The sequence below is a fragment of the Clarias gariepinus genome, chromosome 15 (assembly GCF_024256425.1).
Source record: "Clarias gariepinus isolate MV-2021 ecotype Netherlands chromosome 15, CGAR_prim_01v2, whole genome shotgun sequence".
NCBI lineage: Eukaryota > Metazoa > Chordata > Actinopteri > Siluriformes > Clariidae > Clarias > Clarias gariepinus.
Window position 1 is genome coordinate 28,614,586 of NC_071114.1, and position 61,045 is coordinate 28,675,630.

The following is a 61,045-nucleotide window of genomic DNA, read 5'->3' on the forward strand; positions in this document are numbered from 1 at the left end:
CTTTGATGGAATGTTTTGCCTATTTCACTTGAAAAAAACGGTGTACCTCAGCCAGGTTTAAAGGGCTATCTAAGGTTCTATGGTGTTATGATCACAGCTTTGTGATTGTTACCCCAAGACTTTTACTTTGTTGTCTTTGTGCACCATGTGTTATTTTGGAGGAATGCTTGTGATCATTGTCCAGCTAGAATACCTAGTGTTGGTTGGTGTCTTTTGCTGTTACCATCTTTTATCCTTTAAATATTATGAATCTTATAATTTAAATTCATATACATTTTTCACATTTCATATACATTCCAATAATTTTCTTATAAAGCTGCTTTTTGACAATGATAATTGTTAAAAGCAGCTATACAAATAAAATGTAATTGGACTAAATCTATTATCTTTTTTAAAAATCCTCTTTTTCATAGTGCTGATCATTATGACACAGCAGATTTTTCTTGCTCTGCTTTATTTGCCCAGAAAGCACCTAAGCACCTAAGTTTCTTCCTTATACCGTGTATTCCTGTTTTTTAATTAAACATATATATAGTATATAGTGACATATCCTTTTTTCAGCACAAAAATAGGCAATATGATAAACTGAATTTTATTTCATTTTAACCAACTATACAGACACAACTGAGTAAAAAAATATTTAATGGTTCACAAAGGCAAAGAAATAGCACAGATACACCTGTTTTTAACAAAGTTCACATGTTTTTATGGTTGCATTCGGGTGTTTACATGACCAAAACCTCTTTTTTAGAGTACTACATTTCTGCATAATCTCTTTCATATTCTGTTGGTGGTAAAATCTACATGTTGTAAAAAGTAATGATAAGTTTCATTTTACTTGACCTACCCAACCCACAAAACCCCACAAAAACACAATTTTATGTCTGAAGCCTCCCTGTTAACACACACCAGCAGGGCTTCCATATAAGCCAAAAATTTTTAATTTGGTATTTAACGGTCTTAAAATAGGGGTTTCTTCCATGTGTAAAGATTTATAAATGTTGATCTCTCTTAATACAGGGTGCAAAAAACTCCTTTACCATATCCTTTTTTGTCTTGGGGTTCAGTTGTAAAAAAAATTCTGCCACTGGGAGTAAAATTTGTGCAATTTTATATGCAGTCGCAATATTTCAACATTTACAAATAGCAATGGATCATGTCGATAATTTTTCTGTTTAGTTCATTCATTTATCACACTAATAAAGGTTTGCTTCTTACCTAAAAGATAGGTCATATGAGGTAACATGGAGGGGATCTACATCTGCCCCATGTAGACTCTCTACTGGTGTCCCGCAGGGCTCAGTACTTGGTCCTCTTCTGTTCTCCCTCTATACCCGGTCTCTTGGTAAGGTCATATCATCGCATGGATTCTCATACCACTGTTATGCAGACGACACCCAACTTGTTCTCTCCTTTCCTCCCTCTGACACTCAGGTTTCCACCCGGATCTCAGCATGTCTGGCAGACATCTCATTTTGGATGGCTGCTCATCAGCTAAAGCTCAATCTCAGTAAAACCGAACTGTTGTTTATCCCTTGTGACTCATCTCCAGGTCAAGACCTTGTGATATCCATGGACAACAACCAAATCACTCCCTCAACCACTGCCCGCAATCTTGGGGTAACCGTGGACAATCATTTGTCATTTTCCCCCACACATCGCTAACCTTACTCGCTCTTGTCGATTTCTTCTTTACAATATCAGAAGAATTCGCCCATTTCTTTCTTCACAGGCTACTCAGGTGCTTGTTCAGTCCCTTGTTATTTCAAGACTGGACTACTGCAACTCACTCCTGGCAGGCCTGCCTTTGTCCACGATTCGTCCTCTGCAACTGATCCAGAATGCAGCAGCACGACTCGTTTTTAACCTTCCCAAGTTCTCCCACACCACCCCATTCCTCCGCTCCCTGCACTGGCTTCCTGTAGCTGCCCGCATCAAATTCAAAACACTGATGCTTGCCTACAAAGCTAAAAATGGCCCAGCACCCACTTACCTCTCTGCGCTAATTACACCACGCACTGCACCACGTTCCCTCCGATCCTCCAGCACTGCTCGCCTCATCCCACCATCTCTCAGGGATCGAGGGCGGCATTCATCCAGGCTCTTTTCTGTTCTGGCACCTAGGTGGTGGAATGAACTTCCTCTAGATGTCCGTACATCAGAGACTTTGACTATCTTTAAACGACGACTCAAGACTCATCTGTTTCTCCAGTACTTGGACTAAGCCCCCCGGGGAAAAAAAAAAAACTCTTCAGATGTGTTGGACTAATGGTACTTAGTTATAAACCAAGTTAACCCAGTGTAAGTATGTATCCAATGTTGTAAACATTAAAGCACTTTTTGTAAGTCGCTCTGGATAAGAGCGTCTGCCAAATGCCTAAATGTAAATGTAAATGTAATAAATACTAAATGGACGGCACTGAGGCATAGTGGTTATAGCACTGTTGCGTCACACGTTCAGGGTCGAGGGTTTGATTCTCGACTCAGGTCTCCTCCAGGTCGGTTTCCTCCAGGTACACTGGTTTCCTCCCAAAGTCCAAATACAAGCAGTTTAGGATAACTAGCAGACCCAAACTGCCTGTAGTGTGTGTGTGTGTGCGCGCGCACCCTGGGAGGTATTCAATTCAATTCAATTTTATTTGTATAGCGCTTTTAACAAGTGTCATTGTCGCAAAGCAGCATAATCATAGTGAAACCAAGTGTCCTGGATAAGCACTAAACCAGAATTAATAAACAGAGAATAATAAATAAAATTAAGTAATATGGTAAATAAAATGAGAACTGTTAGCGAGATACAAAAACATTATATATAAAAAAAAAAAAAATATATATATATATATATATATATATATATATATATATATATATAAACAGGAATTGCTAGCGTTAAAAGATTGTTTCGACCACGTGACTGCTGCGTGAGGCAAGTATGTCTTCCACCTGACACAGGCGCGTCGCCGAGGAGTAGAGCGCGCGCCCATGCGCGCTTCTGCTCGGCGACGCGCTTGTGTCAGGTGGGAGGGGCTGCACGAAACAAACTCGCCACATACACTTTTCAGTCGGCTAAACTCGGAGAGCTGACGACAAGCTGCTTTTATGAATGAGGGAAAAATATTAAAGTTCTGCTACTCGTAACTTTTTTCTTCTCACTGGAACCCACCTCGACTTCTCTTCTCCGGCACAGAGAGGGGCACTGAGATGCCCTCTGACTTCATTTCACTGTTCGTCACGGATATCGACCTCACTTCCCCCAAGTCTCTTTACTCCAAAGGTAACGTTTTTTTTAATGTTTTTACAACCGCCCTCTTTCCTGTCACTTTTTCCTGCGCTTTTGTAAGCTTGTTGGCGTCTTTATCTTCTTTATAGTTCCTTCGTGACATTAGGTATGAATTAAGACAGTATTTGGATGTTTTTATGCCATAAAAGCGCAGTTAAATTTTGTGAAGCGTTTATTGTGATTTTTTTTTCAATGACAGTTTTTACAGTTTGTTTTTAACGGCTGTTATCCCCCCCCCCCTTTCGCGCACAGCGTCGCGTGGCTCGATTTGTTTGCGCACGAGGGGCGGGCCGTAGTTGGGAGAGGGTGGGGCCTGGGCGGAGCGGCTTGTTGCCAAGCAACAAAGCCAGTCGTGTTTCTCTTTCTTGGTTAAAATGAAAATAATTTAACGGACCCTATAAATATGTATATTTGTTAATATGCTGTTTAAACATCTTAACTGACGTCACATGGCTGTTTGTTTTCTCAGTGCAAAACATACTCTAATGTTTACTCCTACGCATTAGGTCACTGCACTGATGTTTATATGTAAACATTTGACTGCTGGACAGCATCCAAATCAAAGTACAGTGACCCTGTTTGTAATTACACAGCATTCAAATAATCTTTCAGTCTGTACTACATCATGGATGTAGTAGTTGTGTGCAGGTAAGAAGAAGAAGCCTGAGGCAGTTGGCCCAGTTAATCCAGATCTAGGTGTTCATTTGGAATAGGTGTATTTACCCTTTTATTTTTTTTCTTTCAACAATACTAGGGCAGGGGTAGCTCACTGGGTGGAGTGCTGATCAGAAGGTCCCAGGTTCAAACCTGCAGCACCACCAAGTTGCCACTGTTGGGCCCTTAAGGTCACTTTTGATAATGGCATCTGCCAAATGCTGTAAATGTACTTCTGACATCGCAAACATCTATAAAACTGTTAAGGATATTCTCTCGACTAATACACAAAACAGAAAATGGGTAAGACTACTAATTCTTCTCAGATTTTAGCAAGATTGTTGTGTTGACGCTTTCACAAAACTAAAACAAACAAAACATTAACTAACCCAGGTCTTCGGATTTAGATCTTTAGTAAAAAAAAAAAAAAAAATGGAAAGGTTTGAAAGTTATGCGGAGAATATACCTGTATCGGTGGTTCAAGTCCCAGCTCCGCTAGGTTGCCCCTGTTGAGCCTTTGACCAAGGCCCTTAACCCTGTCTGCTCCAGGGGGGTTGTAAATATGGATGCGCTCTGACCCCTGCCTACTAACAAAAGCTAGGACATGTGAAGAATAAAGAATTTCACTGTGCAGTGATGTATATGTGACGAATGAGGGCTGGACTTAAACGTAGACATGGTGAGAGAGGAGATTTAAACCTGCTGAATCCAATCACATCGGACCAGAGACTAGCTTCAGAGCTACAGAAGCATTAGCTTAGGAAAAGGATGAGTTTTCACAGGGTTTCATATAGATGCCACATTTATGCACGAAGGTAAAATTATTTAGGATTATTAAACAAAAAAAAAAAAGATCTGTCTTATCGATTCTGAACTAAAAGTGTTATGTGAAGCATCACGAAAGTTCTGAAATACATCATCCTAAATTGTCTTATTCATATCTATAAACTGATAAGTTCTTTCAGTCACTAGACAATTTTTTCAGACAATTATTATTATTATTGTTATGATCTTGTTTTGTTTTTTTTCATTTCATTATATGTTTTTATTTCCTCCACCCATTATTAATCTCCTGTCAGTTTCCACCCACCTATCATATGACAGTCATATGACAGGTAAAAAACAGACAGGGTAAAGGGTAACATGTGATTCTTTTTTGACACGCAAAGCAACTCAAATGCACACCCGGAGGAAGCTGCTACCTGCCCTCTTTGGCATGCACGCACCCACAGAAGGCCATGACCGGCTAGGGTCGCTTAGATTGACAGGTAAGAGAGTGAATCCCATCCCTCCAACGGCCAAATATCACGCCTTGTGTATTGTCTATTCACTTTTTACCTGGTCTTTTTAGCATTGAGTTATGGCTCAGTGCTGAGATTACATAAAGAATAATCTTGTCAGTAATCCTCAGAGTAATCCTCATGCTATCGCTGGGTATTTTAAGCGTGGCTCGGCCAAAGACTGATATTCTGATACTGTTTATAATGGACGTTATGTTCCGTTTTTAACCTATATATGTTTTAACCAAAGAGGGTATCATGGACTAAGGTGTGGCCAGGCTTCTTCTGGCTCACAGGCTTGTAAGTGTAGTGGTGTGTGTGAATATTTTTTTCTATGCTGACTTTGTCAAGGCCCTACTGAAGTCATGACCAAACAAAAACTAACTTTGTTTTGCCTGCATGCTTTTGCACAAGTTGCAGTGTTTAGGAGTTTGGGTTTGGCTATGAGGGCAAGAATGAAGCTTTATATATGTTTTAAGTGTATATAAAAAGGGAACTCCTGATCAAATAGACACTAGTCTTTTTTATGTGAACATTAGTACCTACAAGCTGACAATATTTTATGAAAAACCCCAACAATGGTAATTTTACCTTTCTGTTCTCTAAACTCTTCATAGCATCTTACATGTGACACCAAATGTAATATATTTATGTACCTGAGCACCTGAGTGATCATGGGTATTCAGTCCTTTAAGGACCAGGCTACTCACTACCCAGTGTACCATTTTGACCAGTTAGTGTAAGACTCAGACTTTGAGCTGATTATATGTAGCTCTCCATTTGATGGCAGTTCTTTTCCAAAATGTTTGGTTCATAAGTTTTAAATGCTGTTGGCTTAAAAAAAAATTAGTTTGAGTTATCTGAATGTGCTGATCATCATACTCCTGGTCTAATTTGCACTTGAGTTACCTGGTTAGTTGCCTGGAAGGGTTCTGAAAGGTCTTGAACCTTGACAGCTGAAGCCCAATATTATATCCAGCACCACTTTGAGAGTGAGCAAATATATATGGACACTTGACCATCATACCCATATGTGGTTCCGCTTTAAAAGTTGTAAGCATACAGTTGTATGAAAAGCCTTCTTAGTAATGCCGCAGCATTACTAAGTAGGGAAGGGAATCACCAGGGATTTAGGATATTATTGCTATACCTAGTTGCTGATTAAATTTGAATTGTGATCCAATCCCGATTTTTTTTTTCTCTTTTTCTTCTTCAGATTTTATTACAATTCTAAACAAATTTAGCAGATACTCGCTCCTACCCCACATGATGCTTTGTGAATGTGTGAATTAGAGGTTACAGTGGAACCTCGGATTACGAGCTTAATTCGTTCCGGAAGTGGGCTCGTATTCCAAAACACTCGTAAACCAAATTTAATTTTCCCATAGGAAATAATGGAAACTTAAATTATTCATTCTACAGCCCAAAAAAATAAATACATAAATATAATTAATACAAAATATAAAGTAAAAATAAAACAAATTAACCTGTACTTTACCTTAAAAAAATGTAAAATTAAACCCCGACAGATAAGGGTTTTCGTTTGTGCATGCAGAGTGTATGTGTGTAAAATGTGCGCGCGCACACACACACACACACACACACACACACATTAACGGATAGACCGTTTTTAAAACCATTTAAAAATTAGCAAGGAACATTCCTAGTCACACTCACGTGAGCGCATAATAACAGGATCACTGCTGTAAGTAAAACAACAACAACAAAAAACAAATTAAACAGCTCCTCACCTTTGAAAACAATCGCGACAGAGAGAAGTTTGTGTGTTTATTTGGCAACCTGAGAGGAAGGGGAATGAAGGGGGGCTCGCACGCGTTTACGGCACCCCTTCTCTCAGGTTGCCAAACAAACACACAAACACTCTGCCTTACACAGACACACACACACGCACACTCAAAAACACTGCAGGCACTAAGACCCAGCAGGGGAGACGATAGGTCTCGGCTTTACAGCTTCCCTTCTCTCAGGTTGCCAAATAAACACACAAACTCTTCTCTGTCGCGACTGTTTTCAAAGGTGAGGAGCTGTTTAATTTTTGTTGTTGTTGTTGTTGTTTTACTTTACAGTAGTAATCCCGTTAGTATGCACTCACGCGAGTGTGACTAGCGATGTTCCTTGCTAATTTTTAAATGGTTTTAAAAACGGTCTCTCCGTAAATGTGTGTGTGTGTGCGCGCGCACACGCACATCTCACACACACACACACACACACAGTATTGTGTATTCACCCAGCAGGAGAGATGATTACCTACAATTCTGCTGCAAGAGAGAGAAAAACCGTTGGCTCACTTGTGATGACGTAACGCTCGTTGTTAAAACAAATAGCGCATGCGTGAAACATGATACTCGGTGCTCGTTAACTAAGACAATGCTCGTTTTTCAAGTAAAAAAATGATTAAAAATTGTTGCTCGTCTTGCAAAACACTCGTAAACCACGTTACTCGTAATCCGAGGTTCCACTGTATATCGTGCTCCATCTGTAGGATTATAGTGGAACTGCAAGATATAGCCACCTTAAATGCAAATATATGAATTCAAAAATATATTTTTTTTAAAAGTGTGTTCACCAGGAACATGGAAGAGGAACTTGGAAGTTTTAGAGTGCAAGGTGATTTTTGCAATCCTTTTCTTCCGAAATCTTAATCTCATCCTCTGACCTACAACCCACAGCTGATAAAGTATAAAGGCATGCATACGGGAGCATTGCTCTTGACATTTTTCTCCTGAAATATCATTTATATTAGACGAAGCGCAGAGATTGACTTCCTCATACTCTTCTTCTCTTTGTGTTTATTGGCGGCTCACAGACCACCTCGATGCATACTGCCACTGCTGTATCGGAGTGTGAAAATACGCAAGTTTAACTGAGTACGGAAAATAATAATAATAATGACTTGAACATTGGACAGCAAGTGATTTTGAGGGAGGAGCAGTCCTTGGCCCAGTACAAATCAATCTTGCCTAGTGTGAAAGTGCACTAAATGTCTGGCATGTTTGCATGCTAGTCCAGTGCTCCTGTACATATAGAAAACAATGTTTGGTCAATTTGTTCAGTCAGCATGTTTTCTTAAGAAAATAGTGTGGGTTAAGCAAAACATGTGCATGATTGATTAACTTGAAACCTTAAAAAATCGTGCAACAAAAGCATGAAAAAATACATTCCTGGGTAATAGTTGTGCTTTTTAGAAAAAGTCATTTCCTGTAAGATTTATGCACAAACAATCTGGTTGTCTAAAAGGCAGTTTGTTTTAATAATTTACATTTTTAAAATCAAGTTGTTTAAAAATGTAGTGGTGTGTCTGTGTGTGCGTGTTCAAAAGTTTGGTTCAAACTTGGTTCACATATTATGTAGAAAGCGACTACCGGAATAAGCATAAAAGTTCTTCGAAGCTAAAGTTGCTCGTACTTAACCTGCCTTACTTTCTCATTAGACATCTATGTGTTATACGTTGTTATTGTAAAAGTGATACAGATTAATTTAGATTAAATTTGAAAGGCTCCTAATAGGTTTCTGGTCAAAAGCTTTTAAATCATTAAGCACATTAAAGATACTTTTGAACGCATCTTTAGACGTCCTTTAGAAGGACCAGGCATCAGCAAGCAGGTGCTGCAACACGATCCAATACACACAAGAAGTCTCGGTTCCTTTAGGGGAAATGACATCAGGCTTCAGAGAAACTCTCAAGCCCTCGTAATGAAGTGAAGAATTATTCAGCTGTGCACTTAGAAGTTATAGCCTATGAAACATGAAGAATGATGAATACACCCAACTCTATTATAGGCCCTGATAATAATAAAAAAAAAATACATACTACTCCCGAAACTTTTTTTTATCATGATGTAACGATCAATATAATCCCCAGCGCTGTTAAATTCTCTTCTGATTGGTTAGAAGGTGATGATTAATTGTCTCTATCACCAGTTCTGAAAGCATAATGCATTTAAACATTAAATTATATAACCTCCAATACTCAAGATCTAATGGACGCTGTCTGATTGTTAATTGAAGAGGCTTTTAGTCAAACTGCTAAGCTTCATATAGATGTCTGAAGTCGTCTCAAATACTTGGGTAATATCTGTTAGTGTTTATAACATTATAATTTTAGCTTGGGTACTAAAGCAATTGTGTTGAAAAAGGGGGGTGAGGAAAGTCTTCCTGACCACTTAGATAACTTAAATCCAACATGCAAAAATAAAATATCAGCTTTCAAAAGAGGAAAACCTGTGAAACCTGCCTTTGAAAGTATCGTGGACTTCTCAACTGGTGTTAAGTTTAAACTATTTTTTTTTCACCTAAATGCAGCTGGTCTCGACTTGGCAAGGTCATCTAAGAACGAAACAGCTAGGAAGGCTTTTCTGTGCTCTACATGACCGTGTGAAAGCAGTTAAACATATGTTTCTGCATTTCCAAAAGGACAGAGAAACACCCTGGAGACGAGCCTCTGGTGATTTATATTTCTAGGCAAAGTTTGTTTGGCAATAAGGGCATTTCTTCGTCACATACAAAAACACACACATATCAAATCTAGAATTTAGTTTATTTACAGAAATCTTTAACACATTGCTCTAAAAATTCAATTATTTGGATTAGACAAATCATTCAGAGACGAAGTTGCTTTTGTGTCTTAGAACTTTCAGCTATTTGAAGTGTCTCTTAAGTACATAATCACATGACAATCTTTATCTGAGAAAAAAATGAAAAGGAAAAAATAGAACAATGTTTTTTTTTTTTTTTACTTAATTAAACAGTTGGTAGGTTGACTTTGTGTGTACGTAATATGGATGAGAATCACCAGGGAACAGCAGATATGATATCATGATAGCCAGGTGCCGATTCGATCGGTTCTATAAGTATCACGATCCTCGAAATTTAATATTATTATGTTTAGAGATTATTTAAATTTGGGAGTAAAGACTATTAAAAATTTTTTTAATTAGGGAATAACAAAAACGTGAATAATTTGCTCATATCACATGGGATGCTGTGTTGTCTGCCGCTGTGTAAATAGTTTAGAGCAGGCATCACTAAATGGCGGACCGTGGTCTGGATCAAGACATTGTTGAGAGGTGAGAGCATGTAACCAGGAACACAGTATGACAGAGTAGCGACAGTCTTTTCACGTTCATTTACAGCCCGGCAGCGTGAAAATGAAGATTGCAAACTGTCTACATGTTTAACGTAGTTATTGAAAATGTACAATAAATATTGTTGAAATGCTATGGAAGTTTTAACTTGCTCGTTTTTATAGTGTTACAATAAATGCATATATAAAGATCTGAATCTGAACACAATCATGAAATTCGTACCTAGGCTCAAACAAAATATGGTTTAGAGCATGCCACCTGTAGGATTATAGTGGAACACCAACATTTTACCACATCAAATGCAAACTCACTCACTCACTCACTCATCGTTTATACCAATTTACTCTGTATACAGTGTTGCAGGGGGCATCGAGCCTGTCCCAGGAGACTTAGGGCACAAGGCAGGATACACCCTGGACAGGGTGCCAATCTATTGCAGGGCACACACTTTCACATTACAGGCAATTTGGGAACACCAGTTAGCCTAATCTGCATGTTTTTGGACTGTGGGAGGAAACAGGAGTACCCAGAGGAAGCCATCAAGCATGGGCAGAACCAGCAATATCCATGCACACAGGTAGGAAGCTGGAAGGGAATCGAACCTGGAACCTGGAGGTGCAAGTGCTAACCACTAAGCCACCATGCTGCCTTCAAATGTAAACATATATAAATAAAAAATTTTGCTTTTCAAAATAATCGATTTTGAACTTGGGGTGACGATAGATGAATTGCAACACAAAAAAAATCACGGTACAGCATTTCATCTATACTCTTATGTGGCATTTGTTATTTAGGCGGAGTACTTTGATCACCACAGCGTTTGCATTAATGCAAAGTTGTCTTGCCTGAAGGATAATAATATTTATAATATAGTATAATATTTATCTTGGCCAAATGAAAATGTTTTTCCTGACTTTTACAAAAAAGCTTTTCCGGGTTCATATCCTCATCCTAATCTGGACTGTCTGCATACATTTGCACTGTTTAACTTAAAATAAGGAAAACTCTGCAAGCTGATGGATTACCAGGGTCTATAGATCGGGTCTTTTATATAATACATCTTCTATGTTTTGTCAAAATACATGACTGGTTCAGTGCAGACAAATTCATTTAGTGCCCACAATGTGATTTGCTTCACCTAAAAGTGGAGACAGTTTATAAAGCGGCGGATCAGATATCAGAGAAAATGTATCAGCTATTGGATCCTGTAGCAAATCACACAGATTCGAATTGAATTTGGAAAGGAAATTTAGTTTTAGGACTGGAAATGGACTGTTTACATATAAAGACTTGATTGTTTTTTCTTTTGTCTTTATATGTTATACATTGTTTGTTATTATACTGTGTTTTTTGTGTGAAAGAGCTTAACTGAAGTCCAGTTAAAAGCAGCATATTGTGTTTGTATCAGTGCCAGGTGATGTTCAAGGTTTTGGTATTGGTTTTGGTAAAGGAAAAAAAAATATGTATTGTGCCATTGTACTGGGTACACATCTGTGGAAGACAAATGTATAGTTCGTCAAGTTTTAATAACCAGGTTAGGATTATCCTTTAGTAGCTCATGTCAGATGATTAGAAAGGTCTTAATGCTGACAATATAACCACAGTGTGTGTGTATGTATATATATATATATATATATATGTACACACATGATCAAAAATGATGATCCTGACAGCGTTTCAATAAAAACTAATTCATTTAGACACCATGATCAGAACATGAATGTACAGTATATTTGTGTTTGCACATGTTTAACAGCATTTAAAGATGCCCTTGATAAGCTGTGTGAGAAAAAAAATAGGACTTGCCAGGGTAAGTGTTTGATGTTGAATACAATTACTGACATAAAGGCCAATCCAAAGACAAACTAAGATGTTTTCACTTTTTTCGTCCCCATACATACATAATACACAGTGGCTTCAACTATTGTTCAAAAATCTTAATAATTTTCCCTGTTATTTGTAATAGTAAAAAATAAAAACATAACCATTCATCCATCCTTTATTCTATCCACACAATACTATATAAAAAAATACTATTGCACCCGTTATCAACGCTATAGTGGATGTGTGAATAAATGGACATGTTTCCGTTTCAGCACACAGAAAGTCTCTTTATGTACAGTCTATTTTCATAAAATGTATTTAATGCAACTTTCCTTTGTAAGTCATGCACCATTTTTGCACTGACGGTTCATTATGGAAGCAAAATAGTCTCATTAATAATTCACACAAAAGACACGATGCACACATGCGTATCCCAATTCACAAGTGTGAAACCCAATTCACGTGCACGAAAAAATATATATTCACAAAAAAACAACTCGCATGCACAAAATAAATATATATATATATATTAATAAAATACGTTTTACAAATGAAAAACACAATTCACAGATGTACAACTATGTTTGGTAAATAAAGTAATAAATTACACATGGTTTCTTGGTTTGAGTGGGTAAAACTTCATTTCCGTTGTAATTAACTCAGATTGAGCAAAAAGTGTGCAAAGCTGAGCTACTTGAGTGTTACGCTCCTGGAGGGCTGTGATTGGTTAAATGTTGAGGTCGCATCTGATTGGCTAAAGAGTACGAGTGACCCATGTTGCTGCCAGCAAAGTCTCAAAAATACACACACAAATTCAGGACGATTCACGCAGGAAAGATGATTTTGACATTTCCCGTCCATGATACACTCGTAAATTTTAAACATTCCAAAATTTTGTACATAGTTGTACATTTGTGAATTGTGTTTTGCATTTGTGAAATGTATATTATGAATATATATATTTATTTTGTGCGTGTGACTTTGTGTGTGTGATTATTTTTTTGTGCATGGTAATTGGGTTTCACACATGTGAATTGGGATACGCATGTGTGCATCATGGCTTTTGTGTGAATTATTAATGAAACGGATTTGCTCCATAGTTAATCAGCACACACTAGTTCACTTCCTAGTAAATCAATAATGAAGTTTTTTTTTGTTTTTAAGGAACCCTTTTACAAAAATTTTTTCACCAGCTCTTTTTTGCAATGTAATTTGTGGCATGCCAGTTATTTATTTGTTAGTTAGTTAGTTAGTTAGTTTTAAATTTTACAACATCAGTATATAGGATGTCATAACACTAAGGACTATATTCAATTTATTTTTTACTGCAAAACAGACCAAATCAAACTAAACTTTACATTCCCATTGAAGTATAAGATGAAGGATGAGATGAAATTTAAAGCATGTCAATGCTGAGTTTACATAATTTTTTTATTTAATGCATACTGTACATATTACAGATGGCTGATTTTTGTCATCGTAAATATTGAAATAGTTTCTTGGTATTAAATCAAATCATTAAATTAGCTATGTTTAACTGTATCCTGGTTAACAGTGTGTTCTGCATTGCCGGATACATTTCCCCCTCTGAAGGCTAGCTTTATACCCATCTGGGTTAAGAAACATGATCATCACGCGCTGCTAGGTTGATTGACCAGGTCTGAGTGTTGTATTGCGGAGCCCAAACAAATGTCCACTCTGACGCGTTTCATGGTTACGTCTAAAAAAGCAGAATAACGATTCCTGTTCAGAATATTTGTTCTCACTAGAAAAAGTACTGCAGAAGTGGTTAAAGCAACAGCTCCTGGCAACTCTTAGGCTGAACCAACAACGCTTTGCACTTCGTCTAGTAGGGAGGCTAAGTAACAGACGATTGGGTTTCATACGAATTAAAATGGAATTAAAATTGCAAACCAGACAGCAGCATTAGCAGCCTATGCATTATGGCTATTGCTGTACGTATAGGGAATCATATAGGTGTAAAGAGAGTCAATTACAGTGATTAAGTCATAGAAAAAGCAGGCTGCTGAGGAGACAGGGTGCAGGAGCTGAAGATTTATGAGCTGAAGATATGGAAGGTGAACAAATCAGATATCAAATAACTATACGTTAAAGAGACCCGTATAGCTCTGCTTACAAAGTGCCAGAAAAAAGTGTCTCAGATAAAGACAAAGATGGCACGATAACAGGTTTTCTTTTCCAATACCAAAACTGGACAGTAACAAACTAAATTAGTAAACGGTAAATTTATCAGTAAATGATAAGACTTCATTTACAAAATGAATTTCTAATTATTTCCAATTATTTCCAGTATAATCCTGTATTTTGTTACAGGATTCAATGTCCAATATATTTTTTTCATGATGGAAATTACATTCCACCGTTTTCTCTCTGTATCAACCTGATAATGATACTGAGCATTTTCTCATCAGCATTAAAGCTGCTATATTACCCATTTCAGAAATAATGCACAAGTGAAAGAAATAAAATCTGGTTGTATGGTGGTATGGAAAAGGTTTTTTTTTTTTTTTAATAGGTGGCTTAGAATTGCCATCATTATACCTCCCCATGGTCACAATTTTGTAAAGAATATTTAGTTAAATTTGTAGATCACTCTAGCAGAGTGCTGTGGCTGAGCTCTTTGTGATTAAAAGCATATTTGGACTGCAATCGCTGACCAAAAATATATAAGTATATATTAAATATAATAAGTCAGTATATGACTTTAATCATATTAGTGTGTCCTTCAAAAGTTAAAACGCATGCTAGGATATTAATGATTAATTAAATAATTTATTGTCATATCTGGTCCTGTGCTGTGACACAACTGAGTAAAACATTTATGTTGTTAAGCTTGCTCTATGGATAAAATGTTACCGGTCGGTTTTGAGGAAGACCCTACTTGCACCCATGACTCATTTGCAGTATTCATTCATTTCTTTCTTTTTGTCTTTTTGTGTTTAATAATACTAAACTTTAAATATACTACATAACATTTAATATTTGGCTAGGACAAATTTGCGCCCTCTCAATACAGTTGTGTTTGAGTGATTTAAAAAATTCACGCAGCTTTTCCTTGTAGATGTTTTTGCCAATTTTTGTCTGTAAACTCACCACACTTGAAGTGGATGTGTGTAAGTTCAGATGGTGTGTATGCTTAGTTTTTAAACCTGCTATTCCCTAAAGGTGAAAAGCCAGAAGCCATTTTCAGAGTGAGGAATGAAAAATTTGAACAAGCTCTGATCTCTGTCTGGTCTTCTGCCCCAGAGGCAGTTGTGTGCACCGAGCCCTAAATGTTAAATATTTATGGAGTTAATCAAAGCCTCCAAGAGCGTGTTTTCCTTTCACTGATGAAGAGCGCTCAGGTTACTGGCATCAGATTTCTGCTTAAACCAAAATCGCACCAGAAAGCAGACCTCCACATGTTGCCCATACTCATGTGCTGGGGCTGAGCACTTGCTTTCATCTCCGGTTTTCCTTCTCTAAATCACCGAACTCTTTTCCGTATTGGTTGGCAATCCTACGGTTGGTATTAGGTATCATTTAAGTGATATAAATTTTTCCGACTGATTCGGAATGTAGGGTGCATCCTTTATAGATGCCATATATGAAAATTACTATCTCAACAAAGCATCTTCAAAAAGAACTAAGCAATTCTGTTGGGATAACTAAAATAATTGAACAATTGTAAGGACCTGTTTTTACAAGAAATGAAAGACTTAATCATTATATTAAAGTACATATTATTACAGTGGAACCTCAGATTGCGAGTGACCTGGTTTGCAAGTGTTCTGCAAGACAGACAAAAAAATTATAATTTTTGACTTGATAAACGAGTGAGTCTTCATATACGAGTACCAAGTATCATCGAGTGTCATGTAGCACGCTTAAGCTTCTTGTTTTGATGCTGAGAGTAACATGATCACAATTGAGCCAATGTTTTTTCTGCATCTTTTATTCTGTGTTTGTATGTGTGCGTGCTCACGCGGGGGTGAGTTCAATTTAATTCAATAAAGTTTTATTTGTATAGCGCTTTTAACAATTGTCATTGTCGCAAAGCAGCTTTACACAATTAAAAAAAATTTTTAAGTTTGTATGAAATGTGAATGAATCAGAATGATCAGATCGTCCCTGGTAAGCAAGCCGAGTGTGTGTGTGTGTGTGCGTGTGTGTGCTCGCGTGGTAGGTGAGTGTGTGTGCTCGCGTGGTAGGTGAGTGTGTGTGCTCGCGTGGTAGGTGAGTGTGTGTGCTCGCGTGGTAGGTGAGTGTGCGTGTGTGTGCTCGCGCGGAGGTGCTCTCGCGTGTGTGTGCTCACACGGAGGTGCGCGTGTGCTAGCGCAGATGTCTGTCTGTGTGCTCGCGGCGATGTATGTGTGTGTGTGTGTGTGCTCGCATGATTTAATCCAGGGTTCAAAGGTGCAATATTTTTTTTTTACTTACCAGCACAAATAACCTGAAAGATATGTAAAACTAGTTAAAAACGACGCATTAACCTATTGGTTGAGAAAAAGTATATGTGGTGACTGTGAAAACCTGTTTGGAAAACAGGTTTCTGGTCAGAAGTGCCTGTTTATGTCTAGATGTGCCTCCTGTTATCCTGTAAACATGGGCAGAAATGACTCAAAATGTCTAATCATACGTAATGCGCCTTTAAATTATTGGACGTCTTTACAGCCAATACAAGTGATAACCTTACCTAAATCAACAATCCAATGTTTAAATGTCTAAGTTTTAAATGAAAGATTTCGCTTGTCATGCATCCATCCATCCATCCATCGCCATCCATCCAAACAAACAAAATTACTATATGACTAAAATTAGCTTGTTCTGAACAATGTGTTCAGGCAGACAAACCCTTGTGTTATAAACATCAGTTTTGTGATAAATTATTCTTTAAAAATTAAGGTGGCGGAAGGAAATGTGGAGTTCATGAAAGGAATCGCCAAGACCTGACACTTCAAAAAAATATCACGCATATAAGCCTGGCTAGTCAGCAGAGCTAAGCTAACGTTTGATTACAGCTGGGTTGTCAAGGTTACCATTATATGTAAAAATAAAGAATAAAAATAAAACCTTATCAATTAATATTTTATTTTATTAACAGAAATTATATGAGTAACAATTACTTATTAACATCTTTAATAGACACGTTAGATTTTAGAACTCTTTACCCTTAGCACAATTCAAGCACTCCAGTCCTGAGGGTGTGGCTCTGGGCCGGAAAACCCTCACCAAGCTTGTTTGTGTTGGTTTATTTCGCAAACATTTTTTAAATATCTGAAGTGGAACAAAAAGTACAGTACACAGGATTCTTTACAGTGAAAGCAGTACTGTTCATTTCAAGTAAACATCAAGGAACTCTCCTCTGAGCACCTTATTAATTACACTCACTCACTTATCTTCTATACTGCTTTATTCTGTATTTAGGACCACAGGGACCTGGAGCATATCCTAGGAGGCTTAGGACACGAGATACGGTACACTCTGGACAGGGTGCCAATCCATCTCAGGCACACACACACACACACTTACTCACATATTCATACACACACTACGGACAATTTGGGAACGGCAGTTAGCCTAACCTGCATATCTTTGGACTGTGGGAGGAAACCGGAACACATGGAGGAAACCCTTATTAATTACAGAGGGTCCATAATATAATCACAGCCGGAGTTCCTTGATCACAAATATATTACAGGTTGAATCCACTGATGTGATTAACGCACTGTTCAGCTCAGATGAGGAGAGACTTAAGGACACTGTCAACGCAGCAGGATTACATTACGTAACTGTTTCCTAATCCTGGGAACCAACAGGTTAATGCGTCATGTTTAGGACAAGGTACTCTTGTCCTAAACATGCTGGTGATTTCCTTTATTCGATACTTACTGCTAATTTGATCTCATCAGCTTATGGCCTATTTCCTGTTTTAAAAAGTCCACCTGTCACATATTTGGCAGCATCCTTATTGATCAGTACAGTAACACAGCACCTTGTCCTTCTGTTTATATATATATAGATATAAATATATATATATATAATAGAACAAATAATTGGGTATTTTCTTAATTGTTTTTGTTTTATTTAAAAAAAACATAACAATTGTATATTTGTTAATAGTTTTATTGTTGTCCCATGTCACCATCCTTAGCTCCTCTTAACATATGCTAGAAACTGCTGTCCTCTTACTTTTTATTATTAGGTAGGAAGTTAATAAGACAGGCTAATGCAACTTTTTAATGACAAAGCCATCTGCCCATTTTGACTTTCCTGTTTTTAATCTAGTTTTCATCTGCTTTTGCTTATGTAACACTTCTACTATACCACTTCTTTTTACAAGTTTCTGTAAATCTGCTGTTACTATAGAAATGGTCACATATAAGAAAAACTTTTTTTTACCTATAATTTAAGGCTGCACAGCTGGTGTTACTGGAAATTATTTAACACCTTTTGATCAGATTTGAGAATTGAATAGCTGTGTAATTAGTTTTACATACAGACAGGTACATAAGTATTTGACATGGTACAATTTTCAATTAAGTTAATCTTTTAACAATGGTCACTGTCGAAAAGAAGCTTTACAGAATCAAAAAATTATGGAAATAAGTTTAAAAAGTGTGCGGAAATATGTACAAATTATAATTATCAGATTGTCCCTGATGAGCAAGCCGAGGGCGACGGTGGCAAGGAAAAACTCCCTGAGATGTTAATAATAAGAAACTTTGAGAGGACCGAGACTCAACAGGGAACCCATCCTCATTTGGGTGATATTGGATAGCAGGGATTGATATGCATTATTTCTGTGTTCAAATTTTGCTTTTATCCGCCACCACAAAGGATTTGAAATTAAGCAGTATAGCTGTGATTGAAGTGTATACTTTGATTCAAGCTTTAATTTAAGGGGTTTAACACAAATGTTTAGGAATTGCAGCCTTTTTTATTGAAGTCCCTGAAAGTAGTTGAAAAAAAGACTCTTAAACAGTTTGAAGGACATTGTGGCCTGTTTCCTTGTTCTGACAAAAAAATAAATAAATCAAAGGTCTAGCTGTCATTCCAAGTGTTGAATTTGCATTCGGTAGCTGTTCATAGCCCTATTCGGACAGGACTAGTTTTCCAAACGACGTTTGAGTTTGAATTTTTTTTCAGACGACGTCTGATCGCAGATCGCTGGTTCGATTTCCAGTTCGATTGATGCTGTAACCTCTCGCAGCCGGAGCTTAGTGCTCCCACATCAATCACAGCTCTACAGCCAATCAGGGGGCGTCTGCGAGCTCACGCAAGCGAAAGGAGCGGAAAGCGCTGTCCTCTGAGTGTGTTACGCTGCCCCAAACAGGGCGTGAGCGAGCAGTTCGAAAAGATGCGGTCGACTGGCCTCACGTGGTTCAGAGGAAACATGTGATAGTCTGTGGCCCTCCCGACTAAGTGGTAGTAGTAGCCTTAATGTGGTAGCCCCCTAGTGACGGGGAGAAATTGGACACGACTAAATTAGGGAGAAAATCGGGGGGAAAACCCCCCCAAAAAAGTAGTGTCTGTGTTTTACATGTGGGTGTTGCACAAGGATGCGTGGATTCTACATCCATTTATGAACGAAAACGCGTTTTGGAAAAAACATTTTCGGCAATCACAGATATTCGCATTCGGACGGGATTAGATTTCTCAGAGGTTCACTGAAAAACTGAACCCGAGTTCACTGAAAAAAAGGAGGTAATTTGCTCTGGAATTTTTACAGAGGTTGTGTGAGAGAAAGACAGACATGGCAGATTCGGACGGGATTAAAATCACATGACGTCAGAACGTCAATTTCTCTAACGACCCCCTGTAAAACTAGTCCTGTCCGAATAGGGCTTATGAGCCCTCTCAGCCCTCAGTATGCTGTCTTAAAAAAATGTGAAGGAGAGGCTGGAAAAAAAAACAGATCTATATGAGAGATAGCAGAACAGTCAAAAATTGGTAATCTTTAAATAAAGAAGAAACACAATGGTAAGCTCTTTAACACCAAAAGATCATAAAGGTCACAGAATGCTAAAGTTAACAATCACTATTATTTTTCCTTGATGAAGAAAAACTCCTTCACAACATTTGGCCAAGTCAAGAAGACGCTTGAGGAGTATCATTGTCAAAGTCTACAATCAAGAGACACCTTCATGAATGTGAATACAGAAGGTTCATTTCCAGATGCAAACTACTGATAATACCCAGAAAATTCCAGATTAGAGTTTGCTATAACTCTTCTAAATATTTAATTGTATCAGAATTATTGTAATAATTGAATATGGAGAAGGAAAAGAAGGGCTCATGTTCCAAAGTGTAACACGCTGTCTATCAAACATGGTGGAAACAGTGCAATGGACTGAGAATGTATTACTCCAGTGAAACTTGCTTAATGCGTGTTGTGACTGCTGATAAAAGTAGCAGGATGAATTTGGAAATGTGTATAGCATACTTTCTGCCCAGACTTTTAATTGGCTGGGTCATTCAAATGATTTCAACCCAATCGAGCAGTTTTTTGTTTTTTTCACTTTATAAACTAGGGCAAAAAGACTCACAAACAAGCAGCAACCGTGGAACAAGCAGTAAAGCCTTGTGAAAGCATCTCAGGAGAGGAAACTCAGCCTTTATTTAAGTCCATGGGTTCCAGACTCCAGGCAGTCATGAAATACAAAGTTTTTGTATCCAAGTATTTAAAAACATTCTTACATTTATCATCATGTTAGTGTGTCCAATTCCTTTAAGTCTGTAAAAAAAAAAACTAAACAGTAAATGCAGTATTTTTAACCTCTTGAATTAAAGTTAAATCCACTGTGGTGGTGTATGGAAAGCAAAATATGCAAATTGTGTAACTATTAAAAAACTTGTGGACCTGATTGTAAGCCTTAATTTTTATACTATATACTATATACTATATATTTGATCACAATACTTATAAAAATGTGGTTTAAAAAAATAAAAAAGTTTTCAATTCTCATCTTCTGGTTTTACCCATAATTGATGGGCGCTCAAGTCCTTTGGGCTTGTGTTTGTGTGACTGCATAGATATGATTAGTCAGTTTCCACATACCAGCCATTGTGCCGGAATGCATTTATATAAAAGCTAGCCTAATCCTCGGATGTCAGCTACTGCTAGAGATGCCGTCATTTTCAAAACAAATCTATCCTGGATTTATGGCTAAAGCTTGAATTGATTTCTTTTGTCTGTGTTTGTTTAATCTAAGGTGATCTTTAATTGTGATTTTCATGGACTGATGGGTGAACAACTGAAGCATGAATGATCATGGGTAAAAGCGGTTTATGGTGTCTCCCAATGAACACACGGGCCTCAGGCTGTTATTCATTAACCATTCACCTAAGGAGGAGTGCTGCTACTGGTAACATAGCCTAACAACTGGATTTCTGTAAACTGTATTTTTCTCCATACAAGTATTTCTGGCCTGCTGTTTTCATGGAGTATGCAAACTCTTTCTATGCTACTTTGTGGGTTTCCTCCAGGTACTTATTAAACATATTGTTCTTTGCTGACTGGTGTTTTGTCCCATTCCAGAGTGTCTTCCACCTTGTGCCCTCCCTGGATAGACTGCAGGCCCTCTGCAACCCTTGACAGGATAAGCATTAGGAAAAGTTGCTGTATTTCTGTTTATACCTGTTAACAAAATTATAGTGTCAAATCAAAACATCTCAAGCCAATTTTATTTACAGTATATAATTTTTTATCACTTATTTATGATAACTCTTACTCTTTCGAAAATCTATATTTAAATGGTCAAAAGATATTTTAAAGTGGCTATATGCTCTGTAGATATATTAAATAACACATTTTTGGTTTCCCTATTGTGTGTGTGTGTGTGTGTGTGTGTGTGTGTGTGTGTGTGTGTGTGTGTGTGTGTGTGAGTAAGTGTGTTGGGCAGGATTGCTTGTGTAAATAGCTTACATTCCTCAACATTCGAGATAGCTGACTTTCACTGTCCACGGTATGTCCCTTCCTGTTGCTCCTCCTCCCTGCTGGTAAACACAGCCGCTAAAAACCAGGGACAGAGCTCTACTGTCTCCACAGACAAGCTGCCTGTTCGGAAAGCCAGCTGACGCCGATCACCTCACGTGGCACAGTAGGCCAGTCTTTACATTCGAAAAAGACTTGACGTAATTCAGTAATCTGCTTTTTATAATCCAATTCTGTCGTAGTCTGAATCTGCATCATTGCATGAAGTACATTTATACTCATTACTTACAGGGTCACAGGACGGTCTCCTGTCATTTCCATAAAACAATTTGAATCAGTCACCTGTCTGTTCCCTCTCACCATACTGTCTGAAAGCTACACAAGCTTTCTCTGTGCATGCTGCTCCTGTTATTCACCTTTTGCCACATACACAAGCCCCAGACACTCACGATTGCTTAGTGTAGCTGCGATTGACAGGGGGAGAGTACAGCTCATATTGCCCCCTGGACTCATGGATTTGGACTTGGTTGCGTCAATTATGAGCCAGACACGACATAATCCATGTGGCTTGCTAACAGGCTACTCACAAAACACTGTAAAACACATTGATACTAACATGTTGCACTCTTTGAAATCACATTTTGTTGTTAAAACTGACTACTTTTTGCTTAGTTTTTATTATAGGCTAAAAGATCAGCTTAATTTCTTATTGTTTAACAAAGTTTGGCCAACTCCAAGCCCAGTCTTATTTTCTTGTCTTTTTAATCACTGCTTAGCAACAGTTGCCATCTAGTCAAACTTGCTCTGGGACAGCAGACACCTAAACAAATTTCAGTGCAAGTATTTTGGTCCAAAAGGGAACCTAAAACGTTCACTTGAGGCTTTTTAAAATTACATATTTCATCCCACCAGCCAAGTTGTTGTTAAGTAATTGCAAAGGTATTGTTAAATATTACAAGATTCGAAGCCAGACATAAGAAAAAAACTAATCATGCAGTTCTTTTATTTATAGGCCAACTCTTTGGCTGTCCTTCATTTTCTGCCTTCTAGTGTGCTAATAGCTGCTGAGGTCTTGCAATCAAGCTTTCTCGATTGTTGTTTAGAGATCACTCACTGAACTGAAATATGATTTGAAATTCTTAATTAATGTCACTGAAGTTACAGTAAAATGCGAGTGCTTCACATTATCCTTTGCAGATTGTCAAATCTACTGCGTAAAGTAGTGCATTTAATCCCAGCAATGAAAAAGTAAGCTGTGAAAAACTTATGCTGATTATGCAAAGTGTGTTGGTTTTAATTTTTTATTTCATTTTTGCTTAGAGCCAGCCACCACACATGAACACCAAAATGCAAGTCATTAGACTTCATTGCCATTACCAAGTTTCACTACAAAGGAATAATATAAAAAATGTATTGTACTTTGCAGATAATTTGGGCTTAACTTCAGAGCTTCTATTCTGGACCTCAGAGATGATTTATTTATTTATTTATTTATTTATTTATTAATGCTTGCTTTCCAAAACAATGCACAAGATACATCAAAGGAAACAACTTCCTTTTTAGCTGCCCTTTATCCTGTGTGTATGTTTTACATCAAGGTTCGTAGTAACACAGGTTCATAAAAATGCCACAGAACATCTCAATAAGACTCAATAACAATTTCTACTTGAGTAGCTTATAAGCTAATAATATAGTCGATTGTGCAATTTCAATTACCAATTTATAACTCATATAATAGGAGGGCGATTATTTACAACCAAGTTAAACAGGCTCTAAAGGATGGATAATGTTTCATAAGGGCTGCTTCTGAGAAGCGTCAAAAGGTCTGAGCATTTTAAACAGGAGGAGGTTCTCAGCTGTCCATAAAACACAGGCAAAGTGTGATGCTAGGTTAAAGCGCTTTATTGTTTTGCCTGTTCAAATAAAGCGTGGAATTTGACACGCATCACAGCAGATTAATCGTATTAATCACTATGGCAACATCTAGAGAATGATGTGCCTGGAAAAAAAGGCACTAATGCAGGTCAGATTAAAAAGAAGGTTAATGTTACAGGTTTATTATTATTATTATTATTATTATTATTATTATAACTATTATAATTAGTTGCAAATTATCTTGTTTTAATTAAAATGGCAACCAAAATATGCTAATTGCTTATTGTTCTCCAGATGAATATAGAGCTTGTCTTAAGTTTCCAACCAGGAGTTGTAATACAGGCTATACTATTCTTATTGCACATTTTCGAGTCAGAAGTTTATGTTTTCCAGGATACAACATTTTATACATTTAAGGATGAAGAAAGCAAACCCCCCCTGATTTTTCAGGATTGATTTAACTTTATGTGCTTATAAAATATCTGGCATGTATGCTGGGTAAACTTGCAGAAACAACGCAAAGCACCATTCCACATCCCTGTGTGGATTTGCTGAGTGTTTACTTTTATTGAGGCTGTTTATTTTCAACATAACCAAAATCCCATCCTCCTGTGCATTCATAACTTGTGATTTTATTTTATTTTTTCTTCCCAATACATATTTGACCCTGTTTATATTGTGTGAGAATTCAAAGAACATTCCTGTATGCTCTTATAATAAGCTTATAATTGGTGGCGACAAGAACTGGCTAATCTATGGGAATTCGGTAGGAGGTGATTTAGGTAATGTGAGAAAATTTGGATGCAGCGTGATTGTTTCGTCTATCTTATGTTAAGCAGTTACACGAGGTCCTTTAAGAGACGTCCATGAAAGGCATGGACCAGCTGTGGTATGAAGAAAAAAAGGAGGTCGATAAACAAAGTTCTGATTAATAACGTACCGCTCATTTAGATTATTCTAATAATAATTTATAATGGTTCTTTTCCTTCTATGACTGATAAAACATCAGTACTTGTTTTTTTTTTTAGTTATGATATCGACATGCACAAATATCGTGCTCCCATAGTACAAAATATTTTTCACAATCCTTTGACTTGGTCTGACCTCTGCTTTGTTTGTAGCTCCTTAGTAAAATGAAATATTGCGAAACTTACTGTATGATATCACAGCGTGCTATTTTTGTTCACCCATATTTCTTAACGCAGCTGATTTTCCATTCACACCTTTCGCAATTTCAAAAGAAAAAAGTCTGCCATCGCAAATGTGTCGTGATCTTAGTTTCCATCAACTATGGTCATGTGAAAAAAAAACTAAATATGATGTAAAAGATTAGTGACAAAAGAGTACAACATGCACTACAAGGTCCAAGAAAACCTAACCAGAACAGCGTTAATAGTGAGGTTGGACATTCCTTCCTGAGTCCAATGAGCTTTTGTCATCGTAATTCATGTAGCACGTAATGTCATTTCAAAGTATGGATGCTTGTTTACTTGTATACAGTGCGAATGTTCAGTAACACCATTTTATTTGCAGAGTTTTTTGTCTATTTGTATGTTTGCCCACACTCTTCTCTGTTTTTTCTACATGCCTTTTTTACCCCTCATTTTATTCCCGATTTTATATAGGCTCTCCCCTATCAAGTAAAAGCTACCAACCAGGCGAGCACTGACTCTCACCTTATTCAAATTATTGCCCACACAGCATTAATGGGCAGCTTTACACACTCAGAGACGAAAACACTACCTACCTTCCGTGATAAAACAAATTTTAGGACAAGCATGCCCCCCAGGGAGTATGAACAATTTTGCTCTCTAAGACTCCTGGTATTATCGGGATTCAAACTTGTGATCTTGATAGGGCAAAGTGCACGCTCAAAAAGTATGAGAACTGTTCTCCAAAGATGCAGAATCATCATGATGTGTACCTGCATGCTTGTACTTGCTTGTTTTTTTTTTTTTCTTTTTCTTTTTTAAGTTTAATATTGTGCAATTCCAAAGGAGTGGCCAATTTACGTGAAAGCATTTTTGCACCGTCATTGCTTGCCTAAGGTCCTTTGCTTTGATACATTGCCGTATTACAATTAAAGTTCACACACAATGCATTTTTGCCAATTAAATGGTCAAGTTTAGATCTTTTGCTTACATGTTTTTTTTTTTAATAGCAAGTTGCTTTAAATCTCTTTTGTCAGTATTGGCAAGGTTCTTGATTACTAACTCACTCAGCCATGAGGTTTTAATGTTTGTGTTGAATTTAAACAAATTGAATTTATATGAACACTTAACAAAACATGAAACAAAAATATGGTATATTTTTTTTTCCTCTCCTTCTTTTTGGATGCTTTTATAATTCTCTCGATGCGTGATAAAAGCCTCCTGTACATGGACACTGTGGCTCTCGTTGCTATGGTGTTGTCGGCAGCTCTTATGTGGACGCAGCTGTAAACGTTAAGCCCTCACTTAAATCTCTCAACTGGCCCCCTGAACAGAGATCTCTTTCACCCGACTGAACCTTTAAAGGTGGCTCTTGGACTACTCTTGCCCTACATTTTTACCTTTTTTTTTTTTTAAGAAAACATATAAGGCGTTTCTGATGAAGGTATGTTTTGTGGACGTCAGTTATTTTGTCTTTTTCTTTCTTTTATGGTCAGGGGTGCACATCGCGAGCAAGTTACCAGTATTAACACACCAAACAAGCAGGGACTAATAGGAGGGGCATGGTCATGTTTGTCTCTTGGGTTTTGTGGAATACACAGAAATAAATATTTGATTTGTCATTGCTTGTCTTTGGGCATCTAGCTCCCATCAATGAAAGAGCGTGCTACACAACCATGTGATTAAATAGAGAAAAAATAAGTTTTATGTTAGAATTTTAGGCTCTGGGAGAATATTTTACAATCGAACATTTCTACCCTTCGGTCTGCGGTCTCTGAAAGTATGACCCCACGCCCATTTAGGGATCGGTGAATGGCGGGATGTAGATGAAAATAATTTTTTGGGTATCCCATGATTGTCACAGTGACCAGCTCTCAAGCAAATCGAGCACTTATGAAAGTTTTGGGAATGATACTGTATGATTTTGGACAGTGCATTCCACCTTCATTATCATCATCCATAAAATACCACCTGAGAAACTTCTTAGTTCCAGAGACTTATGTCATTAAAGCTGTTTTGGTGTCTCATGGTTTCCGACACTTAAAACTTGAAACTTAAAACCTTTTTAAAAAAAAAAAAAAAAAAGGTCAACTCCCATTTTTTAAAAATGTTTACTGTCTACTGTTTTATCGTTAAGTCCAGATATTTTTTGTGTAATTTCTGTACATTCAAAATAAAAAATAGAAGAAGTGTCCTTATAAATAAATAAATAAATAAATAACCAAACCCTTAATGAAAGTCTTCAGCAGGACAGCATTGAAGCAACTCTCTATAAACGGCACTCTGTTTTCATTCTCCTCAGGTCTGCGACATAAACAGCAGCCGCTGTGTGTTAGTTATGTGAGAGGAAATTGAAAGAGGATAGGAATTTTCTCTCTGAGTGTGTGGAAACACTTAGAAACAGGCCAGGTATGGATTTTACAGCCATAATCAGGGCTCTAAATTCATATTTATGCCTGTATGGCATTCATAGTTTGAGACAAAACAGATATTCAATCCAGAGTTTTTATCAATGGAAGATGAACAAGTTTTTACCTTTTTCCCTGTAAGGCATACTTCCAAGATTTGTGTCTTACCACTTGTTTGGCTGGAAAACGTTCAGTGGCATACCTAAAAAACAAAGAAACAAATAAATAAATACACTTAAGTGATGTTGACTTTATAATTAAACTCAAAATCTTTGTAACAGGAAGCAAATACTGTTCTGTTTATCTTTAAAGTGAGATTAATAAAAGGGGTTAGTTAAAAAAAATTTTTCCATATGTTGTTTTTATTCAGTAAAAGAAAAGACTGATGATAGCTTTACATGTTTGGTTTTTTTATCATCTATTTAAAAACTATATATGTCCCTTTGCAATCCCACAGTTTAAATACATCAGGTTTAAGAAGCTGGTCTGAGCAATACAACAATATAATACTGTTTATAATATAAAAAAAATATTTGTTATATTTTATATTTATTATATTTATATATTATATATATTAATTTTATATTATAATATTAGTACTTAAAACAAGCAGGCTTATTGGATGGATGAATAAATGAATTTTGATACAAATAATGATAATGATACAAATAAGCTGGAAAACATGTAGAACATGGGAAAATACAATAGTTTAAGCTGTGATCTTAGAGGAAAAGTATTACATGGTCTAGAAATGTTTGTGTTAGTCATTTTAGCGATGTTCCCATTATACTCCTTCACTCCGCTAACATGATAAAATATGTTTTTATGAAGAAAAAAGCAGTTGCACTTTCTCATTAATCAAAATTAAGTTGTTGCAAAGTAAAGAATTTGGTCTCATGATTGTCCTTGCTAATGTTAGGTTTTTAATTTGTGGGAAAAGGGGCGGGGTTCACATAGTTAAAAACTGATTGAGAATCAATCTTGATACATTTTGAGAAATCTTACTTTTGCATCATTTTACTTTTGTATCTTAAAAGTCAAACCTCAAACACAGGATAAACTACAGTTCATCAGGTTTGTGCAGCTGTTACTGTGGATTTTACTTCCCATCAGGCTCTGTTAAAGAAGAATCTCTCCAAATAGGTGTGTCTTTCTTTTAACCGTTTTTTTTTTTTTTTGTCGATGAAGGAGAGTGATTCATCAAGCGAATGCTACTTTGGCTTGAAATCATGGATATTTGCAACTGGAAAACTGGCATCCTCAAATTCAATGAAGTCAGAAGTCACACATCAGTGTGTGCTCTTGATATCTGCTGGTCAGTGATCTGTAGTTTTTTTTTCTTCAAAATCTCAAAAGTTCAAATTAATCAAGAGAATAGACAGCATATTGTGGCTATAATATTTACCACAGTGTATAGCATTGCAGCTATTGTGTGAAAGTTTGTCCAATAAAGTTTGTATTGAGGGATTTTAATAACCTATTTATTGTGCTAATGATAAAACTGATAATAAGAACCTGATGAACATGACTAAGATAAGCAGGTTTAACAAGGAAACTGCAACAGCTCCTATAACATCATCCTAAAACAGACGTAGAAGGCGAACTAGCTCTGGCCATAAAACTGTTTTTGTCTCTCTAAAATGCACCTCTGAGCCTCCTGTTTGCCCAGAAGCCTTTATGAATAGAGTGTCTTTGTCGCTCCCTGCGTACTTGCTGTAAACACATTTTAACGGTGCTTGTTAAAGCAGCTGTCTGCCTCCACCTGCACTCTTGTGTTTCAGAATTTTAAACCATATAAAGAAATAGCTGTCAGGTATTTTGGTAGAGTAAAGCAGAGGTTTTTGAATTTATATTCAGATTCATATACACTGCCTGGCCAAAAAAGTTACCATTTCAGGAGGGTCAAATTATTGGTACGCATCAAGCAAACAAAACATCTAAGCAGATTCAAAATTACTGGAACTAGGTTAAGAAGCATTTAACGCAAAAAATGTGGAATGATATAAAGATTGGACTTTGGAGCTATCGAAAAAAGGTCAATTTTTTCAGTTTATTCCAGAGCGATGGGCATGTCAAGGAAAGAAGGGACGCACATGAAGCGATGCACCCATCATGCAAAGTGCCCACTATACTAACCTCTGGAGGTAGTGTTATGATCTTGGTTTTTTTTCAGTTGTTTAGGTCTAGACTCAGCAACGCTTTGGGGCAATAAACTGAAGTCAGCTGACGACCTGAATGTACTGAATGACCAGGATCAAGATCAACATCTTCCCTTATGGTACAGCCATGTTACAGGACTCAAATTGTGAAAGAGTGGTTCTGGGAGCGTAAAGAATGAAATCTTTGTTTTGGACACAAGTTTGGATTTACAAACAGCATCTCATATTAGGGCCGTTATAAAGGCTTTACATAAGTAGCAGACACATCTCATTATCAACTGTTCAAAGGAGATTAGTGCATATTTTGGATGCCTATAAGGTTGTTTTACAATGTAGAAAGAAATAAAAATTAAGAAGGACCATTAAAAGGTGTGTCTACACTTTTGACTGGTAGGTGTATATGATTTCATATATTAAAAAAAGTGGCAATATGTTTTGCTGGTATCTGTCAGAACAGCTGCACATGCAAATTGTGGTTTATGGGGAGGAAAAAAGTGGAAATTTGGTTGCGTTAATTATTATTTTTATTTTTTTTACTTCTACCCATGTATATGTGACTTCCCCTTAAATGTTAAGACACTGCAACATTTGACAGTCCTAAAGCGCTTGGGCAATGCTCATTGGTATACTAAACATGGTTTGAGGGCATTGTGCTTTTGTTAGACTAAAATAGCCTGCTGTCTTGGGATGGGGGTCCTGCAGCCAGTCCCTGGCTTTTGGCTCCTAAATTGTAGAATATAATACTGCTGTCGTCCATTTATAAAATGGTCAAGACTTTTTCCAGGTTCATGGCCAAGTTTTGTTTCAGGTTTAACGTAGAGCTCTGGGGTTATTTAAGGATCAGTTCTAGTCCAGCGCTTTGAAAAAATTCTCATCCTGTGACATATGCTAGGTCTTTATTTTTTCAGTAATTCAATGTTTTTATCTTTTTCTTCCAGAATCAGTGTATGATCTTCTCCCCAAAGAGTTGCAGTTGCCCCTGTGTAGTGAGCAGAGAATTGCAGCAATGAGCCAGAAAAGTGGAGGAGGGACAAGTTCCCCCCCAACAACCCACGCTTCAGGTAAAGTTCTCCATCCTTTTTTTCCCCATTTGTTTAGATCTTACTATCATATCACTGAGCATATGGTGCGTAGAAGCTGATAAATGTATTTGAATATGGTATATTTTTATATATTTAAATTGTAAACTTTATTAAATGTCATAATAAGCAGAACTCATTTTTTCTGTGGTGTATTTGATATATTTATGTTTTATCTATATATTGTACACTTTGTTTTAATTTTGCTAGGGTTAAAATTACAAATTTTGCACATTTAAAATAGAAAAAATACAGATCTCATGGAAATTTGGTCAAAAGTGAATTACCCTGGGTAAAAAGAAACTGTATAAAAACCAGAATGAGGTAAGTGCATATAAAGCTTCCTACTCAAATGATTCTACTCAGTGATTAGTATATAACGGTTTAACTTTTTAAGGTAACCTTCTAGCTATTTAGCCCTTCTTTAGCCGGAGAATCCTAGTCATGGAAAAACATAGCATTGTATTTAACACATCCAATTCCAATTGTCAGGTAATTTCCAGGGCTGAATTTGGTGAATTAAAAGGGGTGTGAAACATAAATATCTGTAGGTCTGGGCGAATTTGACACCCCAGGGTTAAATTAGAGACTGTAAAAAGTGTGGCTAAATTCTGCTCAGTGCATTGTAATTGAATGATAAAAAGAGACCAGTCTCTTTTAAGAGTCTCGGAGACACCCTGTGTATAATCATTTTCCAATGCCAAGACCAATAATTTAGGGTGTATGCAGCTAACATTAGCATAGCCTAACTAGCTAGAACGATACCCAATAGTACAGTGTAAGAAGTAGTAGTAGTTCTAGATAATAATACTATCTGAGTAGAACATAAAAGCTTTACATGCATTCACTTTACCTAACTTCACTTTGTGGTCATGGCATAGGTTTAATCCTTTAAACCTTAGAATCTTTTTTAAAAATCTGAATATATTTCAGAATCGTTCTGGTTTAGGGAAAAAATTACCACTAGCACGAAAATCAAAAACCAAGAAAAATGTTTTTAAAAATGTAAATTTATTAAATACACTTATAAAAATTATACCCAAAATATCCAAAAACACATATTCAGATACCTCTTGTCAGTTTCCAAGCTCTATATGAGAAGTGCTACAAATGAATCTGTCCCAATATTTATCACTAGGCTGTCTGCAAGACGACTAACACTACCGCTAAGTACTGTAATAGCTAACAATAGGTTAGTGTTCTTGGGTTTTATATTTAAATGTTAGAGGTCGCTTAAGACTGGAGGTTTATTGTCTTTCTTCTAATCTTTGATCTTATTTATTCTTTTTTTTTTTATCTATAAAAACCTAAGCATGCAGCCACACCAGTCCTTTGTGGATAAGACTGAAGACCCCTGTCATACGTGGTCATGGAATGGGTTGTTTATTCTTTTATTGTTATTAATATTACAGCTTTTGAGAGTGAATTCATAATCAGTAGTAGGCTAATAAGTAGTAAGCTAAGTATTTGGTGTAATCTTATGGAACATTTTGTTTAGGTCTGAGTCATGGAACCAGGATATACTTTGTTTTCTTCAGAAAAAAAATTACATGTAAATATAAGTAAGATAATACTCAAAAGTATATATATATATTTATTTATTTATTTATTTATTTTATTATTATTATTATTTTTTATTTTTTTTATTTTTTTTACATGGACACTAAAACAACCATTTAAACTTTATATTTATAAATGCACAGCTTCATACTCTAAAAGGAGTTTTAATTAAAACATTTTTTAACCTTTGTAGATATAAATTCTAATCTATTAAACTATTAATCTATAAATACATACAGATATATCTATTGGGAAATGTCTTACAGTGTCATGTTTTGGTTTGGGATGCATTTAAATTTGTGCATTTGTGTTGTCACCAAACCTAATTGCATGACTGGAGAAAAAATGTGAGCGCAAGAAAAAGAAGAACTTCAAAAAAAAAAACAAAAAAAAAAAAGGGAAAAAAGGAGTTTAGGAGGAGTACTCCTTATTAAACTCATCCCAGGTACATAAATACACTCAAACATGACCATTCCAACTGAGATTCACCTTAGTATTTTTTTTACTCTACTCCTTTATCAAAGTACCTAGGTTTAAGGTGAGTTTGAGTAAACCAGGAGTCTGTTGCCTTTGGACATCAGTACCCAACTGCAGCCATGAGGCAGGACATGCTGGCTGTAGCTGAAGGAAGGTGAAGTATTTCCAGTTTATATCTTAACTCGAGAGCAGGTTTCACTTTAAATCGGCCTTAAATCTTCTGGCTGTTTTCCTCTTCTGTTTTTTGTTTTTTTTACATTTTATATAAATTATTATTTATTTTTTTATGTTTATTTGTGCACCTAGTTTAATGTGCTATTCACAAACATCATCAGGGAAAAATACACAGGGACATTAATATAGGCTGCTGTTGATTCTCTTCACACATTTCTCTCCTTTACGCAAAGAGAGCCCTCGCCTGGTTTTTCCGAACACCTGTCCTGAACCACACGAAGCCTCCAAAAGCACATGTGCTATATGCATCTTTGAGTGCTGCTCCCCTCCCTGTCAGGGCTGCTATTCATAGCTTTGCTTGTAATCACATGCCAAAGTTGTCGTTTGGGCTCCTCTGATAGTCTGTATATCTCATCAACTTAAATCCGATGATAGGCTTTTGTTGTTTGTTCTATTTCCTCTTCGCATACTCAGTAAAATTGATTGTCCACGTTTTTACAATCACACCATCAATCTTATTTAAAATGCCTCTTCTTAACTGGTACTGTAAGCCAGTCCTATTGTCATGCTATACCAATAAAATATTTTTTTAATTAAAATTTTAATGCTAAAAAAAACTAACTTGCATGCCCTGCTTGCAAGTTTGTTTTTTTAAGGTTTGGAGCATCTTTTATGCTATGAAGTAGCGCTTTGTCCAACCATTTCCAAAATAAAATGTAAGTCATGCAAATATTTGCACATGTGGTTTAATAAGGCAAATGCTGGTTCCTGGTAAAGGATGAATCATCAGATGCCCCCTAGCGAGTTAAGATTACTGTTAACTTGAAATATCAATGAACAGTACTGGTTAAACAAAAATTTAGAATTCTAACAAAAAGAAAAAAGAAAAAAATGGTAAACCAGTTAAAAGATCTCACATTACTGTGTTACAATCCATGTGATTTTGTTACCCGGCGTGTAAAATTAGTCTTGTAGACATTAAAGTATTATTATTATTATTATTATTTTAAATAATAATTAAACATTAAAAAAATTTATTTAACATCATTGTATTACAGCTTTATGGCATGACTGAATTTAGTTCAAAATAGGGCATTGTTATTATTATTATTATTAATACTATTATTATTACAAATTTAAATTCTTTTAAATTTTTGTTTTTATGCAAAGTTTTTTTTTTTTTTTCCAAGCACATATCTATAGTAAAGGCAACCATAAATTTGCTGTAGTGAGTGTACAGTATGTCAAAGCAACTATAAATACTGGTCAACTTTATTAGGTCTGAATTCAGCCTGAATTCATGGTATACAGTGGTGTAAAAAATTTTTTGCCCCCTTTCTGATTTCTTATTCTTTTGCATGTTTGTCACACAAAATGTTTCTGATCATCAAACACATTTAACTATTAGTCAAAGATAACACAAGTAAACACAAAATGCAGTTTTTAAATGATGGTTTTTATTATTTAGGGAGAAAAAAATCCAAACCTACATGGCCCAGTGTGAAAAAGTATTGCCCCCTGAACCTAATAACTGGTAGGGCCACCCTTAGCAGCAATAACTGCAATCAAGCGTTTGCGATAACTTGCAACGAGTCTTTTACAGCGCTCTGGAGGAATTTTGGCCCACTCATCTTTGCAGAATTGTTGTAATTCAGCTTTATTTGAGGGTTTTCTATCATGAACTGCCTTTTTAAGGTCATGCCACAACATCTCAATAGGATTCAGGTCAGGATTTGACTAGGCCACTCCAAAGTCTTCATTTTGTTTCTCTTCAGCCATTCAGAGGTGGATTTGCTGGTGTGTTTTGGGTCATTGTCCTGCTGCAGCACCCAAGATCGCTTCAGCTTGAGTTGACGAACAGATGGCCGGACATTCTCCTTCAGAATTTTTTGGTAGACAGTAGAATTCATGGTTCCATTTATCACAGCAAGCCTTCCAGGTCCTGAAGCAGCAAAACAACCCCAGACCATCACACTACCACCACCATATTTTACTGTTGGTATGATGTTCTTTTTCTGAAATGCTGTGTTAATTTTACGCCAGATGTAACGGGACACGCACCTTTTAAAAACTTCACAAGGTATTTTCCCAAAAGTCTTGGCAATCATTGAGATGTTTTTGTAGCAAAATTGAGACGAGCCTTAATGTTCTTTTTGCTTAAAAGTGGTTTGCGCCTTGGAATTCTGCCATGCAAGAAATCTTGCCCAGTCTCTTTCTTATGGTGGAGTCGTGAACACTGACCTTAATTGAGGCAAGTGAGGCCTGCAGTTCTTTAGATGTTGTCCTGGGGTCTTTTGTGGCCTCTCGGATGAGTTGTCTCTGCGCTCTTGGGGTAATTTTGGTCGGCCGGTCACTCCTGGGAAGGTTCACCACTGTTCCATGTTTTTGCCATTTGTGGATAATGGCTCTCACTGTGGTTCTAAATCTTTAGAAATGGCATTATAACCTTTACCAGACTCATAGATCTCAATTACTTTTGTTCTTATTTGTTCCTGAATTTCTTTGGATCTTGGCATGATGTCATGATTTGGTCTACTTCTCTGTGTCAGGTAGCTCCTATTTAAGTGATTTCTTGATTAAAACAGGTGTGGCAGTAATCAGGCCTGGGGGTGACTACAGAAATTGAACTCAGGTGTGATAAACTACAGTTAAGTTATTTTTTAGGGGGGCAATCACTTTTTCACACAGGGCCATGTAGATTTGGAGTTTTTCCCTCTCCCTAAATAATAAAAACCTTCATTTAAAAACTGCATTTTGTGTTCAATTATGTTATCTTTGACTAATAGTTAACGGTTTTTGATGAGCAGAAACATTTAAGTGTGACAAACATGCAAAAGAATAAGAAATCAGGAAGGGGGCATATAGTTTTTCACACCACTGTATATGCCTACTCTATAATTTTTATAAGCCTATAAGTTTTTTTCTTTTACTTTTTAGTTTTTTTTATTAAATGTATTTTCATTATTTAAAAGATGAGTCTTGATTTAAATTTTTTATGCTGTCTACACTATAATAATACAGTATAATACATACTACTGTACAATTTAGATTTAATTAAACTCTGAAGCATAACCTTTAGGTTAACTAGACATAAAATACTTTAATGAAAAGACTGCATTCAGCTGTGGTCTTACAGTTCTGTGAAAAAAGTATTTGCCCCCCTCAGATTTTTTATTTTATTATGTTTGCATATTTGTCACACTTACTGTAAATGATCCAGATCATTTACAGTAAGCGTGACAAATCATCAAACAAATTCTAATTTGCTTAAATTATAAATAAATGTAACTTAATGAATAGTGATTAAGTGAGTTATGTTTTACTTGCCAAACCCAGGCCTGATTACTGACAGTCCTGTTGAATCAAGAAATTACTTAAATAGAAATGTTCAAGTATAATAAAGGCTTTTTTACTAGTCCTGGGATTTAAACTTGCATATAATCTTATTATCTCAGAACCTTTAGCAACAAGCATTGCACAGTGAGCTCCAAACAGAATAGGAACTAGAATATAAAATTTTATAGCACAGAAACCTACAGTATACTAAGCAGTTTAACCTATTAGAAGTCTAAATGAGAGGTGTTCAAGATTACAAATGGATAAGATAGTGGAATTATGACCTGTCAGGAGGCACCATGAATGCGTTTTTCTTGAATTTACAAATGAGGAAGAATTATAGTGTGGGTGACATATGAAAAATAAGCTGTTATTTCTTTTTGGTTGGTTTGGTGAGATGTAATGTTTTACATTTGTTTAAATTTGTAATAACTTTAACTTTTTTGGTTGAATGATTTAATGATTTATGTAAGAAAAAGTACCAAAACTAATATTGGCTATCATAGATGTTACATTTACAGTAAAATGTAATTTAGATTATTTGTCTTTTCCCTATTCCTTGCATTTTTAACATTGGTTGCTTAAAAATGTTAATGTACTACATTTTTATGCTTTATGCTGATAAGATATTTCTTCTCAACAGCTGTGAAATTGTCTGCAATTTACCTTATAATTTTCAAATAATAACTTACCTATGCTCCTGTTTTCAGTATTTGTACCGGTAGTATTGTCTCTTCCTGTTTTACATGAATATAATTTCTATGTATTTGAACTGTTGAAAAACTTAATTGATTAAGTGGACTAGATTTGTGAACGGTGCATTGCATGTGCTATAAGCCAGTTTTGTTGTATTTCCCAACAGTTTTTCTTTCCTTTCTTTCTATATACACTTTTTCATAGCAGTTCATCTCATCACTTAATATAATCACAAAAATAAATTATATATGTTATAAATTATATATGTTAACTCAGAAATTATTTTCATTTTTGCCCTGGCTGCCTTCCAGCTTAGTACTTTTCCAGCCCTCTCTTTTCACAAATGCTTTTAAATAATTCTGTGCTTTCATGTAGTTTTTGATATTATATTTACTTCATTCCCCCAAATAGGACTCAGAGTAGACTTGAGACATGGACCATATCATTATGAATATTGAAGTCTCACTAATGATGAGTTTCATTGTATGTTTTTTAATTGATTCTTATAACTTCATGCAAAAATTCCTTTCATCTTTTGAAAATAACTTGCTATGGTCAGCATTTTATTACTCATTCGTTGTCTTATTTTTATTCCAGGAATTTCCCTCTGAAGCAGGGAGTGTCTGCATATAAAATGGTCTGCAGTTCTCTGCTTCATAGGTCAGAAGCTGGTTTATTTTGTTTCTGTGGCTATGCTCAGTCCCAACAAAAAGAAAAAACTCAATCTGACAAAAGAACCCATTATTTGTAATGCATCATTTGACTCCATATTTCTAATCTGGCCTGAGCAGTTTGTAGACACATGAACTCGTATGGAAAATAATGATCTATATAAGAACCTACTGTAGTAATACTAAGTGCAGAGGTAATTATTAGGTTAGATCTAAAGATCCATACAGGCCATATGCTCTACTGTTAAAAGCAGAAGAGTATAATGAAAGCTGTTCATTGGCACAAGCTATGTAAAGACAATGTGATATCTCCTTGTTTTTATGTGTGCCAGTTTTAGAATTAGAAACGGCAAAATGAGCTTGATATATGGCATTTATTTACGTTGCATTTCAGGGAAAATTGCTTCAGAATATTACCTAACAAGCTTGATTTCTTTTTCTTTTTACAACTTTTTTAATAGTTTATGGTCATTTCATATCCACACACACTATGATGCATTAATAAAAACTGGAAATAAAGAAAAATTGTAATTGGATATCCAAACCACAAAGTAAGCAGTTGTACGGAAATTTCACTGCTTAGCTGGGACTGCTAGCCAGAATAGGTGAGATACATTTATTCACTGTCTAATTGTGCACACTGCAGATGCCTCCTCCATCGCCTCTGCTATGACCAAGGGAACTGCCAGCAGTGCTTTTTCCACCTCTTCCAGCTTCACTGTGCGCTCCTTGGGCACAGAGCAGGATGCCGGCAATCCAGCAGATGCAAGTAACCGTAGGAAGACAGATATGCTCTGCACAGAAGCCAAACTAACCCGGGGTTGCGGAGAGAAAAGCGGAGGAGGCTCTCAGCATCAGCACCACCATCAGATGACACCTCCCAAGCGACCCGTACTGAACATCTCGCCTCCGCCAGAGGACCTGTTTGACAACAGCCACATGTCGGGATGCCCCGACGAAGCGCTTCAGGATTCGGAGCAGAGCAACAGCATTTGGATGGAAAACTCACTCTCCAACTTCAGCATGATGAGCTCCAGTTCTTATAATGACAACACAGAGGTTCCACGCAAGGCCCGGAAACGCACACCACGTCAGAAGCCAGGGCCGAAGCCAGTGTCTGCTGGGGAGGCCACCATGGATGTGTTTGACGCAGATAGCGCCAAAGGTCCACACTTCGTGCTTTCCAAATTTAGCTCAGAAAACAAGGCCAGTGGCAAAGCAAGGTGAGTGAGTTATCAGAGACAATCTTTTGCACACTTCTCTTGCCAAATGCTTCAGGATCTATAAATAGATAATCCCTTTTCTCTTTCCATGAATATGCACTTCCTTACACCAGTTTTGAATAAAATTGTTTTTGAAGAGCTTTAGAGCACTGTATTACAAAAATGTTCACAGCATCCAGTCTTTTCAAGTTATTCGATAGTTTTGTTTTAAACAGTTAGTGGGAGGTAATCTAAATAATCCAGCCTGCATGCTCCAGGGGAGTTTCTGTGGTGTTCGATATCAATGTCCGTTAAATGTCCTCTCCCACTGTAATAGAGGCAGGGCTGGGCCATGTTTTGTCACCAAACATACCAGTCTCTTGTGAAACGCCAGGGGTCTGGCTTTTGCACGACCTTGTGATAGATAGTTTAAGGGCTGAGTAAATCACAAGCCATATAGATGCTCATACAGCTTAAAACCAAGTGGGACTTTTAAAAATACTGAATCAGAACATGTCCATATTGTCCAAAATCTAAAATTTTACATGAAAGCAAACTGTCAAGTAGCTCAAGTAACTCAAGTGAGTCATTGTATTTTATATAGTGCTTGTGACCAAAAAAAGATGTGCAGAGGTTGAGAGTGATGGCACATAAAATTACAAAAAGGCTTTCAGTCATAGCCTCTTTTTGCCCTCCTACAAATAGGTGATAAAGTGGGGCAGGGTATTGCGACTAAAAACAATGCTTGTTCAGGCTGAATCTCATTTAATATCTTTGTGAAGAGCTGAGATGAAACATGACACTGATTGTTCTACAGTTTAATCCACTGACTGGTGAATATCTCACTGCTTCAATATTTTCATCCCTGACAATGTAATACATCTAGATTAAAAAATTTCATACACCATTCTTCTTTCTTTCTTATAGTTTTTTGTGAGAAATAAATTTAAGTTTAACTTAAGTAATTATAAATGTAAAAAAAAATAAAAAAATATATATATATTCCTGAACATGATCTTGGTTAAATAACCTGCACAGATTATGTTCAAGATTTGTTACTTGATGCTCATGCCGTGTCTCTGGTCCTCTCAGAATAAATAAAAACGCACTCTTGGCATAATTTAACATGATGTTATGTTTAGATCTTCATGGTGTTTATTAGCACTACTCCACCAACCAAGAGTGTAATTTTACACTAGTTCCGTGTTGCCAACTGACTTCAGTATGTGTAATGGGATAGCTGTGACCCTGAAGCTACTTACTATAATGACATTCTCTTTGCTTTCTAGTCCCGACAGAAATCAGGCAGCCATACAGAAAGGTGGGATATTGTGTGGCCAGTACCCGCAGAAAAGCGAAGGAAAGGAGCTGAAGATCCTCGTCCAGCCTGAGAGTCAGCACAGAGCCCGATACTTGACAGAGGGCAGCCGGGGGTCTGTAAAAGACCGCACCCAGCAAGGATTCCCTACAGTCAAGGTGGGGATGTATTGTTTTTTGTGCAACCTATGCATTTCTGAACACGTTTTTTTTATCATGTGTAAAACACAATCCAAATCTATACAGTGTATTTATGAGTCCTACACATTCTATATTGCTATAGAATTCTATAATGGGCCAGGGGTAGCTCAGTGGTTAAGGCATTGGACTACGGTTCGGAAGATCCCAGGTTCAAACCCCACAACCACCAAGTTGCCACTGTTGGGCCCTTGAGCAAGGCCCTTAACCCTCAACTGCTCAGATGTATAATAAGATAAAAAAAACAAATAAAAAATGTAAGTCGCTCTGGATAAGAGCGTCTGCCAAATGCCTAAATGTAAATGTAAATGTATTGCAATAATTGTGCAATACCAGGTAAATTTACATAAAGAATTACCTCAGAGTGTTCTACAGTGTAAACAACTTCCCTTTAAAAGCCCGATATTGCAATACAGCCCTTTGCAAATGACGGAGCACATGTCCAAGTAGATGAACTTTTCCATCAATGAGTTTATTACCTAAAACAAAGATCGGCCGTTATTATCCTGGCGTTTCTGTATTTACAAATTTGAGGTATGTCAAGCAAAACTGGGACTTGGGCTTTTTTTTTTTTTTAGAAGACTTTAAGCACAGTATAGTGATGAGATTTAGCTGCAGTTAGACATTTTATATGGTGCAAACATTTTTAAAAAAGGCCATATACCCGGAAATGACCATCCTGTTTGAGGTGGCTCAAAGCCCACTGAAGTTCCTGTGAACATTCTGCGAGTAAAACGCCTGATCCTTGAAAATTGACTAATAACTTGTGGAAAAGATGTACATGTCTGTGTCAACTGTACACACAATCATTCACCAACACCACTTGCACATTTCAGAAACTCAGCTGGGAGTTATTGCCACATCCTCATTTCAAGCCATTGGACAAACATTAAAGGAGTTCCTGGGAGACCAGCATTTAGACGTGAAGCGTATAGTCCAATCCTGCCTCTCACATACTGAAACTTTCTAAACCATAGATGTTATCCAAGCACCAGTAAAATCTGGGATAAGTGCATTAGTGTAGCAGGAGGTTATACTGTATAGGGAAATAAAGGGATTTTTCCCCCTCATAACTGTTGTGCTTTTCTGCACAATACAAAGTCCCAGTTTGAGTATTAAACCCTGTTGCTGGGAAACCCCTAAATTAGTTCAGTTTGAAAGAGACATGGTTACAGCATCATAAGCTGTAACGTGCTAATTAATAATTACATCATTACCACATTTTGTGTATAACTGATTTTACAAACCCTTTATTGTTCCCAGCTCGTTTTCTCAAAACTTTTGATTTAGTTATAGTCCACAAGACGATATAATTTGACAATTATTTTAAATCAATGTGCATGGATCAGTCCAAAATATGTAACTGGAGGATAAACTATGGAGGCACAAGACAATTGCTGTAGTTAGAATAATGTTATGGAAGAAAAATAATGTAAGTGCTTGATTTAAAATATATCGATTGATTGATATGATCAAATTGATTTGCTGATTAAAGCTGCACAGATTTTACATGTAAAAAAGAAAATTTGGAGGATAAGATTAGTTAATGAGACTTTTGAATTCTGTGCTGAATCACCCATCACTGTTTACATACATGCTCAACAGCAGTACTGTGTTCAGTTTTCCCACTGATGGATTACAGACCTTGTTTGTTTGCTAATCTTCCATCCAACTTTTTTGACTCTCTATGCCTAGTGATGATCTTCTTTATTAAACTATAATGTAGTCATTAGATTGGACAATTGATGTGTTTATATTCATCAGCTGCTGCTCTCTTAACTAATCCCCACAGGTCGATGGTGTGAAGGAGCCCGTCGTCCTGCAGGTGTTTGTAAGTAATGACGCAGGTCGTGTGAAACCTCATGGATTCTACCAGGCCTGTCGAGTCACTGGTCGAAACACCACTGCCTGTAGAGAAGTGGACATTGAGGGCACCACGGTTATCGAAGTACCTCTAGATCCCAGTAATAATATGACTCTTGCGTGAGTATTATTAATTCGCATTTTAAGGGTCATACTTTAATAAAGGAAATGTCTCAAATAAGGAATTGTGGCTACTATTCCTTAATTGTGTGAACATTATAAAGCAAATTTATTTATTTTTTTAATCTTGATTTATTGGCAGATTATTAATCTTATTTGCAAAAATAAATGCTTTAAAATAATTTTAAAAAAATACAGTTTTAAACTACCTTTATTAAATGTTGAAAAATAATCCTAAATCTTCTTTTAATAATTTTATCATGAAAAAGGATGGATTTTAATTGCTAAAGTTATCATTTTTGTATTTTTAAGTATTTTAAAGGTTTTTTTTTGTCATACAGTTATGACTTGCATAATACTTTTACCAAATAGATATTGTCAGGTTCTCACGGTATATATGATTAGGTAACTGACTAACTGATGGACATTTTACAGTGTGGACTGTGTGGGCATCCTGAAACTGAGGAATGCAGATGTGGAGGCTCGTATCGGGGTAGCCGGATCCAAGAAAAAAAGCACCCGTGCCAGACTGGTGTTCCGGGTAAACATCCCTCGAACCGACGGCTCTGTGCTTACTCTACAGGCACCGTCCTCTCCTATACTGTGCAGTAAGTAGAGCTGGATTATTTTAGGCATGTACAGCGGAACCTCGGATTACGAGCAGAATTCGTTCCGCAAGTGGGCTCATATTCCAAAACATAATAACTCGTAAACCAAATAAAATGTTCCCATAAGAAATAATGGAAACTTAAATAATTCGTTCTACAGCCTAAAAAAAGAAATACATAAAAATAATTAATACAAAATATTAAGTAAAAATTAAACAAATTAATCTGCACTTTACCTTTCAAAAAAAGTGAATTTGTGCAAGCAGGCACTGTGCGTGCGCGTGTGTGTGTGTGAGGCTAGAGTAAGTGGAGACTTTTGCTTTCAGCCCTTCCTGTCTCCCCCTCCTCATCTTACACATTAAAACTTTCTCCTCTCGTTTAAACACACTCACACACATTAACGGAAAGACTGTTGTTCTCCCCTAAATTATTAAAGCTTCTCCGCTTTTTTTTATGTTGCTCGCGACAGCGTATCAGCCCGTTAATTCATGCTCGTGTAATGATGAGATGGACAAAAATGGTCGATGCATGCCCGTTCTTTTATTTTCTGCATTGTCAGGTTATAGTACAAACTTTCGGGTGGATCCTGCACGTAAATCCAACAAAAAAAAACGAGGACAAAACCAAGACAATGCTCGTTTTTCAAGTCAAAATTTATTAAAAGTCTTTGCTCGTCTTGCGGAACACTCGTAAACTGTGTTACTCGTAATCCGAGGTTCAACAAAATTTGGCAGCTGCTCATTATGTCAGATACATTAAGATCCAATTGTTTTATTACTATCACAAAAAATTGGGGGTCACCACAACCCGTGATGCCAATCTTATCTTATTTGCATTCATTTTAAATTAATCAGAACAATTAAATTGGGACCACCTGATTCCATGTTCTTTTGTTTGTTTGTTTTTTAATGTTTAGATTTTTATTTAATTAATTGCCTTAGAAATGCTACAGTATATGAACTTGTATTACATACACTTACTGCCTAATTTATTATAGGGTCAATCATCAAAGACTTAATTATGAAAAAGAGCATTTACAATGAATATAGATAGAACAGTAGAAAAATGTGTTCCTGGTAGCTGATACCAACAACTAGTGTGTCTGTCCATTAATTATGCCAATCTATACAATATATACAGACATCAGGGGTTTCTTATGGTTCTTGTCTCTAGTTCTTGTGGGGTTTCTTTTTCCAGCTCAACCTGCAGGAATCCCTGAGATCCTGAAAAAGAGCCTGCACAGCTGCTCAGTACGAGGAGGTGATGAGGTCTTTATCATCGGAAAGAACTTTCTCAAGGGAACCAAAGTGATCTTTCAAGAGAACGTCTCGGGTACGATGCAACATCTCGTTTTTCGTACACATGTCTAACTGTTATGAAGTTAGACTGTCTTATAGACTGACTGTACGCTGCCTGACTTGTGTGTCCATCTTTCTCGCAGACGATAAGTCCTGGAGGGCAGAAGCTGAGATCGACATGGAGCTTTTCCACCAGGTACAAAAAAGCATGTGTGTTTGTATTTTTTCCTGCTCTGTCTGATGCAATGATGCTGTTGTCTTTATTTGTTCTGTCCCTAGTGTTATTAAAAGTTTGCTGTTCTGTTACTCAAAAATAGAATGCAATAAAAAGAGACGGGGCATTTTTGTAAAAATCTTAAAACTTGAGGTGCGAGAGAAGCCATCCATTTTCATAATGACAAAGCTCCTGATGTCAGCTCTTTTAAAGTCTATGAATAGATATGGATAAACACAGGAATCTTACAACAACTAAGCAACGTAAAAGATATGTGAGTTTTAAGCGCTAACTGTATACTAGCATAAATATACAGTGTATTACTTTTTAAGATACAACAATGAAGTATGTACTCAGATGTATTAAAAGTAACCAAGACAACTGACAAGGCCTAAAAGTCATTCTATAATTGACTCTTTGCTTTGATATAATTGATTTTGATTGATTATAATTCAATGTCTGTTGCTGATGATGTTGTATTTATTCTAAATATATTTTATTTAAATATCATATTTTAGCAATTAACTTTACTTGGCTTGAAAATTATCATAGTGTTGTAAAATTGACAATTCTGTTCTTTTGCAGTTGGGGTTCCTTCGTTTCAAAATAATAACTAAAAAGCATTAATGCGAATACCAACTTTTTTCCTATTTAAAAGTTTAAATACTAAAAAAGTTAAATAGATAGTTAAATAAATAGATTGTCCTAATTTAATATTTTTTATATATTTTATTTAGTTAACCTCTGCAAAAGTTCTAGCAACTAACTCACTCAAAAATTATGTGGGTGTGAGTCTCTGTGGCATACATTTTAAACACACTTTGTATATTATCAGTTAGAAAAAATGTTAATGTTTAAGCTCTGCGACTAGCGAATATGTTTCACTGAAAGAATTGACTAACTTTCTAAAAAGTTAGTAAATTCCCAATAGAATGTGAAATGTACCTCAAATTATTAAATTACTCTTATGCAGATAGTGTAATAAAATGACTGCCTTTTCTCATACATCTTAGCATCACATTTATTCATTTTATCCATCTTGTCTGTGTAAATGAATTACAATTAAGACAGGATACAATCCAAGCAAATTTACAAAAGTCTACAAATTTTACTCAGTGGTTCAAAATTATGTTGACTGTCTGCAGTCACAAATTTTGTTTTTAACAAATGGAAATAAACTGAAGGTTTTAGGATTTTTTAAAATATTAAAAACAAATAAAGACAATATTTTGTATTTTGAATATTTAATATCTCATATTCCTGTAATATTTCTAGGTCCCTGTTTAAATGTATGCAAATTTGTAACATTGACGGTGTTAACTGCTTTCTATGAAAGGTCTACATTTTTTTTTTCTAATAAATCTTTATTTAATCTGTTAAAGCATGAAGCAACAGGGTCAGGTGCACACTTGTATCTTTAATGCAAAAAAAAGACAGTTCAAGTTTTCAGTACTTAGTAATTTTATAATTATGAAAGAATGCAAAATAGAAATATATTCACTTATGGTTTCAGCCCCTAAACTCTGCCACAATATCATTTTTATTCCTAAAGTTTCTTCGCAAGGGAAGTGTATTGTTAACTAATGTGAACTAAATTTGTGCACATATATACTGTAGTACAAATTAGGTTTAGTAAATATTAGTTAAGTATACACTTGAGGAACAAATGCTGAGAATCAAAATGAAACCATTCCTATTTGGTGTACACAGATCACCAAGTGTAGAAGAGAACTAAGTGTGTTACAAGGATGTTCAGTATAAACAGATCCTTATGATTACAACAACAACAGCTAATTGTTGTTTAACTAATAAGGGTGACAGTTGTTTTGGAAAGTGCAAATATGTCCTGTAACTATAACTTAACTGTAACTTATCATGTAACTAAAATGACTTTGCTGAGCATTATATTTACTACAATTTACTACACTACTACAATGAGTAGTGAGAAAATTATTCACACTTTATTAGGCTCTGTACTGAACTCTGTTACTAAAACAGGAGTAAATCTACCTAACAGAGACTTGTTGTAGGGATACATTTCCAAAGTAATCCCTATGATGAAGTAACCATATAATAAAATTCCTAGAAAAATAAGACAGTGCAACTGGGCTAAAAGAAAGGACGACAGTGCCATCATGTGGCCGATTAATATTATTCTAGAAATTGCACAAAAGTTGTTGGTAATATTCAACATTATCCATACACACAGTCACGTCATTCATCACGACAATCAATTGTTTCTTTTAATTGTCATTCCCACCAGTCCACATCTCTATATACACACTCACTGGTCAATTTATTAGGTACAGCATGCAATACTAGGTTGGACCCTCATTACGCCTTAGAACAGGCTTAATTCTTCCTGACATTAGATATAATTAGATATTTGTGTTAACAAACAGCTGACAAGTTTCTAATCAAGTGGCCGGTGAGTGCATGACCATTCATTATTGGGTTGTTGTATCTTTTCACTTAGAATCATCTTATTGTCAAAGTTCCTCCATATCAAAATCTTGCCATTACCTCTCCTGTGTCTGTTGGGATCTATGTGGTGACTAATGCTGGACGTTGCCACGATGTACAATCATTTACCTACACTCCAGAGTCAGGTTTGTACACTTATGATGTATTTTACACTTGATTTAACTTTACATATTTTATGTTAATTGTTTTATTTGGCGTTTTTATAGTTATGGATGTATCTGTGAAGAAAGAGACTGGGCCTCCAGGCAAACCTTGTCCTTTGGAACAAATAAAGGGTAATTACAACCAGTTTATAATTACATTGCTAACAATAGATTACAGAGTAAGTTCAGTCTTTGCAGTTTTCATTTTTAGAATTACAACCTTTCAACATTTTTTTTTTTTCATTTCAAACAGTGATGGAAAATGGCTTGCTTGTCCCAATCTTGCCCCTCGTCAAAACAGAAGAGGTGACTCCAATGGAGGTCTCCAGTAACTCTGCATCTTTCAAGGTTATTATTTCTTTTATTATATTAACCTTTTCAAGTGAGTGGATATTAGCATTGTTATACTAGTCTACTCAATTAATGTTTTTCTCCCTTGTTTACTCCACAGACCTCTGATCTGATGAAATCTGCCCAACAGACCCTAGAAATGACCAAAATTTCCACCAACTCTGTAGCTTGTCAACCTGAAGAACCAGAGCAGCCTCAAAGTTCTGTTTTCTCCAACAAGGAAACAATGAACAGCATCCAAAAACATGACACCACCCCAAACAGCAACTTCTGCGTGTCTGGTAAATCTCTGCTCCAGCAAGGGGCCCAGCAGTTTCTCTTGGACGGTGACAGTCTAGCCCAGGAAAGGTCAGGAACCACAGCTAGTTCAATGGTTGGTATTACCCAGATGGACGACAGTCCGCAGCATCAACTCTCTCTCCTGCCTCCGGATGAGGTCGCACAGCTTGAGCAGGCGGTGCGCCAGCTGCAAGCCAAAGGGTTCTGTAACATTCAGCTTCATTCAGAAGATTCACTAGCCAAGAAGCAGCACCAGCTTCAACAGAAGCAAATCCAGCAACAGCAATTGCACCAGCAGCAGATACAACAGCAGCAGCAAGTCCTCGAGAACCTGCAACATCATCTTTTCCATCCCCAGGTTCCAATGCAGTGCAGTCGAGAGCAGCAGGGCTCTTCGCAGAGCATGGTGGAAAATACAAACACTCTCTTCCAGCAACCGTCTCCACAGCAGCAACAGCAACAAGCTGTCATGTATCACCAAGCAAAAGATCTCATTTCTATTCAGTCTGGATTTCTTCAGCAAGCAACTTCTCATTCTACTTCTTCTTTGTTTCACGCCACCAACACCTTGGCTGAGGCGCAGTCTCCTCAAGATGCTCTTTTTCACACACAGAAGACTTCACCCACTCAAGAACAAGTGCAAGCCTCACTCTTCCAGAATACCATGAACGTTCTTGATGGGTCTAACTTAACCGCAGAAGCTCAACACTCTGCGACTAATATGTTTCTCTCCCAGAATGCCTTACCTGGTCAACTTACAGGAAATAACAACCAATCCCAGCAACTAGCTTTCCTGAACTCCATGCAAACGTCTGGCCTTGAGGCACAATCTGTGTTCCAAGCCACAAACCAGCTGTCCTCTATTCAACAGAGCACACCCATGGAACAGCAATCCACACAATCTGCCTCACAAGCCCCTCCAGGATCTCTGTTTCAGAGCATCCAACAAGCACCAAACAACAAGCACCAGGCCGGGTTGCTCTATAATTCCCTGAGTTCAGGAATGTCTTCAGAGCAGCCACCATCTAGCATCCTGTTCACCAGTCAGCCTCAGATGCCTTCAATGAATACCCCAAGCCTGATTTCTTCAGAGCAGCCGAACCCAGTTTTGTCATACCCCCAAAACAGCTTGATTGCCGTCAGGCAGGAAGTGCCATCCGAGCCCATGTCCTTTCAAGATCAGAGCACTGTTGTGGATAATCAGTCTGCAAGTAAGCAGCAGCTGTTCCAGGATCAACAGCCAATGCAGCTTGCACCGAGTTCAGGCACTGGCTCTCAGCCTTCTGTGAATCTCTTTATAGCTCAGTCTGACATGCCAAGAATGCCTTGTGCGTCACAGCATGCCGCACAGGAGGTGCTTTTTGCCGCACAGAATAGTGTGGCTGGACTTCAGACCACTGCCTCGTCACCCGTGCAGCAACCTGGGTCCCTGTTTCAGACCACAGTGAATGGAAGCCTTAGCCAGCCCAACCAGACCCAGCGACCTAACCTCTTCCTTTATGAAATACAGAATGGTAAACATGTACAGTCTATTAAGAGCAGAATAATTAGATTGCTAGTCTGGGTTCCTGGCACTAGCGTTTTTTTTTATTAACAGTTATTATTTATTTTTATTTTTTTGTTATTATGATTTTTCATACTCATTAAATAACCAGAGAAGAAAAATCTCTACTTTCTATTGAATCTTTTAAAAGAAAATGTTAAAAAAAATGTGTGTTTGCTTTTTCAAGAGCTACCTGCTGCACTGTCCACTTAACCTAATGAATTTTTATTGTTTTTTTATAAGACAGATACAAGTAACATATTCACATGTGAACACAGCTCACAGCCAAGAGGCTTTTTTGTCTCTTTGTATTGATAAAAAAAAGCAAAAATATAATATTTTGCTTTTCATATTTACTTATAGAACTTAAAGTATACTAAAATCAAGGAACTTTATAACAATATGAAGCATGATGAAATGAAATGATGGTTCACTTCTTTTTGTTTTGTTTTGATGATGTGGACTCAAGCTTCTTTTCATTCCATATTGTTTGAAGAACAAAGGTGCCAACTTTATTTCTTCAAACAATATTTATTTAAAAAGATTTTAGATTTTATTTGTGAGTGGGTGTTTTTTATTATTATTATTATTATTGTGAGTGTGTGGGGTTTTCATGACTGCATTGGGTTATGACCTAAAAACCACAATGCACAAAACTAAATTTTTTGCATTTCAGCGAAAAAAAAAAAAAAAACATCCGGAATTTTACGCATTAAGTGGCAGTAGAATTATATTTGGTTAGAGATCTGTCCAGATCAACATCGATCCTACACCAATAATAGCTAAATAAAGGTGTCCCTTCAAAGAATACTACATTTATTATCCATAGCCTGAATTAATGCCCATCGGCACTGGTGGCTTAGTGGTAGGTGTTTCGCCTGCCATGCGAAAGGCCCGGGTTTGATTCCCACCCAGTGCCTGAACCCCAGCCACGGTCCCAAGCCCTGGTAAAATGGGAGGGTTGCGTCAGGAAGGGCATCCGGCGTAGAACCTGTGCCAAACTTGTATGTGCGGACCAAGTGTCTGCTGTGGTGACCTCCTGCCGGAAGCAACTGAAAGACCAGCAAGAAGTCTGGATTAATGCTCATAATTAGCAGTCACTATTAATAATTTCATGATTTTTTCCACATGTTGTGGCAAGAACAAGTCTTGACAGGTCTTAAAAGGTAATGATTTGTTCTCTGTTGTAGAGTGCGGTCAGATGATGAACTCCCAAGGTAGCACACTTTCAAACCAGATTATTTCCATCAGCCAGAACCAGAGAGAGAACGAAGGACAGATTCATTCCTTACTCAACTCATCCATGAACGAATCCAGAAATGTACAGAACCCCCTTACCACCTCGCAAAACATGGAGAAGATCGATGACCTCCTTGTGAGCCTTCAGGAGCAAAGCAACAGCCTCTCTCACTCATACTAGGACCTTACAGATTTTACAGGTAAATACTAAGTATTAAGGACAGCCATATAAAATGTTTTCATCATGAAGGTTTGTCATGATTTATATTTAGAGTCAAAAGTAGAGCAAAAGTTATATCCAATGATGGGGGAGTTTTATGGAGTTTTTTTTCCTTTTTTCTTTTTTTTTTCCTCCATAAAAACTCATTGGATATAACTTTTGGATATATACTGTATGGTTTGGAGAATAAAACTGTTTTAGACCACAATAATTCATTAGTATAGTGTAGGGCCTACTTTGCTGCCAATACAGCATCATCTCGTCATGATATGTCAGATACAAGTCCTGCACAGTGGCCAGAGGGATTTTGAGCCATTCTTCTTGCAGAATAGTGGCCAGGTGGATGATGCTGGTGGAGAAAAACATTTCCTGACTCGCTCCTCCAAAACACCCCAAAGTGGCTCAATAATACTTAGATCTAGTGACTGTGCAGGCCATGGGAGATGTTTAGCTTCACTTTCATGTTCATCAAACCACTTTTGCTGTGTGTATTGGTGCATTATCATTCTAATACACGGCACTGCCTTCAGAATACAATGTTTGAACCATTGGGTGCACATGGTCCTCCAGATCCTTGGCAGTGACGTGCCCATCTAGCACAAGTATTGGGCACAGGGAATGCCATGATATTGCAGCCTAAACCATCACTGATCCACCCCCATTCTTCACTCTGGGCATGCAACAGACTGGGTGTTACGCTTCTTTGGGTCTTCTCCACACCGTAACTCTCCCGGATGTGGGAAAGACAGTGAAGGTGGACTCATCAGAAAACAATACATGTTTCACATTGTCTATAGCCCAAGATTTTCGCTCCTGGCACCATTAAAACCAACGTTTGGCATTGGCAAGAGTGACCAAAGGTTTGGCTAGAGCAGCCCGGCCATGTACACTGATCCTGTAGAGCTCCTGACGAACAGTTTTGGTGAAAACAGGAGAGTTGAGGTGCATTTAATTTTGCGGTGAGTTGGGCAGCTTTGGATTTATGTTTTTTGGATCAAATCTTTCAGTTTCATTGTCCAAACCCTGTGTATGCGCAGCTTTTTTGGCTAACTTTGTGACTCCTACCACACTAGACATGTTTCCAAATTTGTTAATCCCCTGTATCTTGTTTATTAATACACATATCTAATTCTCCTTGCACAAAAAAAGCTTACATTTTATTTTTCTCTCCTTGCAGGCTTTCAAAAAACAGTGGAGGGATCATGTTAACTGTGAGGTCTGCTGTGTGAATGTACAGTTTTGTTATTAGCAAGGTGAAGCGTGAATGTCACAAAGCTTGAAGTGTTTGTGTTTAGTTGTAAATAAAGCATATCTTATAATAGCACTTTTTAAATTTGTTTTTAACTTAGTTGCATCTGCAAATAATCAGATAATGAAAAAAAATAGTAGAAAAAGTTTAAACAGTTTGTACGTTTTGCCCCTGTAGCACTATTTTAACTAAATTTGTGTGTCTTTTTTGTGTGTGTTTTATTCTGGATTTGTTTAAATGTCTACTCTTGTCATACGTGCAAACACATCTGAAAACAATGCATCTGTTTGTTCTAGTTCTCGCTGTGAAAGAACTATATACTTTATAAATTCTAAAATATTTACATCTTTTACTAAGTCATGCTGGATTTGCTTGTTTATTAGCGTCTGGAACGCTGATATTAAGCATGAAAACCTTATCGCCCTGTTCATTACTGACAAGATTTTAAGGCGTCCTTTTCATTTTTATTTTCATTTTATTGCAAGTTCTTGCCAGAATCTAGAAGGACACAACGGTTAATATATATTTAACCTTGTTATCCTTGTAAATACAACTTTTACAGATTATTATTATACAGGGTAGCAGAGGAACAGTTAAGGCCTCGACAGCAGGTCTCAGGTCAAGTCAGCACCCTTTACACTATAAAATAATCTGGCCAGTTTTATGGCTCAGAGAGTTGATGTGAGGCTGCTCTGTCAAAAATGAAAGAAGAATATTGTGCAAGTTTACTGCCAAGCTTGTTCTAAAGCTGCCATTTTTTATTCAACAGAGATATCTGGTTAGTCAGTTAGAAGGCAGAATATGTGTTTTTTTTTTTCTTTTTTATGGATATATTTGTATACATTACAAGAGCCCTGCTCTGTGTAATATTAATAGCTCATTTGAGCTTTTACTGAGATAACTACCATCAGATTGCTCCTTTTTAAATCTTCTACCGTCAGATTGCACTTTTTATTGTTAGTGTTGAATAGTTAATATTCGGGCCTCTGTTTAGGTAAAGGGGTGATCTTTTAGATCTTTAAAGGCGCCCTGCATTGGGGAACCGCTGTGAACTTAACCTAGAGAAAGAGCTGTCTGTGATTTGCCTTCATCTCTGTACAGGTCAGATTTACAATTCACTGTATGCCTCTGTCATCTAATATCTATGTGGAGGTATAAACATATTTTGAAAACTTTTATCATGTATAATTTTACATCATATTTCCAAAAACATTTTCATATTCTAAAACTATTTAAAAATATGGATATGACTATCGAAAGTAAGGATTGTTTTTTTCCAGCCATGTGCTAATTTTGATATTTTTTTTTCCTTTTTTAAAGATTTTGAATGAACAGTTGTTAAAAAGATGTAACTGCTGTATTGAAGTACAAAAATAAATGGATATAAAGAGAGTCTTTTAGTAAACCAAGAAAATGTAACAAACTGTAACGTTTATGACCTCATCCAACTTTGGACCAATCACATATTTTACCTTGTTAATTTCATATAAATAAATGGACACACATACACATACACACCTACACACATATAAAGATTTACACACAACGATCAGCCATAACATTAACGCACATAACATTAATGCTAGCCTTTCTGGCCATTGCACCATACCCTGCTGTGCATGGCCAAATGCCTCCAAAAATCCCAGATCCCAAACTCACACCCAAACAATTCCCGAACCACTCTGGCCCCAGTGTCTTGGTTCCAGACACCACAGCACACCACTGGAGGTCTTATGGAGTCCTGACCTAAGGGGCCAGAGGTGCCCAGGAGCACAAGGGGAAATTGCACAACAGTGAGCATAATGTTTTGTGTTGTAATGTTATGGCTGAGCCTCGCACCTCCACGGTCGAGAGTCAAGTCCTGCATATGGGTCTGCATGCATGGAGATTACATGTTCTTGGTGGGTTTCCTCTAGGTGCCTTAGTTTCCTCCTAGAGCCCAAAGACATACAGTTTAGGCTAATTGGCGTTCCAAATCACCTGTAATGTGTAAGTGAGTGCATGAGTGTGTACATGCTTGTGCCCTGTGATAGACAGGCACCCTGTCCATTGTGTATCCTACTTTGTACCCCAGGCCCCCCTGGGATAGGCTCCAGGCCTCCTACTAGGATAAGCAGTATAGAGATTGTGTGTATCTGTGTGTTATGGCTGATCGGTGTATGATTATGTATGATACTGTATAGATAACTATGTACTGACTATCTATTTTTTTAATCAGGATATCTTCAGTCCACATTTCACTTCAAGCAGCTATGCAGTTCAACAGTACTCACTGTATTTATTTTTAAATGATTTATTCTTCATGTCTCTAGTTTTCTTTTTAACACTTGGGAACCTACAACATTATAAATGTACTTTTTCGTTTTTGTTTCATTATTCTTTACTTTCCGACACTTGTTGTGATATCATGGTTGTAAATTTCTACTTAAGAGGAGATAACTCAGAAATAACACTCAGTTCTCAAAAGCCTGGTTTCCACAGCACCACTGCAACCTGTAGGATATGAAACAAGGAACGGTTTGTTTGAAATAACCTACATGAGATATGTACTAAGAGACAGCCCAGTGTGTGTTGGGGTAAATCTGGTAATGTATGTATTTTATTTGCTTTGTTTAAAAAATGCAGTCTACATAAACATTATGTTCATCGTTTTCAATTATGCATTTGTCTCCTTGTATTTTTTTCTGTATGTTTAATACTATCAATAAATATTATTGATAAAATCTATTGTATATCCTGGTGTTCATGTGGTTGGATTGATTGATTGATCGACAGGTAGCTCAATCTACTACTATTGCAAAGAAGAACCTTTTTATAAAGCTAAGGACCCTTTACTACTACTAAACCTTCAAGAAATAATCATCTGTGCTGTTGTATAATAAATCAGTGTAATACTGTAGCTACTATCCCAAGGATGATTATTTTTCTATTACATCATGGCATTCTGTGTTTTATTTTTTTTATACCACAAGCCAATACAGTAAATGCAGCTTTCCTCTGTGCTTGGAAACTTCAAAGCACAAACCCTCTGCCCTGAAGCCTTTGCCGTTCTGGAAATCCCTCTCTAACGCCTGATCAAGGGCACTACTTGCTGCATGGAACAAGGCTTTGTAAACCCTACATGGCACACTAGCTTTCCACGTTATTTGGGATTCAACCCGGAGGTTGGAGCTGGTATTTTAAAGTGGAATAAGTAAAAATACAGTATAAAGTAAATTTTATACATTTCTTTCTTCTTCCACCACCTCCATGGTTTATGCTCTTCACCTTTTGTTTTATGGTACCAGTAAGAAATTAAACCTGTTTTTATCTGTTAATTACACTTACTCTCAGTCTCTCTCCGTAACTTCGACAGTTGCGGTTAGTTAGTTTTTTAAATACCTGGTTAATTGGACAAAAAAAAATCATAATCTGTTGATTATGTATGTTGTTTGGGAAACGGCCTTATGCCTATGATCGCATCACAGCTGTGCTGATATTCAGCACAACAGCCCTCTTGTGTGATGCCGCATGAATGAATTCATAAAGATCAAGTATTTTACTCAGGCAGACGACATACATTATATGGTGTTTATATGTTATAAATGGTACAGTTTAAGTATTGTCTCACACCCAAAGAGAAGAAGTGATTGGTTAGCATACTCGGGAAGGAATTAGCTTAGCAAATTCTGTAATAACAATAATAACAATAGTTGCATTTTCTTTTTTTAAATCCAAACATGAGCATAAATACAACTCACAAGTCACTGTTTTCAATCTTTGAACAGAACACCATGCAGGTGCTTGGTCCAGAAAGACATGTGGCCACAGTGGGCGCATGTATTTAAAAAGAAATACTAATACCATTATGACACAGTCTTATGCAAAAGTTTAGGCACCCCTTAATGATTAACAGATTTTGGTTGTTATTTTTTTTTTTATCGAAAAGATATTTTTTCGAAACACAGTCTGAAAATGGAAAAAATGCACAATATTTCCAACAAACACTAATGCCAAGTTACTTCTTATGCCATAAGTTGAACAAAAATAAAAATATTATTATGGCAATGTGCAAAAGTTTGGGCACTTTAAGAGTTTCAGAGTCTCAGATTCTTTTTTACAAGGTTTCAGACTTTAATCAGCTCGATATATCTGATGCATGGCAACAGCTGTGATTAGTAAATGCCAATTTCAAAGCTTTACTTTGACTTTTCAAACCTTGTGACTTGTGGACACTCAACAACCATGGGTTCCTCTATGCAGCTGTGTAAGACTCTGAAAATAAATTATTACGTTATTGATGCTCACAATGCAGGAGAAGGCTACAAGAAGATAGCAAAGTGTTGTCAGCTTGCAGTTTCCACAGTAGGAAATGTAATCAAGAGATAGCAGTTTAGGGGAACTGTGGAGGTCAAGATGAGATCTGGAACACCAAGAAAACTCTTGAAGAGAACTGCTCGTATGCTGGTCAGAAAGAGAAATCAAAACCCTTATTTGACTGCAAAACATCTGCAGGAAGATTTAGCAGACTCAGGAGTGGTGGTGCACCGTTCCACTGTGCGGCGATGCTTGCACAGAAAAGACCTTCCTGGAAGAGTCAGCATAAGAAAACCTTACCTGCATCCCCATTATAAAATCCAACCTCAAAAGTATGCAACAGAACATCTTATGGGACATTCTTATCATTGTGATTCATACACGTTCACATCTCATACAAACTTAAATAGTTCTTATGATTGTGTAAAGCTGCTTTGCGACAATGTCATTTGCTAAAAGTACTATACAAATAAAATTAAATTGAATTGAATTGAACATCTACAGAAGCCTGATGCGTTCTGGAATCAACTTCCAGTGCTTTGGACCGATGAAGTTAAAATAGAACACTTTGGCCACAATCAGCAAAAAGGAGCAGCATTTTGTGAAAAGAACACCTAGCCAACTATTAGGCATGGGGTGGATCTATCATGCTTTGTTGTTATGTTGCACAACATTGTACTGGTGGAGGTAAAAATTGGATTTCATTAAATACCAGGAAATTCTCAAAGCAAACATCGCACCATCTGTAAAAAAAAGCTGAAGCTGAAAAGAGAATGACTTCTACAACAGGACCATGATCTTTAAGATACCTCAAAATCTACTATGGAATACATCAAGAGACGCAAGCTGAAGGTTTTGGAATGGCCATCACAGTCCCCTGTTTTAAACATCATTAAAGATTTGTGGAAGATCTTAAGAGCAGTGCATGCAAAACGGCCCAAGAATGTTACAGAACTAGAAGCCTTTTGCAAGGAAGAATTGGAGAAAATCCCATGTACAAGAATTAAGAGACTTTTAACTGGCTATAAAAAGCGTTTGCAAGCTGTGATATCTGCCAGAGGAGCTGTTACTAAGTACTGATTATGTAGGGTGCCCAAACTTGGGCACAGTGCCACAATAATTTTTATTTTTTATCTTTGTTCAATTTATGACATAAAGGATAACTACGCATCAATATTCCAAGAGGGACTGTCTTAACATATTTTCATTTAAAAAAAATCACCAAAATCTGTTACTTATCAAGGCTTAAAATTTTGCATAAGACTGTAATATATCACTATATAATTATATATATATATATATATATATATATATATATATATATATATATATATAATCATGTTTAAGCCATTTTTCACCATAAGTTTAAGGCATCACCATGGCAATTTTTTATCCTAAATGTCTTAAGATTAAATTGGTCCCGGGAACCAAAAAATATATATCTTTAGAAGAATAAGAGGGCCCTTTACATGACATCAGCACTATCAGAGCAATGACATCATAGTGCTGAAGTCATAGTGCCCTTGCACACTATGGCATCAGCATAATCAGAGCAATGTCAATGACGTGATAGATAGGGGCCGATGTCATAGTTCTTGAGGTCTAATGATCCTTAGAAGAACAAGAGCGATCTTACGGCAACTACGCTAATTCTTTCCACCTGTTGTTTATTTCTATACAACTTCTGTTATATTGAACTTAACACACATGATGTTATATAATTCCTGTTATCCGTTATCACCCAAATGAGGATGGGCCTGTAGAGTCTGGTTCCTCTCAAGGTTTCTTCCTATTGTGTCACAGGGAGTTTTTCCTTGCCACCGTCACCGACACCCTTGACTTGCTCAACAGGGACAATCTCAAGGGAAAAATCTCGTAAAAATCTGAGATTACTTTACAAAACCTATATTTTTTATTTATTATTTTATTCTAGCGATGGTACGTATGACACCAAAGCTAAAAATTAACATTAACCTTTTTTGCACTAAATTAATTATTTATTTAGTGCAAAAAAAAAAAATATATATATATATATATACTGTATATACAGTATATATATATATATATATATATATATATATATATATATATATATATATATATATATATATATATAATTTTTTTTATTATTATTTTTTATTTTTTTGCTATTATAACATTCATGGGATTCATGGTGCTATAGCTTTACTAAATATTGCAACAACAAAAAAATAATAATAAATGTAAAAGACTTATATATATATTATATATTAATATATACAAAAATATATTATGTGTGCCCATTAAAACCTGTTTGGGAAAAGTGACCTCTGGTCCAGAATGTTGGTTTGGGTAAAGTGCTCATCTGTCCTTTTATTAATACTTTGCAATACTCATGTCATCCTATGTATCTTGTGTGGATGTGATGTCTCAAATATTTCCCTAGGCTTAATATTAGTGCTAGATGGGTGCGTCACTACCAAGGACTACCGAACCATTCTGGTGGACCATGTGCACCCAATGGTTCAAACATGCTATCCTGAAGGCAGTGCCGTGTATCAGGATGATAATGGACCGATACACACATTAAGACTGGTGACAAAGTGGTTTGATGAACATGAAAGTGAAGTTGAACATCTCCACACTGCACAGTAACCAGATCTAAATGTTACTGAGCCACTTTGGGGTGTTTTGGAGGAGCGAGTCAGGAAACATTTTCCTCCACGAGCATCATGTAGTGACCTGGCCACTATTCTGCAAGAAGAATGGCTCAAAATCCCTTTGGCCACTGTGCAGGACTTGTATCTGTCATACCCATGACGAGTTGATGCTGTATTGGCCGCAAAAGGAGGCTAATAAAGTAATGTGGTCTAAAACCAGGCGTTTCATTTTCATTGTTCAACCCCTGTACAGTATATACTTCCAAATATTCTGTTCTAAGATTCCAAACAGTGGCCTGTTATTTGTATTAATGCTCATGTTTGGAATTAGAAAAGAAAATGAAACAATTTAAAAAAAAATTCTATTTACTCTTTACTTTTACTTTCTGTTCTAGTCCTTGACTTGATTTTTATAGATTCAGATAGTGATTATAATCCCTCTTTTCCCTTACACACACATAACTGACACATAACTGTAAACGATAAATGTAACATTATTTGCAGTTGCATATTACATATAAATATTTACAAATGCCCTGGAGACGCCCCACAAGCCGGACTTTGAGAAACACTAATCTACATAAAGAATAATTATTTGATGCTGGATCTGATGTTTTAAATGATACTCAAATTTTGAAATACATAAATACTTTATAACCCGTGTTTCTTTGCCAGACTTCTCTCATGTCTACGAATAAGTAACAAAATATGGTTTCATGTCGGTATCATCATTATAATTATCCCTGGAGAAATGTCCGGGTCCTGATATCCAAACTTTGGTTAGTCTGTGGCACAATTTCAATTCCTTGTTAGTGTTATAAGATAAGAAGCCACTTGGATGATTGTAATTGCTTTCCGGGGAGTATTTAATAACAGTCAGTTAAAGAGAATATGACTCAGTCTGGGTTTGCTTTCGGTTAGTATGCTATAAAGGCATTATATTATATTGATTAAAGGATGATCTTGTAATTTATTATTTGTTGACCGTCGAGTCACGAGCATTCTAACGAGTGTGAAATCGAAAGTTTAACTGAGTTAAGCGTTTATTTGTTGCTGAAATTGTTTGAAGGCTGAGATCAGAGTGCAGAGACAGCCATGATATAGCGCCCCTGGAAAGGACAGGGTTATGGGTCTTGCTCAAGAAACCAAGGGTGGCCACCTGGGCAGGTCAAAACCATTCAAACTAGCATCAGAATGCGAGAAAAATAAATGTAAATAGTTTTTGGGACAAGCAGAAACACCTTGTTAATAAAAAGGTTCAAAAGAGATTTTCCAGGGCTGACAGTAAGACAGCATTAACTGTCTAGCATTAACCACTCTTTACACCTGTGTTGGCCTGAAAAGCATCACCGACATGCACTTCTGTCAGCCAAGATGGAACGAGTTCTACAAGTACGTTTCATCACACAATGCCTCAGCTAAAAAAAATTTTCTTTTATCTTTCTTTTATTTACTTTTGTTTTATCTTTTCTTTATTTTTTATTTTATGCTGTGGGAAATCAATCATATCAAACCAAACCACTCTATTATGGAAACGTTTTTAGATGCCTCCTAGACGTTGGAGGAGCTCATACATTAACGAGTCTGACGTGGGCGTCTTCTTGGTTCAGGAGCCGTGTATCATGTTGACGCTGGTCAGAGCAGCCAGGCAGCCCGTGTGCCGGGCCGTCGAGTTAAGGGCGCAGAAGTCCTGATATTTGTCATTATTTGTATGATACCGAAACTAAACCTAAAAAACTAGACCATTTTTTTTTTTGCATTTCACAATGAATGAAGGAAAATGCATACAAAATCTTTTATATGCATGACCTTAATCTATCTCATAAAATCTAGGGTTATTGTATCCAGATTTTTTTTTTATCCCTTTCATTTCCTTTCCCTCCTTAGTTTATATTCTTTATTGTGTTTAATTATTTGATTTTGTATTTAATCATTAACACTGACTGGCAGTATATATCCTTCCACATATTCAGTTCAAAGATTCCAAACAGTGGCCTGTTAGTTGTATCCATGCTAATGTTTAGAATTAAAAAAAAAAGAACAAAAGAAAGAAAGATAGGAACATTTCTATTTAATCTTGACTTTTACTTGACTTTAGTTCTTGTTTTTAAATCCCTCT

At 36.6% G+C, this 61,045-nt stretch overlaps 1 protein-coding gene across 7 annotated transcripts; it reads left to right on the forward strand.

Moving 5' to 3' along the window:
- The first annotated feature begins 3,024 nt into the window (after positions 1-3,024).
- On the forward strand, positions 3,025-54,580 carry nfat5b (nuclear factor of activated T cells 5b). 7 transcript variants are annotated; one of them, XM_053512881.1, is made up of 15 exons: positions 3,025-3,271; positions 5,101-5,199; positions 30,609-30,731; positions 38,310-38,886; positions 40,155-40,341; positions 42,173-42,363; positions 42,799-42,971; positions 44,169-44,303; positions 44,413-44,465; positions 46,960-47,092; positions 47,174-47,242; positions 47,364-47,458; positions 47,562-49,254; positions 50,474-50,722; positions 51,920-54,580. In XM_053512881.1, exons 1-14 carry the CDS (start codon positions 3,199-3,201, stop codon positions 50,701-50,703), a joined length of 3,831 nt encoding a protein of 1,276 aa, XP_053368856.1. In that variant the 5' UTR covers positions 3,025-3,198; the 3' UTR covers positions 50,704-50,722; positions 51,920-54,580. The 7 variants fall into 7 exon arrangements, with proteins under 7 accessions (XP_053368856.1, XP_053368857.1, XP_053368862.1 ...); XM_053512885.1 differs by lacking the exons at positions 3,025-3,271; positions 5,101-5,199; positions 30,609-30,731 and adding exons at positions 32,711-32,940; positions 37,404-37,475; positions 37,590-37,652; XM_053512882.1 differs by lacking the exon at positions 5,101-5,199.
- The last annotated feature ends 6,465 nt before the right edge of the window (positions 54,581-61,045 follow it).

Bases quoted from the DNA above. Each gene is read 5' to 3' on its own strand.
- nfat5b (XM_053512881.1), top strand. From the start codon at position 3,199: ATGCCCTCTGACTTCATTTCACTGTTCGTCACGGATATCGACCTCACT. The intron at 5,200-30,608 runs GTAAGAGAGTGA...TTTTTCTTCCAG, and splicing joins AGGGTCGCTTAGATTGACAG to AATCAGTGTATGATCTTCTC. The intron at 44,466-46,959 runs GTACAAAAAAGC...CTTTTCACTTAG, and splicing joins ACATGGAGCTTTTCCACCAG to AATCATCTTATTGTCAAAGT.